The 72,089-nt window shown below is 42.7% G+C and overlaps 1 long non-coding RNA gene across 2 annotated transcripts; it reads right to left on the bottom strand.

Moving 5' to 3' along the window:
• Window positions 1–17,245: 17,245 nt before the first annotated feature.
• LOC140913882 (uncharacterized) lies at window positions 17,246–36,747 on the bottom strand. Of its 2 annotated transcripts, XR_012159685.1 has the most exons (6): window positions 36,478–36,747; window positions 35,227–35,457; window positions 20,419–20,523; window positions 19,764–19,822; window positions 19,079–19,229; window positions 17,246–17,479 (listed from the first exon to the last, which is right to left on the bottom strand). It is a non-coding gene; the product is annotated as an uncharacterized lncRNA (long non-coding RNA). The 2 variants fall into 2 exon arrangements; XR_012159686.1 differs by lacking the exon at window positions 20,419–20,523.
• Between the last annotated feature and the right edge of the window lie 35,342 nt (window positions 36,748–72,089).

Genomic DNA, 72,089 nt, shown 5'->3' on the forward strand with positions numbered 1-72,089 from the left:
GTGGCAGGACAGAGAGAAGAAGGACCAAAAGGGGAACGAGGCACACCAGAATGAAGCCACAGAGCGGCTCTTTAAATGTTATGGAGCACCAAGCAGACATTCTCCTGGAGCTACTAACCCTGCAAACCAAGCAGCTTCGCGCCCACCCTCCCCTGCAGCTGCTGTCACAAAACTCTTTCCCATGCCCTCTTCCCCCCCTCTCCCCCACACACTCTTATTAACCTCCTGACTCCAGTCTGTACCCGCTGCATTCCACTCCTCCCCCAGCACAGTCCAGCACTGCAGACTCCCAGTACTCCAAAGGACAAGGTTGCATAGGATACCTGGACATACACAAATCTATAACTGTCCCAGGACCCCACCTCCTCCTAGGACCCTCCCTTCCCGCATCCCCCACAGTGCAGATGTGTTTTTGTTTGTCTCTCTCCTCCGGTTGTTTAATTAAAAAAAAAAAAAGTTTTTTGTTCGAAAGCAATCTTTATTCAACAGGCAATTTTCTTAAACCTTCACAGTGCATCTCCTGCACCAATCACTATCACTTTCTAGCATTACAAGCACTGCACTCCCGAGCATAACAACAAGTATTAGTAGCTTTCAGCTTCTAATTGCTGCCTCAAGGCATCCCTGATCCTTATGGCCCTGCGCTGGGCCCCTCTAACAGCCCTGGTCTCTGGCTGTTCAAATTCAGCCTCCAGGCGCTCAGCCTCAGCAGTCCAACCTTGAGTGAAACTTTCACCCTTCCCGTCACAAATATTATGGAGCGTACAGCACGCAGCTGTAAGCATAGGAATATTGTCATCGGCCAAGTCCAGCATCCCATATAGGCAGCGCCAGTGGGCCTTTAAATGGCCAAAAGCACACAACAGTCATTCTGCACTAGCTCAGCCTGTTGTTGAACCTCTCCTTGCTGCTGTCAAGGTGCCCCATGTAGCTTCTTGAATAGGCCAGTGTTCCAAGAGATGCATGCATCATGCACCTTTCCGACTAGCCTGCGTTAAGGTCTGTGAAATGCCCACAGTGATCCACAAGCACCTGGAGAACCATAGAGAAATACCCTTTCTGAATAATGTACTGGGTGGCTAGGTGATCTGGTGCCAGAATTGGAATATGCGTGCCATCTATTTCCCCTCTACAGTTAGGGAAGCCCATTTGTGCAAAGCCATCCACAATGTCACACACGTTGCCCAGAGTCATGGTCTTTTGGAGCAGGATGCGAATAATGGCCCTGCACACTTCCATCAATACAAGTCCAAAGGTCGACTTTCCCTCTCCAAACTGGTTAGCAACTGATCAGTAGCAGTCTGGAGTAGCCAGCTTCCACAGTGCAATCACCATGCGCTTCTCCAATGGCAGGGCAGCTCTCATTCTCATGTCCTTGCGCCGCAGGGCTGGGGCAAGCTCATCACACAGTTCCATGAATGTGGCTTTCCTCATCCAAAAGTTCTGCAGCCACTGCTTGTCATCCCAGATGTGCATGATGATGTGATCCCACTACTCAGTGCTTGTTTCCTGAGCCTGAAAGCTGCATTCCACTGTGGTCAGCACCTTCATGAATGCCACAAGCAGTCTCGTGTCATAGTTACTATGCGTGGCAAGATCAATTTTGAGTGGCTCTTGCCTTTGTAGTTTAAAGTAATAACTCCACTGCCATTCGTGACGTGTTAGAGAGAGTGAGCAGCATATTGGTCAACAGTGCGGGATCCATTCCTGCAGACCGAAGAGGCAGGACACACAGTACCCAAACAGTTGAAAGATGGGGCCTAATGTGGACGGAAGCACAGGGATTTCTGGGATGTGAAGCAATGCATCACAAGGCATTGGGAGAGGATCCAGGAGGGCCTGTGACCCTCTCCGCCTTCCCACAACTCTTAGCAGAAGAAGAGGAAGAGATGCTCTGTGGGATAGCTGAGTGCACCACTCGGAATACCGCTGCAAGTGTGAACACACTTATTGTGCAGGCAGCTGACAGTGTGAACACACAACAGCAGTTTCCCTTCAGCACTCTCTGAGCAGCGCTGTAATTCTGCCAGTGTAGAAATACCCTCAGTCCTCTTCCTAGCAGACACCTATCCAAGGCACAGAAATCACTGTCACAGTTGGGAAATAGCAGAATTCTTGATGGAAGTTTAATCAGATAGGCAGTAGCTGGGTGGCTGCTTAAGGAGTATCCTCATGACCAGAGGTAACTACCTCTGTTTTGTCCCCCCAGTCTTCTTTGGAGCCCTTTAAAGAACTCACAGTTCAAAGGTGGTTCAAACATTCCCCACAAGTTGTCCAGTTTATTTAGTCCTCTGGTACATACTACCCTTCCAGACCCTAAATTCAATTCTGTGTCTTTCTCCTAATTAATCCAAAACACTTCATCCCAGCTCACACTTACAGTCTCTCCCAGGCACCCCTGCCTGGAGAGCTTTCTTCCATTCACTCTGCTTCTTCAGCTTTTCCCCCTGCTGACTCAGGACCCTGCAAACACCTTTTTGCTCCCTGCAGTATCTACAGACCTATCTGCAGTCTCCTAAAATTCCCCTTCTTACTCCTTCTCTGTTTTTATTCTGGGATCAGCAATTCAGCCCAGGTGTGGCTTATCTTGTAATCAGGACTGGCTTGCTGGGGATCAGAATTAGTGTGTGGAAACTCCCAAGCTTTAATTGTCACTGCGTGAAATTCCTGAAGACACTATCTTAAGAATCAGAATAGTCTAAATTAAGTAACCAAACTGGTAAGAGCTGAAAAGGTTTGAAAGTTTCCAAGTTCCGAGTGTACAATAAGCACCGAATTACAAAGCCCTGTGCTTCTGAAGCCTACCCTGACGTGGCACATAAGCACATTGGCTAAACCATGCTAGCCAATCAGGTTTCATCTTTCTATATCTTTTGTTACTTAAACAGCATTTTCGTGGCTATTAGGAAAGGAGAATTTGTTGGCCTTTCTGCATCTTCCAACCATATTAAGAGGTGGCTTGATATCAAACCAAAGCAAATCCCATAAATAGATTAGCGCTACATAATATGGGGAATCAAAGTACAATACAGTAACCTGATAGAAGGAGGGGAAGACTCTTGCACAAATATAGATAAGTTAGAAAAAGAAAAAAGTGAGGCTATATCAAAAAAGTGACATGGGTAGAGATTAGCCGTGTTATTGGCCAGGCTAAACAAGGCTATTTAAACATTACTCTAGGCCTAGGGTAAAAGTTCAAAGTGCCTGAGTGATTTAGAAACCTAAATCTCAATAAGTCTCGTTCTTCTAAGTGCCTTCTTTTACCAGTTTTGTCACTTAGTATAGACAATTCTGATTCATAAGATATCTTCAGTAATTCCACAGAGTGGCAATTAGAAGTTGGAGTTTCCCCATAGTAATTCTAACTCCCAACCCAAATTCTTCTTATAAGCCCTTGGCTACACAAAATTTCTGTTGCTTTAGCTAGCCTAGCCTATTTAAAGTGGCAAAACACCCCTAGCATAGATGCAATTACACTGGTTCAAAAAAAAAAAAAAAAAAAAAGTTTATGCCAGTATAGTTTATTCTGATTTAGCAATGCAAAATAAGCTATACAGGTATGAAGCATTTGTACACATATAATGGCATTATGCTACGGCTTTTACTGTCATAACTATAACACAATATGCTCATAAAACATCTCAAGAGTAGATCCAGCCTAACAGAAGAGATGGTCACAAAATTTTCAAATGGACTGTTTTTCAGTAAGAAAATAATTTGTCAAAAATCAAAACATTCTAAGAACAAGGCATTTTAATAAAATCAAGACATTCCATTGTGACCTTACTGGAGCAAAACATTTCAATTTTTCCTGTTGAAATGACTTTTCATTATAAAATTTAAGTCTAAACACAGCATTTTGACTAACTACAGATGCAATATTTTTGAAATTTTTATTTCATGGGAAATAAAATTTTCATTCCAATTCAGCATAAACAAATTTCAGGGTTCTGAAATTCCCTACAAATCCTGTTTCCTGCTCAGTTCTACTATTGAGAGAAGCACTGAAATGTTCAACTATCGCCAAGGGCTTGTCTACACTACAGATACTTTGCTGGCATAGCTATGCTGTATAGCTATGCCAGTATAGCTATGCTGGCAAAGTCCCTTAGTGGAGATACAGCTTCGTCCAACAGAAGGAGTTCTTTTGCTGGAATAGTTAAACCACCTTCTTCAATGACATAAGCTATACGGGCAAAGGAGTACACAGTTATGCTGCCAGGACACTACGGCTATTTCTGGCATAGCAAAGTTAATGGATGTAGATTTCCCCCCTCCCGCATCCAGTGTACCTATGCTGGCAAATGTGTGTAGTGTGGATCACATCAAAGATGTATGACTAGGGGTCTACTTAAGTTGCAGAGAAATCACACATTTTTTGCAGGTTGGTCACAGTATAAATAGCAAATTTCGCAGAAGTGTTCATACTGTATAACTGCATGGTATGGTATCAGGGCCGTACCTAGCCATGTTGGTGCCCTACACAGCCCCAGACCACTGCAGGGGTGCATGTGTATAGGGCTAGCTTGGGGGACAGGCCCAACCCCACACTCACTGGGGGGGGGGGGCGCAAGAAGTGGAGGGTCCTGGCCCCAGCCCACTCCACTCTGCTCCCCTGGCTCCCAGCCTTGGGGAGCAGGGGGGAACTGCCCCCCAGCACTCGCAAGTGGCACAGCTGGGAGCCGGCAGCACAGAGCAGGCTGGGGCTGGGTCGCTCTACTTACTGCCACCAGTGCGTGCAGGCCCAACCCCTGCTGCAGTCCTCAGGGGAGTGGGGGTGGGGTTGAGGCAGAGCAGGGGCAGGGGCCATGGGGAAGATGTGGAGCAGGGGCTGGGGCAGCACGCAGTTGGGTCCTTTGCATATGGGTAGGGATGGCCCTGTATGGTATTGCCCCCCTTCCTGTTCTGTTGCTGCTGGCAGTGGCGCTGCCTTCAGACCTGGCACCCAGCCAGCAGCCGCCGTTCTCTGGCTGCCCAGTTCTGATGGCAGTGCCACCACCAGCAGCAACACAGAAGGAAGGTGGCGTACCATGCCATGCCACCCTTCCTTCTATGCTGCTGCTGGCAGCGGTGCGGTCTTCAGAGCTGGGCACCTGGCCAGCAGCTGCTGCTCTCTGGCCACCCAGCTCTGAAGGTAGCACAGAAGGGTGGCAATACCGCAGTCCCCATACAATAGCCAGATTTCACAGGGGAAAACCAGATTTCACGGTCCATGACTCATTTTTCACAGCTGTGAATTCAGTAGGGCCCTAGATAGGATTAATGGATGTTACCACATGTATATTTCACTAGTGCTGGGGAAATTGGTTACAAATGCATGGAGCCTTTTCATAGAAACGAAAGTCAAAGCAAACAAACAGCAAGAAGGAGGCAATGGATAAAAAAAAGTGAGCTCTGAACTTTATTTTTGGCTTCAGATCATTAAGGGCAAGATTTTGAGCCCTGGCTTTTATTTTTGCATACACAACTTATGCTGCATAGAGAAGTGGGGGCATCAGCTTTCCATGCACAAACATGTGTGTGCATTTGCAAAGCACTCAGCTGAGTACCCTGTTCCTGATTTGCAACACAAGTGATAGACTGAATGTGTAAATGTGAGTTTAGAAAAATGGAAACTGGTTTGAGGCTGGCTGAAAATTTGCCCCTAAAATGCTATCTAACATGCCAGATCAGAGAATGATGATGTAAAGATGTATTGATCAATTGTACTTGTAATCTGCAGAGACTGTAAATATTGTTTTTCTTGCTTTATTTCTCTCTCTCTAAGTAACAGATGAGATGATCAATCAATAGAGAAAGGTAAAGCGATCTCATGGAACACATATGTAGCAAGTACAGTTCATTCACTATAAGATCTTGATATTCTCTCCCTTTAAATTTGCACAAATTTTGATTAAGATATTGATCATATTGAATCTTATTGTCATATTGAATCTTAGAACTTCAGAACATTTGTAAAAGGCCTGCACAAAGTCTGCACAAGATGGGCCAAGGATCTGAAATATCAGAGGCACATTCCTTCAGAATGTGTATTTTGAAAATTTTAAAAATTGACAAACTAATTTTTTTGTGAAGGTGTCATTTTGAAGCCCTGTCAACAATTGTTTATTGTGGGGGTACTGAAAGCCATTGAACAAAACTGTAAAGCTTGTATACAATGGAAACCACTTCAAGACAAAGCATGCCTAGCATCCCTAGTTTCAGCACCTCTGCTTGTCAAGTGAGGAAGATCTCTCTTAATCAACAGAACTATATATACAGTATGGTCAGTTGCAATAAGAGTTTCTCCTCCTAGAGATGGGTGAAGCTTTTTTGGCAAAGAAAGATTTGCCAAAAATGCATTTTTCAAGACACCAAAACTGTTCATGAATTCAGGTAGAATTCAAATAGTTTCAGCCAAAAAAGAAAAAAAGCAGAATTTTTTTTGAAACATTGATGTTTCGTTTCAATGTTTTCTAAACAAACCATTTCAAATACATATTTTCTGAACAGGATGTTTCTTTGAATTGACGTTTTCAAAACATTTCATTTGACCAGAATACCTTTGTTTCATTTGAACACTTAAGCAAAAGAAAAAAAAAAGTTATTCATTTAGCTCTACCCACACTCATCTTATCCCTGATGTGGAGGAGTGAGTCCTTAGTGTCTCTGCTGAGATTTCTAATGGGTGCCAGCTAGAGGTGGTATTTTTTGTGATGTGACCACCAGGAACTGGGTTGAGACCAGACTCATTTCACACTGGACAGCTGACATGTGTTAATGAGTTGCAGACACTACTAACCTGGACCAAATAAGAACTGGTGGAAAAAACTTTCAAAGTCCTACTTCCAGTCCCATGAGTGAACAATTCCTCTATCATATGGATTATAAGGTATATTGTAACACTGTTGTGGAGCACAAAAGAACAAAACAGTTTTATCCTTTACTTTTAATGACAGACCTGGATTATGAAACTAAGTACTGCAAAAATACATGTATTCATACACCGATGGGCAGTATTTTTAAGCCATGCAGCAATGTCCGTGGTTGAATGTGCTAGGAGGACAGAATACACAGCCTCATGAACTCAATAGCAACTGTGAGTTCTTTCTTTCTTTCTTCTTTTGGTACCATTGAAGGAGACCTGTAAGGGAACAAGAAGTCGATTCCCATTTCAGTCTTTAAATTATGTAAGTCCTCAGTCCCCGGAAAAAATCATGGAGCAGGTCCTCAAAGAATCAATCCTGAAGCACTTACATGAGAGGAAAGTGATCAGGAACAGTCAGCATGGATTCACCAAGGGAAGGTCATGCCTGACTAATCTAATCGCCTTCTATGATGAGATTACTGGTTCTGTGGATGAAGAGAAAGCAGTGGATGTATTGTTTCTTGACTTTAGCAAAGCTTTTGACACGGTCTCCCACAGTATTCTTGTCAGCAAGTTAAAGAAGTATGGGCTGGATGAATGCACTATAAGGTGGGTAGAAAGTTGGCTAGATTGTGAAGCTCAACGGGTAGTGATCAATGGCTCCATGTCTAGTTGGCAGCTGGTGTCAAGTGGAGTGCCCCAGGGGTCGGTTTTGTTCAATATCTTCATAAATGATCTGGAAGATGGTGTGGATTGCACTCTCAGCAAATTTGCGGATGATACTAAACTGGGAGGAGTGGTAGATACGCTGGAGGGCAGGGATAGGATACAGAGGGACCTAGACAAATTGGAGGATTGGGCCAAAAGAAATCTGATGAGGTTCAATAAGGATAAGTGCAGGGTCCTGCACTTAGGACGGAAGAACCCAATGCACAGCTACAGACTAGGGACCGAATGGCTAGGCAGCAGTTCTGCGGAAAAGGACCTAGGGGTGACAGTGGACGAGAAGCTGGATATGAGTCAGCAGTGTGCCCTTGTTGCCAAGAAGGCCAATGGCATTTTGGGATGTATAAGTAGGGGCACAGCGAGCAGATCCAGGGATGTGATCGTCCCCCTCTATTTGACATTGGTGAGGCCTCATCTGGAGTACTGTGTCCAGTTTTGGGCACCACACTACAAGAAGGATGTGGATAAATTGGAAAGAGTCCAGCGAAGGGCAACAAAAATGATTAGGGGTCTGGAACACATGACTTATGAGGAGAGGCTGAGGGAACTGGGATTGTTTAGTCTGCAGAAGAGAAGAATGAGGGGGGATTTGATAGCTGCTTTCAACTACCTGAGAGGTGGTTCCAGAGAGGATGGTTCTAGACTATTCTCAGTGGTAGAAGAGGACAGGACAAAGAGTAATGGTCTCAAGTTGCAGTGGGGGAGGTTTAGATTGGATATTAGGAAAAACTTTTTCACGAGTATGGTGGTGAAACACTGGAATGCATTACCTAGGGAGGTGGTAGAATCTCCTTCCTTAGAAGTTTTTAAGGTCAGGCTTGACAAAGCCCTGGCTGGGATGATTTAATTGGGGATTGGTCCTGCTTTGAGCAGGGGGTTGGACTAGATGACCTCCTGAGGTCCCTTCCAACCCTGATATTCTATGATTCTATGAATTCTGTGTCCTCAGAATTATACACATGCTAAAAGTAGATTAGAGACCAGCGGGAGGCAGATTTTCAACAGAGCTCAGTGCTCAATGTGCTTTTGAAATTCTGCCCCCAATTGCAGGTGCTGAACACTTGAGAGAATCTGGCACTTAAAGTTCTAGATGTCGAGAGCTTCAAAGCTTTTTCAGTCACATGAAATTGGATGAGTACATACAGGTGAGTCGCATCATATGCACATTTAACTTATACGAATTCAACTATACGCGCTCAGAGAAGAGAAAAAAATACATATACACACACACCCAACCCCCCGTAAATAGTGCGGGCGATCCCGCTCAATGGAGCGTGAGTGAGCATGAAATGGGAGACATGAATCTGCTGTTCCCTCAGTCGGTCTCAGTTCCCGCGTGCCTCTCATAGCGTGAGCATCTCGCCGCACTCAGTGTGATTCTAGTGTTTAAAGACATATTTTTTGTACAACATGGCCCCTAAACTCAAGCCAGCTACTTCGTCTGGCAATCTGTTTCAACGCTGGAGGAGAAACTAGCTGTGATGGACTTATTGAGAGATGGTATGTCAGTCTCCAACATGGCACGTAAATATAGCAACAACAAATCTAGTATCCGTGCCATCAAGATTCGAGAGAGAGAAATTCGTCAAAATGTGGCATCAAGTGCTCTAATAACTGCTAAGGTGATGAGCCAGGTGCGTGCTAAGACTTAAGTTTAATGCCTTTTCAGTCTTCACTAATGACTGGACACACGTTTACAGTTCATGTCTTCCATCAACGGCAACACATTGCGAGAAAAGGCTCTTAGCCTCTACGCACTGTTCAAACCTCCCACTGAAGAGGGACAGCCTTCTGATGAGAAGGAATTCAAAGCCAGCCAAGGTTGGCTTAACAGTTTTAGGAACCGCTTCAACCTCAAAGTTGTGCAGACTACTGGTGAAGCTGCATCTGCCAATGAAGAGGCAGCAAAAGCCTACCCCAAACAATTAAAGAAAAATCATAGAAGAAAAGGGCTATCTTCCGGAACAAGTTTTTAATGCTGACGAGAATGGGCTCTTCTGGAAAAAAATGCCCAACCGCACTTACATTTCGAGATCAGAAAGACAAGCCCCTGGCTTTAAAGCAGCTAAAGACCGCGTGACTGTGTTGTTTTGTGGCAATGCGGCTGGGCATTTAATAAAGCCAGGCTTGCTCTACAGGGCTGCAAATCCCTGTGCCCTAAAAGGCAAGAACAAAAATCTCCTGCCTGTGTTCCAGCAATCAAATAAAAAGGCTTGGGTGATGGCAGCATTAATTCTGGATTGGTTCCAAAAGTGTTTCATTCCGGAGGTCAAGCGGTACCTCAAAGAGAAAGGACTTGACTTTAAAGTGTTGCTGATCATAGACAATGCTCCTGGCCACCCTGAGGCATACCGGTTTGCACATAACGATGTTGAAGTAGTCTCTCTCCCCCCCAGTACTACCTCCATCCTCTTGACCAACGCATGATTCGCTGTTTCAAGGCCACATACACGAGGCTTATGTTCTCACAGATACGTAGTGCTATGGATGCTAATCCCAATCTTAATGTGATGGAGTGTTGGCATCACTTATATTAAACAGGCAATGGATGCAATCAAGCCTGAAACAGTCAATGCATGTTGGCGAAACCTATGGAAAGAATGTGTGGATTTTAAGGACTTCCCGGCCATTGACAAAGAAGTGAAATGCATTGTTCAGGTGGCCAGGCAAGTGGGTGGTGATGGCTTCATCGACATCCTTGAGGAAGAAATTGAAAAATTAATTGAGAGCCATTGAGAAACATTAACTAACAAAGAGTTAGAGGAACTGATAAAATCATCTACAGAAGACAAAGACGATGACGACGACGACCAGGAAGAGCCAGCAAGTTAGAATCGTCATAAATTTGCTGAAGTGTTCCAACCTGCAAAACATCTGAATGATTTAATTACTGAATACGATCCCTCTGTGGAACAAAGCCTCAAAAATCAGACATAGTATTACGGACTATTTGAGACCATATCAAGAAGTGTTTGAGCAGCTCAAGAGACAACAGCGACAGTTGCCGATCACCATGTTTTTTTAAGGAAAAACAACCAGCAGTAGATGAGCCTACTCAATCAACTTCTCAAGCTGAACCAGGGCCAACCACTTCATCTACGACTCGCTCTCTGTCACCCAAGCTCTCAGTCACCTCCGTCTCCTGGATCGACATCAAGCCCTGATGACCCCCTGTAATTAAAAATACAGTACTGTAAAATTATATTTTGCATATGTACTCTATTATATACTGAACATTACTGTACAGATTGTACATATTACTGTACAGGGTTTTACAGTATACACAAAACCATGCACAGTATACTGTACTTTATGGGTGATTTAAGGGATTTTCAAGGGTAATTTTGACAATATGCAAGTTTCGCTTTACGCACTGACTTTAGAACCTAACCCCCGCGTAAGATGAGACTCCTTGTGTCCTTTCAAATATACTATAGATCATAGCAAAATGTTTGGATACTGCTTGCCTCAGAAGAGAAACAATTGCCGGGGCAGAGGTTGTTTGTTTTCTTTCAAGTTTGGAAATTTAAAAATCAATTTAAAAGATAGAACATAAACGGAATCCAGCTCATCAGATTTACTAATGGCAGTCTGACCCTTGTTGGAATATTCTCAGGTTTAAGAAATGTGATAAACTAAACTAAACTAAACATTTCAGTGTAAATCATCTTTCAATCTGTCTGATTAAATCTCCAGAATTTGGGAATTTAAAAACAAAAAAAAACCCCACACAGTTATCCAGTTATGGATCAGGATCCTATGGTGGTGGCACTGTACATACACAAGGAGATCCTCCCTACCCCAAACAGTTTACAATTTCAGAAAGATTATAATGAGAATAAGCTAGTAATAAAGTTTAAAGAAGCCAGACTCTACAGCGGTTACCTTGACTCAAAGTAATAATAAAAATAATAATGGTGGAAAAATACAATACTACACGGAGCTTGGAAAACCTGGGGGTGGAGGGGAAGAATCCACTCAACAAGCAAGCTCTGCTGCTTTTACAGCCTTTGAGACCATTACAGAAAAGCTCAAATTATTACTCTTCATTTACAATAATATTCCTGATGCAATTTCAATGCCACAAAAACAATTTTTCATAGAAAGATCCTAAAAATATTTCTCCTCTTTTGTCCATTCCCATCCCACATACAAAGACTCAGGTAACAGATTAGTTTGAAAATAGAATGCCTGAATTTGCTCTCTCAAACTGCTGTAAATCTGGAACAGCAACTGAAGTCATTGGAGAACAGGTTTTGCACTACTTTAAGTGAGATCAGATACAGTCCCATGTATTCTAATGCTCTCTTTTTCTCCTCCCTTTCCTGCAATTCTAATTTAGAGACAAGGGCATAATGCAAAACCTGGCAGTTGAGCTCCATTCCTTTCCCCTCATCCACCCAAAATAAGGCATTAAAGCAGTTCTATATGAAATGTTAAGTGTTACTTGTTATTAACCTGCTTCTTTATTCAGTTACATAAGAATAATTCTGTAGCACCAACCTGCTCGAATCAAAGGGCACAATGAACTCATGAAATATTTGAAAAATTAGCCCATTTTGTTGGTCTTGTAAGATATGCCCACATTACATTCAGAGGGAAAGTAGGATTTCTAATTAAACAACATTATACAGATACAGTTAATCCACTTAAAATCAAACCCAGGAAAGCTTGTTTCTCTATGGTAAGGAAAGCCTCTCTTTGAATTGGCAGAGCAAAGAGCAGAATTAAGCCAACTATGCTCCAAAGTGCATAATACTCACCACACAAAGTGAACAGACCATGGAAGTTATGCGCAGGTCAAAGGCACCCGAGGCATAAAGTTACATGAAGCTTTTACACTATAAAGTAGAATCCATGGGCTAGCTCTAGCAGTGCAAAGGGGATAGAGCAGGCCTGTTCCAGGGAACACTCACCTCTAGTGCGCCTCCTCCTGACTGCTCTGGGAATTAGCTCCTTCCAGGTCCAATGCTCCCTTCTGTCACTCATTCACACACCCAGCAGCCTCCCTCTACAACTCAGGATACTTCTCTTCATGGCTTGTCCCTCCAGCCAGGTCACTTTGTGTTTTCACTGCTTCCAGGCTATCAAAGTTCCACAGAACAATCCATCCCAGGCAGTCTTCAAATCCATTGCCCGAGTGGCAAGTAGTGAAACCCAGGACCACTCTTAGCTTAGAGACTCTCTAATCCATGGTCAAGATCTGCAATGTGCCACCTTGCTGCCATTTTCTATGTTGCCTCTCTCAGACTTCTGCTCCTCCACTTTTCTGGGTAAATGTTCCTCAGGGCCTGGATCCCCAGGATTTCTACTCTCCCCTCAGCTTTCCCTCTCTAATCCCCTAGGAGCAATTGCAAGCTTTCCCCAGTGCTGCTAACTTCCTGGCTTTATATTAGCTTTGCCTGTTCCTTCTCAGCTAGGCTCATTAATCAGGGGGTTACTTAGGCCACTTAATTCCCTTCAGCTGTGGGCTGCTTAATTGCCCTGTCTCATCCTCATTAACCCTTTCCAGGCTAGTGTGTGATGAGCACCCCAGCACAATGCCCTAGTTCTAATAGGGAATCAGAGAATTTCCTTTGCAAAGGCTAATATCTGAGTAGCATGAAGCCAATGCAGCTGGCTCTACTCCATACATTTCTGGCCACTGGCTGGCTTATTCTGTGTTCAGAAGTGTCATGGGTGCAAGAAGACTTGTGGTTGAAACACGCTTTCCAGTGACACCGGGCAAGCATCCAGCTGGTGTAAGTTGGACCAGCCCTGACTCCCCTGAGGCTGCCTCAGAAGAGTGGCAAAGGGAAAGCTACCTAGGGTTCCTCCTTCTCAGGTGTGCCCACCTGAAGTTCTGGCCCACTGTCTTTAACAGGGTGTACTTGGAGAATCACATATCTTTTCATACGAAGTAATATAGTTGACATGGAGAATAGTCAGGAAAAAATAAGATAAACATTGTGTGTGTATTTTCATTTTCCTTCGGCTACAGTCATTTCAAATAGTACCTGACCAAAATATAGACCTTGCATTTCTTCTTTTTCACCTAGAACCACCCATCCTTCTCTCCAAAACTTAAACATGCAGTTTTGGTTTTGATGATTGACCTCTAAGAAGCAATTTAAAGAGTTGTGTCATGTGTTTCTGTGGATCATTTCCAATCCCATGACAGCAGTCAGAATCAACTGGTTTTTTTTTCACCTAACATGGTGAAAAATGCAGTATGAAATGCAGTATAAAGAAATGCAGTATGCAATATGGCTTCAATGATTAAGGAAGTCTTTAGTTACAACTAAATTCCACTAATTTTTGTGGACATTTTGCAAATCTACATAATTTTTATCTTTAGAGAAAGCTTGTAAATAAGATTCTTGTGCAACATAGTGTCTACCAGGAGTGTATGTATTCAAATACCACTTCAAAAGACAAACACAAACAGTTGTTTCTGTTCATAACGCAATACTTCATCCTCCTTCCACTTAAAAACTTCCCTCTTTGCACAACAAACAACACACCCCTAGGTAGCCACCTCTTTAGCATGATTCTTTGCTCTAGTGTAAAAGACTGGGAAAGGTACCATGGCAGCAGAGTGAGTGTGAAGTGGGTGCAAAATGCTACCATTCTAAATTGCCATGTTATACCCAGTTTGTGCTGGATACATAAGTGACCACATAAGGTGTAGGCCAATGATGAATTATGTCTCTAGTCTTCGAGACTCTCTCACACCCCCATCTTTTCAGAGTTTCTTTGCTATATCTTTGCTAATTTTTTTCAGATTTAAAAATTTTATTAAAGCTAATGTTAAAAAATATATATAATACATAGGTTGGGAAAAGAGTGTCTGTACATCTGGGTATAGTGCTTAGATTATCCACAAGTTTGGTTTTAAAGTCATAAGATACATGTAGTGCATAATCAGCAATAACCCAAATTTAGGTGAATGAATTTAAGAATACAATTTAGAAATTTCAGAGTAGCAGTCGTGTTAGTCTGTATTCGCAAACAGAAAAGGAGTACTTGTGGCACCTTAGAGACTAACTAATTTATTTGAGCATAAGCTTTCGTGAGCTACAGCTCACTTCATCAGATGCATAAAGTGGAAAATACAGAGAGGAGATTTATATACTCACAGACCAATTTAGAAATTTAGCATCCATGCATTCGGGTACATTACTCCTTAAAAAAGTTATACAAGGAGTTGGTGGTGGAAAGCAAAATATATCAACGAGTGAAGACTGTCCCTCAATAATTGAGAATTTAGGATAGGTGTCCATTTAGAAAATACAATCCATGAGGAAAGTATTTCACTTACTTTCCTGACTGATCATCTCATTGGCACTCCAGCTCATCCCGCCTGGTATTGCCAATGTCTGGGGATGTGTTCTGTGTAGATGTACCTTGACCACCTGATGGTCTCCAACACCATGAGTTGACGCATCAGCTCCTATATCATGGACTTCCCCAAACAGTTGCAGTACACACATACAAAATGGGAAATGACTGCCGAGGAAGGAAGACTGCAGAAAGGGATCTGGGGGTCCTAATGGATCACAAGTTAAATATGAATGAACAGTGTAACACTGTTACAAAAAAAAGCAAACATGATTCTGGGATGTATTAGCAGGAGAGTTGTAAGCAAGACACAAGAAGTAATTTTTCTGCTCTACTCTGTGCTGATTAGGCCTCAACTGGAGTACTGAGTCCAGTTCTGGGCACCATATTTCAGGAAAGATGTGGATAAATTGGAGAAAGTACAGAGAAAAAGCAACAAGAATGATTAAAGGTCTAGAAAACATGACCTAGGAGGGAAGATTTTAAAAAACTGGGTTTGTTTAAGTCTGGAGAAAAGAAGACTGAGAGGGGACACAATAACAGTTTTCAAGTACATAAAAGGTTGTTACAAGGAGGAGGGAGGAAAATTGTTCTCCTTAACCTCTGAAGATAGAATGAGAAGCAGTGGTCTTAAATTGTAGCAAGGGTGGTTTAGGTTGGATACTGGGAAAAACTTCCTTACTGTCAGGGTGGTTAAGCACTGAACTGAATTGCCTTGGGACGTTGTGGAATCTCAATCATTAGAGATTAAGAGCAGGTTGGACAAACACCTGTCAGGGACAGTCTAGATCAGTAGTTCTCAAACTTTTGTACTGGTGACCCCTTTCACATAGCAAGCCTCTGAGTGCGACCTCCCCCCCTTATAAATTAAAAACACTTTTTAATATATTTAATGCCACTGTAAATGCTGGAGGCAAATTGGGGTTTGGGTGGAGGCTGATAGCTCCCTCCTCACTCCCCTGCCCCTGAAGAGAACCAGGACACCCCCCCGACATGTAATAACCTCACAACCCCATAAGGGGTCCCGACCCCCAATTTGAGAACCCCTGGTCAAGATAATACTTAGTCCAGCCATGAGTAAAAAGGAACTGGAGTGGATGACTTCTCCAGATCTTTTCCAGTCCTATAATTCTATGACTCTCAGTGGGTTGGGCTCCTCTCCACAGCCTTGGCAACTGCCTCACCTACTTCCACTGGTGCAGGTTCCTCGCACTGCTTTTCCTTAAGTACTGATTTTCCCCATGGGCGGCGGCGAGGGACACCTGGGCCGTGGTGGCCCCTTCCCTTCCCCGAGGTCTCCCCGCCCCCTGCCTGCTGCAGCTGCCGCCTGCCCTCCACCCACCCCCAGGTCTCCGCTGCTCACCATGTCGCTTCTCTTCGGGGGCAGGGGAGTGAGGAGGGACGCTGCAAGTTCAGCGGGAAGCGCGGGGGTCGAGCGGGGAAGTGAGGCGGCTCAGCTGGGCACAGGGGTCGCCAGCTTGGCCGCGGGGGGCGGGGAGTCGCCGGCTGTGCCCGGCACTTGGGCGGGGACACAGCAGCTCGGCCCGGCACTTGGGCAGGGAGTAGCTCGGCCCGGCGCTGGGGCCGGCGCGGCGGCGCGGCCCGGCACTCAGGAGGGAGGAGGGGGCAGAAGCAACTCGGCTCGGCCCGCACTGGGGCCGGCACGACCTGGCACAGCACTCTGCTCAGCCCTGGGGCTAGTGGGGCTGGCCCAGGGAGGCTGGGTTGGGCGCGGCGGGGCTCCTCTGGTCACAGGGGGGCCACTCAGGCTCCTTCTGTTATGGGGGGCAGGGCCACAGGCAGAAGGGGCGGGGTCAGCAGGCTAGCCTCCCAAAGTGGGAATTCACCCACCCAATTTCCCCTTCTAGTGAGAATTCAGAAAAATCACCAAACTCATGAGGATGGATTTGCACCCTCCAGGAAAATGATTCTTCCTTTTTTTCCTTCTCTCTGGGCTGCAAGATTCCATCCTAATCCTTGTTACTGCCCCAGTTCTCCAAACCCATAAAACACAAAAATAAATAGAGAGAAATGCCAACATTTCTTTCTCGTAGTGCCAACCTTCCTGTATAAGGCACCCATCGCTCCTTTACATATTAGAGTACTAAGTTTCCTTTATATTCCACACATTGTACGCCTGGCCTTGACCTGATCAGTTTCCACATTTTGAGAAACTTTTTCTAATGACATACCTGTGGCTTTCCGACTTTACTTACTATGAAGGTTGACTGAGGCCTTACATAATAAATAACTTTTTTTAAAGTATTATTATTATTATCATCCTCTATAGGAAACCAGTATAGGAGCTTAAATAACTTTTGTTACTTCCAAAGGTAATTAATGAGGTGATTTTAATATCAACAGCTCAGCACCAACATTTTCAAAGGCTGTTTATGTTACAAAGCAACAAAGCCATTTGTAACTTCTGCAGCTGACAGCTCCAAGATGGGCTCCATCCAGAAGAGATGTTAGCTCCAGTTAGGCCATTGTTTATCTTTTCCATGACGAAAGTAGGCCCTTTTGCTCAGAGCTGTATGCTGTATATTTCCAACATGGAGTGTTTTATGTCTACTGGTTCCAGAGAACCTAGAAAATAAACACAAGAATACTTTCCTATGGAGTTAACATGCATTTCTGCGGAATTAACTTCTGTACTTATAAAATGAGCTTCTACATGAAATATCTTTTCTGTAAATGCCCAGCACATTGTAGCATTCTCTTTCTAAACATGGAGAGATACTAAATGGCATAGCTGCTGTATAAACAGACTGTATATCAATGCAAGGAGAAGTTGATTACATTTAAATATGCTTTTGACAGCTACTATCCTAACAATTACACCACGTTGCACAGAGTTCAGGTCCTCTTCACAGTTTTGTTCCTCTAATAGTTTAAATTTCTACTTGGTGTAGGGTCAGACTGGTTTGGATAAAACAAGAACCCACCTGAAATGTCATTGCCTCAAACTTAAAACAAACAAAAAACTTTAAGGTTTGACTTTTTAAAAAAAAAAAATTATTACTACTATTAATTTTAATGTGCTTTTATACTTCCTGGTTTAAGTCAAGACCAGAAATAGAAGTGCTGAGATACCATGAGAAAAGCTGTTCTCATGAAATTTCCAGCTGGACTGGAAGCAGGAAGTACCAAAAATATTGTGAGAGTCTCTTCTTGCAAGTTAGTTTTCCAGACGTAAGAGGTTTGGACATTTCAGATAATAAGATCATCTGAATTTGGGGAGCTGATTTGAAAAGCTTACTGGTGCTTATCCAAATCAAATATCTGAGTTTTATTAAGTTATATTGTTCATTTCCACTATACCTTTGTGGTGAGATGAATTAGCTTGGGAGTTAGGTAGACAGCACTAGAACATAGTTATGTGTTGCTCCATAAGGGATCAATCTGCTCCTGTAGAGCACTTAAAGACATGATTCACTTTAGGAATATGAGTATCTAAAGTACAATGAAAGCTGTGTTATCCGGCCCTGTACCAACCGGAAAGCTCTACAAACCGGCATTTCTAACCTTCATAGAAAGTCCGGAGGCAAGGTTAGGTGGCTCTGTGCACTGCCTCCACCCGCATGCACCGCCCCTGCAGTTCCCTGCAGCCAATGGGAGCTGTAGAGCCAGTGCTTGGGGAGGAGTGGGAGCAGCACATAGAGCTGCCTGGCTGTGCCTCCGCCTAGGAACAGCAGGGACAGGTTGCCACTTGCTGGGAGCCACCTGAGGTGAGCACCCCCCAGATCCGGCACCCCAAAACTCCTCCCATGCCCCAACACTCCTGCCCCGAGCCCCCTCCCGCATCCAAACTTCCTCCCAGAGCCAGTGCCCCAACCCCCAGCCCTGCACCCCCTCCTGCACTCAAACTTCCTCTTAGTTAACCGGAATTTTTGACTTACCACACCCCTCATTCCCCCAACATGCTGGATTAAAAAGCTTTTACTGTACTTACAATATCTGAGTGTCTCACAGTCTCTTACCATGTTTATCTTCACAACTGCCCTGTGAGGTAGGGAAGTACTACTATTCCCATTCTACAAATGAAGAACTCAGAGGGGCTAACTAATTTACTCAAATCTATGGTGGAGCAGGGGAACTGAATCCCTGTGTCCCAATCCCAGGTTAGCTCCCTAACCACTGGACCATCCTACCTCTCAGCCATGCCAAGGAATTCAGACTACTCACGTGTGTAAAGTTAAGCACATACTTATGTGCTTTGCTGGATTGGAACCAGAGTGCTCAGCATCTTGCAGAACCAGGGCCTTAATGTCACTACTTGGAGTAATATCCTGTTGATTGTTAGAGGGTACCGGAATAAAACGACTCAGTTGTCACTCTGCCAAAATATTATATACTGTAATTAGGACAATGAGAATGGCAACTTTCCCACTTATTCCACCCTTTGCGTTTCTGCCTTACCTTGCTGAACATGTGCTGCTTTGATAAACAGGTTTTGTAGGTTTGAAAGTTATATTATTGCTGCTAATGGGGATGGACTCTAATATTCCAGGAAGGAAGTTTTACTAAAACACTCTCTGGACACTGAAAGTCAGTACATATTTCATATATTTCCTCTCTTTGATTACTGGGGATGCTACTGCAGGGAGGGGGTAATGGGCTCTGTCATGCATAAAATAGAAGTGGCAACAGTAAGGCAGACATTTTGCCAATGTTCACAGAAGTGGGTGACTCTACTGACTTATATTATTGTTACTTTATGGGAACTTTCTCTGTGCCAGTACAAGAGATATGGCTAAGAACAGGACTCAAAACTAGTTAATTAAAAATTGCCCCTTGACCCAGAACTTTACCCGAACAAACACTTCAGAAATTTCCACAAATATTTGCTCAAATGAAAAGTTTTCTTTACCTTTGTTCATGATCCTTTCTGAATACTTCATCAAAGAAGTTTAGTGGCAAGAATACGAACTGAAACAACAAATATTAGATAATATTCATGGAAGGAGCTAGCGAACAGGAGCAGCTAACGGGAGCTTTGCAAGGGACTTCTCCAGGTGAAGGAGGAGCAATTATATGACCCTTGGGGTAAGTTTGTTGTCTAGTGTGCGTGTGTGTGTTTGTGTTTGTTATGGTATGCTTGCTATTGGACTGAAATATACCGTGTGGTCTGTTTGTTTGGGGGTTGCTGACCGTGTGGGTGCTGAGCCTAGCGGTCTTCTAGGCAAGGCTGAGAGCTTCTTAACGAGGCTTTGATCCCTAAGCCCTTTAGCACCCATCAACCCTTAACCAGGAGGCAAGGCTATTCAGGAAGACCAGGACTTTAAAAAGCCTGCTCCTAAAGGACCAGAGGAGCAGCTAACGGGAGTTTTGTGAGGGAGTTTACAGGGGCTACATCCACTTAACATTTCTTAAACTTCTTTAAACTTACGCTAAAAAACATCCCCTGATAAAAACAAAACAACAAAGGAACCAGCTACAGGAGTAAAAAGAGAATGCAGGCAGAAGTCCAGCAACAGAGTGGGGGCTACCCAGTTTATTGCACTCAATACAGCATGTATGATTACCTTCTCTGCGGGCAGGTGGCGTATGTGTGCATTCGGTGCAAAGAGCTCCTGGCTCTCAGTGTCTGCATACGAGCTTTGGAGGCCTGGGTGGCTGAGCTGGGGGAGCTAAGGGAGACAGGGAGGTACATAGATAAGATTTTTCGGGACTCAGTAGAATGGTCCCACCCCCAGTCTGACAGCCTCTGTGCTGTTGAGGAGGATGAAAGCCTCAGGGAAGGAGACCATCCAACTGGAGCAGAGGGAAATGATCCCATAGTTGGGACCCTCCTTCCAGATTATGTTGTGGTATCCTCACGCACTGAGGATCTCTCTCCAGGGGAGGGAACTCCAGTTATTAGGAAGAGACAGGTATTAGTAATGGGTGATTTGATCATTAGAAACCTAGATAGCTGGGTTTGTGATGATCAGGAGAACCTCATGGTGACTTGCCTGCCTGGTGTGAAGGTTGCAGATCTCTCGAGACATCTAACTAAGCTTATGTGTAGTGCTGGGGAGAACACAGTGGTCATGGTACATGCAGGTACCAATGACATAGGGTAGGATAGGAGAGAGGCCCTGGAGGCCAAATTTAGGCTGTTAGGTAAGAGATTGAAGTCCAGGACTTCCATGGTAGCATTCTCTGAAATGCTTCCAGTTCCACACACAGGGCCAATTAGACAGGCAGAACTGCAGGGTCTCAATGAGTGGATGAGACGATGGGGTAGGGAGGAGGGGTTTAGATTTATTAGGAACTGGGGAAACTTTTGGGAAAGGGGGATACAGGAAGGATGGGCTCCACCTAAACCAAAATGGCACTTAAAATTAAAAAGATCATAGAGCAGTTTCTAAACTAAGGGCTGGGGGAAAGCAGACAGGTGCAGAGGAGCATGTGGTTCGGACATCCCTTCGGGGAGGATCTAAAAATTGAGATTCCCTATGTCCTAATAAGGAGAGGATGGAAGATGATAAAATATAGGTAGGATCTGATGATAAACAGTCCAATGAAAAAAAGTCACATTCAATAACCTAATGTAATGGCAGGCAGCTAAAAAGTGACAATTTTTTAAAGTGCTTATATACCAATGCTAGAAGTCTAAATAATAAGATGGGTGAACTAGAGTGCCTCATACTAAATGAGGATATTGATATAATAGGCATCACAGAAACTTGGTGGAATGAGGATAATCAATGGGACACAGTAATACCAAGGTACAAAATATATCAGAAGGACAGAACAGGTCGTGCTAGTGTGGGAATGGCACTATATATGAAAGAAAGCGTAGAATCAAATGAAGTAAAAATCTTAAATGAACCAAACTGTACCACAGAATCTCTATGGATAGTAATTCCATGCTTGAATAATAAAAATATAACAGTAGGAATATGTTACAGACTACCTGACCAGGATGGTGATAGTGACTGTGAAATGCTCAGGGAGATTAGAGAGGCTATATCACCTCAGGAAGGGATGCAGAGATAAAGTTTCTTGACACCTTAAGTGACTCTTTCTTGGAGCAGCTAGTCCTGGAACCCACCAGAGGAGAGGCAATTCTTGATTTAGTCCTAAGTGGAGCACAGAATCAGGTCCAAGAGGTGAATATAGCTGGACCGCTTGGTAATAGTGACCGTAATATAATTAAATTTAACATCCCTGTGGTGGGTAAAATACCACACAGTGGCCCAACACTGTAGCATTTAATTTCAGAAAGAGGAACTACACAAAAATTAGGAGGTTAGTTAAACAGAAATTAAAGGCTACAGCACCAAAAGTAAAATCCCTACAAGCTGCATGGAAACTTTTAAAAGACACCATAATAGAGGCTCAACTTAAATGTGTACCCCAAAACATAGTAAGAGAACCAAAAAAGAGCCACCATGGCTAAACAACAAAGTAAAAGAGGCAGTGAAAGACAAAAAGGAATTCTTTAAAAAGTGGAAGTTAAATCCTAGTGAGGAAAATAGAAAGGAGCAAAAACTCTGGCAAATGGAACAGATGTGAGGAAACAGATTGACAGAGCGAGACAGTTACCCAGAAGTCACCTACTACAGGTCCAACAAGGAAAATAACAGAACACCACTGGCCATCACGTACAGCCCCCAACTAAAACCTCTCCAGCACATCATCAATGATCTGCAACCTCTCCTGGAAAACGATCCCTCACTCTCACAGATCTTGGGAGGCAGGCCAGTCCTCGCTTACAGACAGCCCCCCAACCTGAAGCAAATACTCACCAGCAACTACACACCACACCACAGAAAACACTAACCCAGGAACCAATCCCTGTAACAAACCTCGTTGCCTGTTCTGTCCCCATATCTACTCTGGTGACACCATCAGAGGACCCAACCACATCAGCCACACCATCAGAGGCTCATTCACCAGCACATCTACTAATGTGATATGTGCCAGCAATGCCCCTCTGCCATGTACATTGGCCAAACCAGACAGGCTCTATGTAAAAGAATAAATGGACACAAAATCAGACATCAGGAATGGTAATATACAAAAGCCAGTGGGAGAACACTTCAATCTCACTGGACATTCCATAACAGATTTAAAAGTAGCCATACTTCAACAAAAAAACTTCAAAAACAGACTTCAGAGAGAAACTGCAGAGCTACAATTCATTTGCAAATTTAAAACTATTAATTTGGGCTTGAATAGGGACTGGGAGAGGCTGGCTCACTACAAAAACAATTTTCCCTCTCTTGGTATTGACACCTCCTCATCAATTATTGGGAGTGGACCATCTACCCTGATTGAACTGGCTCTGTCAACACTTTGCATAATGACAGGTTTCAGAGTAACAGCCGTGTTAGTCTGTATTTGCAAAAAGAAAAGGAGTATTTGTGGCACCTTAGAGACTAACCAATTTATTTGAGCATAAGCTTTCGTGAGCTACAGCTCACTTCATCGGATGCATACTGTGGAAAGTTTAGAAGAGCTTTGTGTGTATATAAGATCTTCTAAACTTTCCACGGTATGCATCCGATGAAGTGAGCTGTAGCTCACGAAAGCTTATGCTCAAATAAATTGGTTAGTCTCTAAGGTGCCACAAGTATTTCTTTTCTTTCTGTCAACACTGGTTCTCCACTTGTAAGGTAACTCCCTTCTCTTCATGTGTCAGTATATTTATGCCTGCATCTGTAATTTTCACTCCATGCATCTGAAGAAGTGGGTTTTTTACCCACAAATGCTTATGCCCAAATAAATGTATTAGTCTTTAAGGTGCCACTGGACTCCTCATTGCTTTTGTGGATACAGACTAACACAGTTACCCCTCTGATACTCTGGAAAATGAAGTGTAAAAATATAATTAGGAAGGCCAAAAAAGAATTTGAAGAACAGCTAGCCAAAGACTCAAAAAGTAATAGCAAAAAAAATTTTAAGTACATCAGAAGCAGGAAGCCTGATAAACAACCAGTGGGGCCACTGGACGATCAAGATGATAAAGGAGCACTCAAGGACAATAAGGCCATTGCGGAGAAACTAAATTAATTCTTTGCACCGGTCTTCATGGTTGAGGAGGTGAGGGAGATTCCCAAACCTGAACCATTCCTTTTAGGTGACAAATCTGAGGAACTGTCCCAGATTGAGGTGTCATTAGAGGAGGGTTTGGAACAAATTGGTAAGTTAAATAGTAATAAGTCTCCAGGACCAGATGGCATTCACCCAAGAGTTCTGAAGGAACTCAAAAGTGAAATTGCAGGACTAACTGTTGTCTGTAACCCATCATTTAAACCAGCTTCTGTACCAAATGACTGGAGGATAGCTAATGTAATGCCAATTTTTAAAAAGGGCTCCAGAGGAGATCCTGGCAATTACAGACCGGTAAGCCCGACTTCAGTACCGGACAAACTGGTTGAAACTATGTATAGTAAAGAACGAAATTGTCAGACACATAGATGAACATAATTTGTTGGGGAATAGTCAATATGTTTTTTTGTAAAGGGAAATCATGCCTCACCAATCTACTAGAATTCTTTGAGGGGGTCAACAAGCATGTGGACAAGAGTGGATATAGTGTATTTAGATTTTCAGAAAGCCTTTGACTAGGTCCCTCACCAAAGGCTCTTAAGCAAAGTAAGCAGTCATGGGATAAGAAAGAAGGTTCTCTCATGGATTAGTAACTGGTTAAAAAATAGGAAACAAAGGGTAGGAATAAATGGTCAGTTTTCAGAATGGAGAGAGGTAAATAGAGGTGTCCCCAGGGGTCTGTACTGGGCCCAGTCCTATTTAACATATTCATAAAGGATCTGGAAAAAGGGGTAAACAGTCAGGTGGTAAAATTTGCAGATGATACAAAACTACTCAAGATAGTTAAGTCCCAGGCAGATTGCAAAAAGCTACAAAAGGATCTCTCAAAACTGGGTGACTGGGCAACAAAATGGCAGATGAAATTCGATGTCGATAAATGCAAAGTAATGCACATTGGAAAACATAATCCCAACTATACATATAAAATGTATATGTCTAAATTAGCTGTTACCACTCAAGAAAGAGATCTTGGAGTCATTGTAGATAGTTCTCTGAAAACATCCACTCAATGTGCAGCGGCAGTCAAAAAAGCGAACAGAATGCTGGGAATAATTAAGAAAGGGATAGATAATAAGACAGAAAATATCATATTGCCTCTATATAAATCCATGATACACCCACATCTTGAATACTGTGTGAAGATGTGATTGCCCCATTTCAAAAAAGATATATTGGACTTGGAAAAGGTTCAGAAAAGTGCAACAAAAAAGATTAGGGGTTGTAGAATGACTGCCGTATGTGGAGAGATTAATAAATCTGGGACTATCATATCTGGGATATGATAGAGATCAAGAAAATCATGACTGGTGTTTAGAAAGTAGATAAGGAAGTGTTGTTTACTCCTTCTCATAACACAAGAACTAGGGGTCACCAAATGAAATTAATAGGCAGCAGGTTTAAAACAAACAAAGGAAATATTTTTTCACACAATGCACAGTCAACCTGTGGAACTCATTTCCAGGGGATGTTGTGAAGGCCAAGATTATAGCAGGGTTCAAAAAAGAACTAGATACATTTATGGAGGATAGGTCCATCAATGGCTATTAACCAGGATGGACAGTGATGGTGTCCCTAGCCTCTGTTTGCCAGAAGCGGGGAATGAGCGACAGGGGATGAATCACTTGATGATTACCTGTACTGTTCATTCCCTCTGGAGCACCTGATATTGGCCACTGTCAGAAGACAGGATACTGGGCTAGATGGGCCTTTGGTCTGACCCAATATGGCCATTCTTATGTTCTGATGTTAAGGCAAATATTTGACTTATAAATGTGAGCGTTTGCAATAAAAACTATTTAAAAGATGTACACTCATCCATCAGGGCACAGAAACAAGAACATGTGAGTTATATGTCCAGCCAAACTGCTTGTGAACAAGCTACAAAACAATTATTTGCAAAACTTATTCAATAGATATTTTCAAAAAATACATTTGCAAAACATCAAATCTTACAGTTTGCCAACGAAAAACAAGCTAAATTCATTCAAAAATGTTTTCCTCTGAATTATTTGCTTAGTCTTATGCAGAAGTGTACAGAGAGCTACAGTCATTATTCACCAAGTCTAAGCATATTAGCCTAGTCTACCATGGCAAGGTTAACTTATTCCAGGGCCTACATATCCTGTCCTAGAAGTTAATATATTAACAGTGGCAGATAAGATGGTGACAAACAGAGTACATTATGACCTTTCATTTCAGATGTGGACCTTGCCACAGTTACTCATGCCTGATTACTTCCAAAGCGATTAGTGCAATGCACTCTCCTGAAGACCATTTGGAAACATCAGCTAATGCAGAATGTGACTGCCAAATTACTCAGCTTGGTCTCTGGCATGGAGCACATTACACCCATGCTCCATAACCTGCCTTGGCTTCCCCCTGCAAGTTTAGTTGACTCTGACATTGTCTCTTCTTGCCGTTTGACAGATGTGTTTCAATTAGAAAATGAGCAATTTACAGGTGGCTCTGTTGGATAGATCGGGAGTGGGATCCTATAGAATGATTCTCAAGCCAATGCACTCCCTTGTGGCTGGGTGCGGTGTAGCAGGCTCTCTTTCTTTGGCATCCTCCCCTGATAGTTGCTCTGGCCCTATGGCAGTCTGCTTTTTCTTGTGACTTGGATCTCCAGCCCTTTCCAAGGGCCTAGCATTAGGACTAGCCCTTCACCTTCAGTGTCCCCATGGTTTCTTTCCCAGAGTGAGGGAACTCTAACCCTCTTCCTTCTAGGCCTGGTTTGCCAACATTGTATTTCAAAAATATGGAACAGACTGCAATTGTCCTCATTCTTCACTGCCTCTGGGGACAAGTCTCTTCTCCTCACCCATACTTCCTGGGGGTTCTCTCTCTGCAGATCTGGGCGCTGCTTGCCAGATAGAGAGATGGCTTGGCCAAATTTGAGTAATGTTGGCAACTTGACCTGGTGGGTGGGGTCGCAATGTCACTCACATTTGGTCCAACCTCTGTCATACAAGATGGAGGGGTGGCCAGGACTGATGAGAGTGGCATTGTGGCCCCATCCACCAGGTCAAGTTGCCAACCAATAGCACTTTGCAAAGGGAAGTGCTGGAGCACCACTCCATCCTGGATTTCACGTGCCAGAGCAGCACTTCAGGCTACTTCAGGCCCAGCAGAACTGAAATATGGGATAAAAGGCATCCTGTACTGATTTATTATGGAACAGGCAATTTGTTATTTACATAAGGGACATCCCTTATAACATGGGGCTGTTGGTGACCTTATCTGGGTCCTTCTCCTGGACCTCCACTGTAGCTTTTACTTCCTTTCTGAAGAAGGCCCCACTCCTCCCAAGCTGGGTTTGATAACAAATCAAGCTTTACATAGATCCCAGCTGCAGCAGGGTGGGCTAACTGAGCTCTCAGACTACTGGTAACCCTCACCTCTGTAAAAAGAAAAGGAGTACTTGTGGCACCTTAGAGACTAACCAATTTATTTGAGCATAAGCTTTCGTGAGGTACAGCTCACTTCATCGGATACACAATCCATTGTCTACAGCCAAGCTCTGCGATACAACCGCATTTGCCCCAACCCTCAGACAGAGACAAACACCTACAAGATCTCTATCAAGCATTCTTACAACTACAATACCCACCTGCGGAAGTGAAGAAACAGATTGATAGATCCAGAAGAGTTCCCAGAAGTCACCTACTACAGGAAAGGCCTAACAAAGAAAATAACAGAACGCCACTAGCTGTCACCTTCAGCCCCCAACTAAAACCCCTCCAACTCATTATTAAGGATCTACAACCTATCCTGAAGGATGACCCAACACTCTCACAAATCTTGGGAGACAGGCCAGTCCTTGCCTACAGACAGCCCCCCAACCTGAAGCAAATACTCACCAGCAACCACATACCACACAACAGAACCACTAACCCAGGAACCTATCCTTGCAACAAAGCCCATTGCCCACTGTGCCCACATATCTATTCAGGGGACACCATCACATGGCCTAATCACATCAGCCACATTCACCTGCACATCTACCAATGTGATATATGCCATCATGTGCCAGCAACGCCCCTCTGCCATGTATATTGGTCAAACTGGACAGTCTCTACGTAAAAGAATAAATGGACACAAATCAGATGTCAAGAATTATAACATTCATAAACCAGTCGGAGAACACTTCAATCTCTCTGATCACGCGAATACAGACATGAAAGTTGCGATATTACAACAAAAAAACTTCAAGTCCAGACTCCAGTGAGAGACTACTGAATTGGAATTCATTTGCAAATTGGATACACTTAACTTAGGCTTGAATAGAGACTGGGAGTGGCTAAGTCATTATGCAAGGTAACCTATTTCCCCTTGTTTTTTCCTAACCCCCCCCTCCTCAGACGTTCTTGTTAAACCCTGGATTTGTGCTGGAAATGGCCCACCTTGATTATCATAAACATTGTAAGGAGAAGGGGAGTGCTTGTGGCACCTTGGAGACTGGCCAGTTTGTTTGAGCGTGGGCTTTTGTGGGCTACGGCTCACTTCATCGGATGCATCCGGTGAGGTGAGCTGTAGCTCACGGGAGCTTGTCCTCGAGTGGATTGGTTGGTCTCTGGGGTGCCAAAAGTGCTCCTTTTCTTTTTGTGAATACAGACTAACACAGCTGTTATTGTAAGGAGAGTGATCACTTTAGATAAGCTATTACCAGCAGGAGAGTGGGTTTGTGGGGGGGGGGGGGGTGAGAAAACCTGGATTTGTGCTGGAAATGGCCCAACTTGATTATCATACACATTGTAAGGAGAGTGATCACTTTAGATAAGCTATTACCAGCAGGAGAGTGGGGTAGGGGGAGGTATTTTTTCATGCTTTGTGTGTATAAAAAGATCATCTACACTTTCCCACAGTATGCATCCGATGAAGTGAGCTGTAGCTCATGCATCCGATGAAGTGAGCTGTACCCCACGAAAGCTTATGCTCAAAGAAATTGGTTTGTCTCCAAGGTGCCACAAGTACTCCTTTTCTTTTTGCGAATACAGACTAACATGGCTGTTACTCTGAAACCTCACCTCTGTGGCGTTTATACCCCATCACAGACCCTCTTGAACAGGAGCAGAGTAGAGCTAAGGGGGAATAGGTATCAGATGGCTGCATTTGAAGAAGGTTGGGGGATGGGGCAGCATGTCTCCCATTTACAGTGGCTAGAGCTTATAGTCTTAGGAAGGCAGGGCCATGATGCCCAGCAGGGGACAGCTGTCACTTGCCATCTATAGCTTCCACATTCTACCTTGTAACAAGAACTTATGGCCAGACTGAAAATGTGCACTGAGAAAAGTAACAAACAACATTCCATGTCTTAAGTAGCTTGCTGCTTTCTGCCTCTTGACTTTTTTCCATGCATGGTTCCTGGCCAGAAGTGTATTTAGGGCAAGGAAAGCTCAGAAGAAGGAATTGACCTAGAATGGAAGTCAAATACCCCTATTTAATTTTACAGTTGTTGACACAACTTGTTACATGTGTTTTCTGCCAGAATAAATGAGATCACATTCATCTGATTTTCAAATTACCATATCTATTGTTTCAGAAATACAGGGTGTAAATAATTGCAGTGCAATCTCCTATGTCTGGACCTCTCTCATCCGGAACCGTTATCAGGATTAGCATAAATTATGGTGCCATTTAATAATGAAATCACTGAACTCTGATTGTGCCAACTATTTAAACCTGTAATTACTGCTCATTAAACATGGTTCATGTTATTTCCCTTTACAGATCCAAAGTTGTTGTCAAAAGTAAACCTGCAAAACTTCAGCAGAGAAGCAGCATGGAGAAAGTAACTTCTTCTATAATTGACCAGCTGAAGCGCATAGAAACATGGTGCCAGAAATTTCTTACCTATACATAATAAATACAAATTCCCACAGAAAGCTGTGAACATGAATACACTCTAGGAATAAGCTTCAGATGGTGTTTATGAAAGTACAGACTTTGAAAGGGGTAAGCCTCTCTGTAGGTAATAACCCTATATTATCAACATTGAAGACAGAGATGTTTACCTCTAGGGCTAATGGTTATTGTGTGCATGGTTGTATTTGACCAGGAAATTCTTGGAAGAAAACAATGGGACTTCATGGTGAATCATGTTTAAAATTTCAAACAACAACATGAATTTCAGCTGTAAAGTTTTGGTCCATGTGGCAGAAGTGTGCTCTCATGCAAGGCAGTCTCTGGACACTGTGTTACAGTCCCATCAAAATTGTATTGTATCTGCTATAAGAGCAAGAGGTTTCTACTGGTGGGGAAGGGAAGTCTCTTTACCATAACTCTGATTTGCATTAATTTACCCAATACAACTGTATTTGCACCCTAAGAAAGCACATCAGAGTAAGAGATGCTTTGGAAGCCATAATGAGCAAAAGTCTGCCACCAGACCCATTCTAGCCCTTTTAAAACACAGCCACTAAGATGATCTTACTTCACTTAGAACAGGTTATCCTCCCTCCAACCCCTCCACTCACTCCCTGCCTTTAACAAACTCATGCTCCTGGTCTTCATCTTTAAGGTCTTTCACAACATTGTGTCTTCCTATCTATCCATTTGTGTCTGCTATATCACTCCTCTGCCCATTAAGTTGCTTTGCCTTCCCATTTGTTCCTGTCTTCCACACTATTTTCATGGTTTCTTCCATGCCACCTTTTATGCACAAAACACTCTCCCTGAACTGAGCCATGAGTGCAATGCCTTCTCCTTCAAATCCCTCTCAAGACCCACTTCTGTTATGACACCTATAAGAAGTTAGCCACCTAGCAATGACTAGAGACTAGGGAATTTGGGGGATAACTAGTGTTTATTTTTAAAACATTTTAATTATACATTTTATCCCTTTCCTGCACTTTTTTGTACATTGCTCATCTTCTTAGATTGTTAGGTGCACAGGACACAACCTACAAGCTATATGGGTAGACAGCATCTAGCACTTTGTGGGCATTACTCTAATACAATTAATAATCATTTGGATGACAGACTTCTAAATTCAATAAATTTAGTATATCTCCTCCTGACTTGGTGAGAGGGAGACATGTTGGCATATCTTCTCAGGGCTGGTTTTAGGGACGGGGGGATAGGCCGTCACCTTGGGCACCACATTAAAGGTGGCACAGGACAGAAGCAAAGAGGAAAGGACTAGCATAGTAATCTGTTACCTTCACAGATCCCTTTGTAAATAGTTTAAAGAGGGTAGTGGATTAGGATTAGTCTGTTTCCGTGCAGATCAAACAGTTCACAAGATGAGGGGGCTGCAAAGTGCTCTTCTATCCTAATACAGTTTATGACTACGGCTTGACTGTAGAGAGAGAGAGAATGACATGACAAGACAAAAGACAGGAAAAGGAGCAAACGGACAGATCAGAGGAACAAAAAGGAGAGAGAGAATAATTAAGAGCTGGCTAAACACAGAAACAAAGCTAGGGACTGGGGACAACACAGAAAAAGATGCATCCCAGAGTATCTAGAGGCAGCTATCCCAACACCTCCTCTGAAGCACCATTACAGCTAGTGCAAAGGATTCACTGGCATATTTGGGAGCAACTGAGATGAGAAATACCAAATCCCAACTAGACCTATAGTGCCAATTCATCCTGCTCCTGAGACTGTGGCACATCTATGCATAATTTAAGGCCACTATTGATCATCTCGTTAGACTTCCTGCATAACACAGGAGGCCATACAGTTTAGGCAGTAATTCCTTCTGGAAGAGCTAGAGCATATCTTTTAGAAAGACATCCAATCTTGATTTAAAATTTTCAAGAGACAGAGAATCCACCACCTCCCTCTGTGAGTTCTTCCACTGGTTTGTTAGTGGCTTGATTTAAATCTTGTTTTCAGTATTGTGCATGTCCTACACGCACATAGCAGCTTCGATTCTCAGTTGCACCTCCTGTGTGGTGTAGCTTAGGAGCAGCAGCCTGGGCAGTGTGATCAGTAAAGCCACCTTTGTGCTCTTCCTATTTTGAGCCTGGATGGGGATATGCCCAGGTCCCAGCATAAATTAGAGGTGCCTTGGGGGAATAGGGGTGGATGTAGGGCTGCCTATTCCCTCTGAAGCTCAAGTGAAGATCTCTGTGGCTGGGGAATTTGCTCAGGTTGCAACCCTTTATGCCACCAGAGCAGCATAAAGGGGCCAGAATGTAGCCATGATTCAGGGCTAGAAAATCTAATCATTTGATGGGGGATTTAACTAGTTGGTTCCATTATGTACCAGTGTCTCCCTAACAGCTGAGAGGCACATCAAGCACTACTCTGAGATTGTCATTTGATAGAAATTAGCTGAACTAATAGAACTGCTGACCCTGCGTTCTGAGGGAAAAAACCATAATGTGTTCACCCACAATGTGTGTGTTCCTCTTCCTTTTACATCCCACTGGGTTCATCATTCAGGAGAAAAGATCTGCAACATTTCTGTTTCTAAAACAAAAAAGCTCTTTTGTGGGTAGGTTGGACAAACCCAGCAAAAGCTATTTTGTTGATAAATATTTATATGTAAAATAAACCAAAAAAAGGGAAAAACCAAATGAAGACACACCCCGCCCTGTGTAAAAACCTCAGAACAATCATCTCTACTGACAACTTTAACCCTCTGAAGCACAACATTTAATGGAAATGGCAACTTAACTTGGACTTAAGAGGTGTGATGCTCTGCCATAATACACTGCTAGCTTGAGTAGGCATAGCCAATGATTTAGTGCAAACGTGTTTTCAGAACTGCTAGTAAAACAAAAGCAGAGTGAAGATGTCCAGACAACAGATTTATAGAGATGGACAAACCAATAAAGAGTCTAGACAGCACTGAAGTGTGCACTTGTCTCTTCTTCTGCCCGCTGTCTGTGAATGATGTTGAGCCAAGGAAGTGGATTAAACCCTGGCAATCAATCAGTGACACACATTATTTACATATTTTCTTTTTTTATTATCTAATAATCTGCTCCAATTGTGTATATATAGCTAAGCCAGATCCTGTAACTTGGCTCTTCCTTCCAACTTTCTGACTACACCAGATCTTTAAGCCTTATTGTTTGCATTAGTGGAGAGTGGGGGGAATGTCAGTGGTATTGTTAGTTTTTAAAACTATCCCTTTCATTATTTGTCAAAATATTCTGCTGTTTGGCCTGTCCTTGTTCCTGACTGAACAGAATGATGGATATGTCAAATGAAAAAACCCTAATATTCTTTTCACAAAGATTCTTAAATTTTGTTACAACTTTTGACATCTTTAATTGTCTCCCAGTTTATGAAAGCAATTGGTTTCCTTTAAAACCTAACAAGATAAACTGAAATTCTGTTCGAGTCATTTTTATGCCTTTCCTCCTTGACAGAAGGATTTTTCTTTCCCAGTTGACTGCAAGGATTATATTTAGTGTTTTTACTCTGTTTTGTACAAATAGAAGTTGTGACGTGTTGTGACAAGAAGACAGACCTCATATTACCATATATTTATAATCTGCAGAAGAAAGGATAGTGTGTGAATAGGTTTATTAAAGCAGGCTATTAATGCATATGAAAGGAAAAGGCATCAACTAGTTCTACAATTATCTACTCACTACCCATTTGCTTACTCCACTGAACGTGTAGAGAAGTAATCAATCAGAGATGGGAGCTCAGGGGGAAAGGGAGAGTTTAGAATAGCAGCAGACTGTAAAATCATCCATTGGAGGACTAAAAGATTTATACAAGCTGGAAGAGCTATAAGAGCTCTGAAGTGACCAAGTCATTTCAATATGGATTAATTGTTGCACTTGGGTCTCTTTAGAAGGTTTTGTTAAATCTTTGATTGAGTCATCTTAGCAACTCGAAAAAGAGCTCTGCTAGTCCCACCGTCACAGAACCAGACTGATGGCCAGTAAAGCAGAACTGCACTAATACTAAGGACTGGTATTGTATTTTTGGTGTGTTTTAGCATGCAAGCACACCTAATCATGCTGACATCTCAGGCAAATTAATAGACAAAGTTCTAACCCAAACCTAAACAAATCATTCTTCATTCCCTAGTTAGAAAATCAGCTATCTTGGACTCTTCCAGGACTAGAAGCAAGTGGTAGCCCATTGCATTGCCCTGCAGTGTTGAGACAGATCATAAATCTGTCACTTGTCCAGGACGGAGTATTACCCATCATGGGCCTCAGACCAATGAACTTTTTGTATGGAGGTAGATCCTCATTTTGCGGGGAAAGGGAACATTTTTGTTACAAGCTAAGGTTTTTGTTTTGTTTTGGTCTATTTGATTATGGCTGTTTGCAGATTCTCAGAGGTTTGAAATAGAATAAATCTCAAGGGAGACATTAGTGGGTAGAGTAAAGATGAGGTAATCAAAGCTACATGCTAAGTACAGTTTATCACAGCTAAATTACAGATATCATTACCACTTAAAGCATGTGATGTGTGTGAATTCATAGATATATACATATACATAGATGTGTATATGTATATATTTGATATTATATCACAGTCTGAGAGTTGTGTTTAAATATGACATGATGTAACGGTGCAAAAATAGGAGTCTAAATCCTGTTGCAGTTACATTTTCATAAAATATTTGTTGTTTCATAATCCTCAAACAACAATAGCCCTGGCAACTGATGGCCTGTTTCTAAAAAGTTAATCCAGTAATATGGTCCTATCCTAAAGAAAAAAAAACCTGGAAAACTTACACCATGAAGATTGGTTTTATAAATGAAACAGATTTTATAAATGAAACAGGCAGGATTCTTAGAAGTCATTTCTCACTACAGCAAGAGGGTAAGATCTTTGTGGTATTTCCACATGTAAATTTTGAGTCTTAGCCTCACAGAGAGATAAATGTGGTATCAGACTCTAAAGCATTACATATTCTCTCTGTCTCTGTCCCTTTCTCTCTGTATATATTAATTTTATAGATCTTTTTATTGTCTGAACTCTACTGGTTGCGTGAGAAGCAGAACAATAGGCCAACTGCTTCTATTTCACACATGCCACCTCTATAATTCAACAAAGAATAGTAAAAAAGATCTATAAACTTGTTATAAATCAGTGCCCTAAACTAAATTAACCATTGAAATAGATTATCATAAAAATAATGTCATAAAAAATATTCTTCACCTCTGTGGCTCAGGTGTGGGTGTGTGCACGTGTGCCAGCCGCAATGGCAGTTCTAGTGATGTGAGATGCTGGCTTGTGCTGCTACTGCTGTGGGGGCGAGAGGGAGGCAGGCAGGGCTGTGGGAAGGAGCTTTAATATCTCTACGTCTGGGAAAGTAACTCATAAACAGATCCACTAAAATATAATTACTCTCCATAACTCACCTTTAGTAGCAGTGAGTCATCTTCTCTTTCTTATTAGCAGTCAAGCACTAGTCTTTTGGGCTGTATCTCTGTGCCACTTGAAGAAATGAACGATTAAGCAGATTGGGTTGCTCTAATGGACGCTACGGTTTAAGCAATACACAGCTTGTGCAAGGTGTCTTTGGGTTCTACCCTGCATTGCTTATCCACTGGAGAGAAAGCTCCTCGTTTGCACATTTGTAAAATAAATTCCTAGAAATAAGCAAATATAAATATTATAAGAAGATATATAGAAAATGTAACATACAGAACAATCCTGAATTGGTAGGAGAGTGGGCTAAATGCCTAATAGGCCTTATCCATCTAATATCTTCCATTATTTCTAGAGGAGCAGGGAAGCAGCAGGACACTTAAAATACAGTACAGCTCCAGGGCTGCTCTAATTTACATTCTGACTGCAATGGCCCCCTAGTGGCTGTCGGCCAAGAATAGCTGAACTACCACATCCTTGGGCCACTCCCTCTCCTCTCTCCAGCATGCCCTCTACACCTCAAGCCAGTACTTTTAGAATCTAAATTTCATTTTAAAAGCATGGATTTTGACAAGGAGATTCATTCGGCATAGGTGAGCTGTGAAATCTTCCAGAAACTAAATTCAGCTGCTGAACTGTCAGGCCTGGGTGTCAATCATATGGCAAGAACTGAATCTTCTAATAGCTTTTTGCCTTTGGTAAAAAATGGAGATACAGAGAACCACCATGCATTGGCAGCCTGATCTGCATAAGATGGGCTAAAAACCTAACAATGATGTGGAATGCTGGCTTCTGCTGTTGCTGGTGGAGTGGAGGAAGCAATGTGAAAAATAGCCACCTCCGTATAGGGTGACCAGATGTCCTGATTTTATAGGGACAGTCCCGATTTTGGGGGCTTTTTCTTATATAGGCACCTATTACCCCCCCCACACACCCTGTCCCGATTTTTTAACACTCACTATCTGATCACCCTACCTTCGTAGGAATGAAAAAAAAGAAATCCAGGGGGGAAACAGCACATAAGGAGCTAGCTGGATGGGAGGTGGCTGTCAGCTGTAACAATCAGAGACAAAAATAGCCATTTGAGGCCACAGCTGGTTGTGTTTCCCAGATTTAAAGGGCTAGTTTTGGAGGGTATGCTAGGAAAAAACCACTCAGGGTAAATCAAACGAAGGAGTTTAGTGCTGGTTAAGGAGTCAGAAAGTAAGGAGCATGCAGGGAAAGGGGTCTGAATTCCTTACTTATAGTGGGTGAGGACTCTGCGTGCATTACAACCTCACATTTCTAGAATCAGAGCCTGGAATGCTGTGTTTTTCTTTTGTTTTCATTTAGAACATCATGATGCTATAAGAAATATACAGATCCTTGTTGAATAAAGATTCCTTTGTGGTAAACCACATCTTCATCACAAAACAGCTGGGCATAACCCATTGTTAATGGGGTTGGGGATATATTAAACTGGGGTGGCAGGAAGCTGTAGCAGTTCTACAGAGGTTGTAACGTGCTTGGTGATACTATCAATAATAGAATTAATCGGGCAGTTTAAACTATACAGCAGTGATCTTTTGCATATATTGAAAAGCATTAAGACTCAAAGCATCCTCACTACTAGAGAAGGGGGACTGTATATTTTGCTTTTAAGTGTCTCAATCCAGTATATAAAATAAACTCACCTTTCAGGATAGATTAGTTGTTATGCCATTTCAAATAAGCATTGTTAACAGATACACTGACTTATTAATCCAGGTAATAACGACACCACATTTTATGTATATGGCTCCCATCTGCTGAAGCCTTCTAGGCAGCTCACAAAGGGCTTGATTTTCAGCCAGGCCTTAACATGGCTGCTTTTTATGCCAATGCAAATAACAGTCGTTCGAGGCTGTGAGCACAGGTCTAAATGCTAATTGCTGCACCCGCAATGCATTATTTTATTTACTTCTGCAACAAAGGCTCTCTTGAAAATTCAGGCTCACAAAATACATAAGGGATGAAACAGTGAAGATTCCCCATTACAGTCGCTTAACATTATCAAATGACATTACACCCCTCCCCGAGGCTTGCCATGCAGGGGGAGGAATGGTCATCTTCAACTCCTCCATCTCAATCTCATACCCCTGTCTCACTGTTTTGTTCTTCACAACATACTGAAAATTCAACCCATCTTCTATGTCCCAATAGTTGTCACTGTGCCATCATTCTCTCCCATCTTGATTACTACAACCAGCTTCTCCATCAATCTATTTAGCTTAACAAAGAGAAGGTTAAGGGGTGACCTGATTACAGTCTACAGTACCTACCTGGGGAACAAACATTTGATAATGGACTCTTTAATTTATCAGAAAAAAGAGCTAATACAATCCAATGGCCGGAAGTTGAAGCTAGACAAATTCAGACTGGAAAGTAGGCATCAGTTTTTAACAGAGGGTAATTAACCATTAGAACAAATTACCAAAGGGTCATAGTGGATTCATCTTCACTGGGAATTTTAAAATCCAGACTGGGTGTTTTTCTAAAAGATATGCTTTAGTTCAAGCAAGAATTATTTTGGGGAAGTTCTATGGCCTCTGTTGTGCAGTGGTCCCTTCTGGCCTTAGAATGTATGAGTCACGCAGCTACAGAACACTCAGCTGTGGTCCATCCATGCAGCTCCCATAGTTACCTTCCTTGCCTGTTGCTCCAGCTATGACAACTCCCCCTACTTGCATCCTTCAATTCACTCCTCTTCCAGCTCTATTTCAGAGGCAAGGCTATGGCTACAAGAGGCTTTTAGCAAGACAGCAGTGCCGCTAAAAGTCACGCAGTGTAGCTGCTGTACAGCTGTCTCCTGCCGACAAAAAACTCCCACCCCCATGACCAGCAGCGGCTTTGTCAGTGTAAGCAGTGTCAGGATGAGCTCCACCCTGACATCTGGTGGTGAGGTGTGGCAAGTTGTGGAAAAGAACTTCAGGGGCCGATCTCATTTGCATAGGCACACCCACCACGCCTAGAATGAGACCATAGCTGCCCAAATGGTCACTTTGGCTGCTGTGGGATCCCCAGTGTCTCTGTTATTGGGGCAGGAAGAATAAATTGTTATTACCCTGATTATGGGAACTGTGCTTGGAACTGTACGTGGCCTTTTGTTATGATGGAGGGATTCACCATCAACTAAGTAGCACTCGCTAGGCAAGGGTCATGGGTTCCAAAACTGTGTGAAGAGAGAGAGGCTGGGGACAAGTAGTAATACTTGGTGGCATGGGCCCCTTGGTGAGGGCCTTACATGCTAATTGCACTTCCTCCTCTCTCCACTGTGGAATATCAGAGCTAATTTTGATTTCATTAGAAGTCTAGTTATAGGCTGCTGAGCTCACTTTGGGCTGACAGTGCACCAGCACTGGGGCTCCCCTACTACAAGCTGAATTCACCTAAGAGCTGAAATCACTGAGTGTTGTGTTAAGTAGTGGGGGAGCCTGAAGATATATTGTGGAGCAGTTTGCGGGACGGCTGGTGAAGCAGTTCGACGCAGAGCAGTGTGTGGATGGCAGGAGCTGCTTGTGGGCCGTGGAGCTGAGCAAAGGAGTTCGTGGGGTGGCTGGCGGAGCGGAGCGCAGCTGAGCGAAGGAGTTCGTGGGGCGGCTGGCGGAGCGGAGCGCAGGAGTTCGTGGGGCGGCTGGCGGAGTGGAGCGCCGCTATGGAGCTATGGGGCGGTCAGCTTCAGATCATGTAAGGTGCCTCTTACCCCCGTCCTATTTCCACCCAGGTTGGGAGGTAAAGCTCTGCAGATAAACTTTCGAACTCTGGGGCTGCCCTGACCAGGGACAGAGACTTTTGGGGCATTGGACTTTTGGGACTTTGGGTTATTTGGGGTTGCTGGACTCAAGAACCAAAGGGAAAAGGGCATGCCCCAATTTGCCTGGGGTGGGTTTTTTTTTGCTCATGGGTTGTGTTATGAATCCTGTTGGTGGTGTTTCCCCAACATAATGCCACATTGTTTCTCTCTGTTATTAAAAGGCTTTTGCTACACTCAGACTATGTGCTTGCGAGAGGGGAAGTATTGCCTCTTGGAGGCGCCCAGCGGGGGTGGTATATATTTGTCCCAGGTCACTGGGTGGGGGCTCGAGCCGGTTTGCATTGTGTTATTGGAATGGATCCCCTAGATATTGAACCCGGCCCTTGTTGCTGCCAACTCTGACGGGCGGAAGGGTTACATCAGCAAGAGAGCGTGCCTGCCAACAAAGCGCTGTTCACACCGGTGCTTTTTGTCAGTAAAACTTTTGTCGTTTGGGGTGGTGTGTGTTTTTTTAACACCCTGAATGACAAAAGTTTTGCCGACAAAGTGCCAGTGTAGACAAAGCCTAAATATCTTGCTCTCATTTACAAGCTTCTACACAGCTCTGCTCCACCTATGCTGGCAATTCCTCTCTACTCCTCCTCCCACAGCCCCAGGCATCATTTGTATCCTTTTCCTATTCCCATCTCCTTCATCTCTGCCTTCATCTCTGCTGCCTCCTGCTCATGCATGCTCACTAACCAATCTACATGAAGTGCCATGCCTGCTCACCAACTCCCTACCTTCTACAAGCCTCACTTCTATTTCACTGCCCACAAGCGGTAAGTCATTAGCTTAATCTAATTCTGTCCTCCACACACATCTTGACAGCACACAGCACACACACAGAAGTTAGATAAAAATGTAAATACTCTTGCTGGAATGTGGCAACATAACACTGCTTCCTTTCTTAGAATTCAAAATGATAACACACAAGAACCCTAAAGCAGAGAGAGACTTGAAACAGATTGCTCCCTAAAACAGAGAGGCACAACTCCCATCCTATCTCTGGTTTGCAGGGCTGGACCTTTATATGTTTATATTTATGGTCTGTGAATTGATTATTTATGGTCTGTGCATTGATTATGCACTGATAGGTACCATGCTAGTAAACAAACAACCACTCTCAATGACACAATGATAAACTAGGATCATTGTCTTTGATCAAAGACAGAAGACTATGGTCTTTAAAAGATTTCTTTGCACTTTTATGCAGATTGGTTTTTTGCTGGCTGAAGCACAGCCAGAATAAAGAATCTGAAAATCCTCAGAATGTATTTTTTGTGGCTCTTCAGAATTTTCAGTAACTGGCTGAGAATTAGAGCAGGAGGCAAGATGACTAAGTTGGGGGAGAGGAAGACTCTGCACCAATAGTCCAACAGCCCTGGCAGAAACCTACTGCTGAGCTCCCTGGCTTTCTCAAAAAGGCAGCAGGAGCAGGCAGAGGAGGATGGCACTGCCCTCCTGGTGCTGAGACCCCTAAAGTGCTGTTCTGTGCTTACAGGAATTTTAATTCACTCTAATCATACAAAGCCTCTGGCTCTTTTCCTAAATCCTATGAGAGCTCTTTTCCAAAGAGCCTTGCTTCAGTGGCTCAAATTTGGGGACAGCAGTTTTTGTCTCTAGTTTTGAAAGTGTAAGGCTCAATCCCACACAGGGGAGTAAAGAAACTTAATGGGTCCCTTTACTCCTCTGGTTGGGCCATCAGGGTCCAAAATCCCACACACTGTGACCTGGAGAGCAACTGCTGTCAGACCACTACTCTCCCTCCCTCACAGGTGGGGAATAGATGGACTCATGACTACACCCCTCCTGCCTTTGCAGCACACTGGCCTGGACAGCTGAGCCTGTGTGAGCTGCACTAAGAAATGGGCTGACATGGCTCACTTCCCCAATGGAGCAAGGGAGAAGCAGAATTGAACTGTGACTCCTAGTCACAATTTGGGTCCCTGCTTTTCCTGCTGGGGCAGTGCAACCCTTACTGGTGCTGGCCCTTACTCAGGGTGGATTGCAAGCTGCCACCCTCGCCCTTAGTGATATCTTCGGTTTTATGGAGATTCTTTTTAGGTTAACAGAGGAATGGGTGGGAGTGAGAATCATCTGTCATTTCATAAATGGGGCAGCTATCTTGGGTGCCATTTCTTGTTCACTTGGGGCCGGATCCTACCCCTGATGATAAAGCAGCCCCACACTCACAGATTTAACAGGGTTTGCTGTAGAGACAGGACAAAATGGAAAATTTGAGATCCAGATAATCAGCCTGCAGTTTTGGGTGTTTGGATCCAGTCTTTTCATCGTTATAAAAAGAGGGTCCATTTGCAAACTCTAGCTCTGGATTTGCATTTCTTACCCTCCTCCCATCTCAAAACTAAGAGGTGTTCAGTTCAATGTCTATTGTTTTGTTTTTTAAAGAGCTAAAGCCTACATAATCTATCAGTCTCAGCTTGGTTATATCCAGCTTCACCAGAGCCATTTGAAAATCAGTGATCTAACTCAACAGTACAAAACCCAACAATCTTAATTTAGATTTTTGTTTCTTTATTTTCACATCTGCTTTCCAAAATAAACCAATCAGTTTTTCACTGGTTTGTACATGAACTAAATATATCTTGCCTGAGTACGGAAGTGACTTAACTTAATGAGTTACATTTATTTAGGTTCTTCATTTTTATAGTAATATAAAAATAGATTTTTATATTTCTAAACTACTAGTTATTACTGGCCTGATTTTTAGACTGCTGAGCAGTTGTTGCTCTAAGTTAAATCGGTCGATACTCAAAACTCTAAAAATCAGGCCATGAGAGACTTACTCATTGAAATGTATAAACTGTATTCTTGGTTAGAACCCACTAAAATAAGCATATTAGGAAACGTTTGTGTTATTTGAATACAAAACAACTACATTTTGATTGAGATACAGAATAAAATTAATGAAGATGACTCATCTAATAACTTTGCATTTAAATGGCAAGTTTCAGAATGAATGATCCCCAGGCATTTAGCAGAAGGGAAGAATAAACAAGTCATTGAATTTTTAGGCAGAATGTAATTACCCAAGTTGGATTCTGGCCAGGACACAGGGCTACCCACTCCTATTCTTGCAAAAACTTCTACTAAAGAGACAGCAGCTGATATGGCAAAGGAACCTACCAATTGCTCATGCAACCCACATCTGTTTAATACTGAATGGGTTTGACTGCTACCAAATACATAAAGACAAACCACTGAACTGGAAGTTACCGGCTAATGACCTAGATGCAGAAACCCACCTGCTAATCTTCCACATCTTTTGGGAAGTTCCACATACAGCCCAGAGAACTCCCAGTTTCCACTTGAATACGTTCTTCCCATTTTCCTGGGAGGGGTAAGATCAGAACTCTCTCCCATTGGGTGCAATGGCCAGAAACCAGCAGATCTTGGGACACGTGCAGAGGAAAGGAGCCCCCTCAGAGGAGACAGAGAACCAGGGAAGCTATGTAAATGTAGCTCTTTTAAGAACCATGCTGCCACACTCCCTCCATACTACCTGCCAGGAGCTGCCCCAGAATCCCTTTTCAGATAGTGGAGTTTTCAATTACAAATGGAAAGGTTCTGCTGGGCATTAAGTTACTTCTGGAACCCCACTGGGGAGTAGGGGAATATTTCCTGACCCCAGCTATAGAACCTAGTCCCTGTAGAAGGCTATCCATGGTGACAGGGGAGAGCATATGCACAGCCAGCATTCCTCCCACCCCTCAACCCTGACACTGCTTTTAGATCCCCTTTTCTTTAAAAATCAATGCGTTTTCTATAACTTGTGTGGGACTCAGGAACCATCTGAAAAAAGGACACCCCTGAGGACAATCTTGTACTTACTAGGCCCTGACTCAGTAGAGCACTTAAATATGTGCTAAAGTCCCAATGAAGTCAATGAAATTTAGGAATATGCTCAAGGGCTTTGCTCAATAGGGATGGGATTACTCATGTACTTAAAGTTAAGCACACATTTATGTGCTTTGCTGAATTGGGCCTAAGACTCAAAAAAGGACGGTTCCCTAGCAAAGGAACTCTGCCCAGAGTCCACTGTTTCTTGCCTTTTAAATCTCTACAGAACTGTTACCAGACCAAGGCTATTCTAGAACTAAAAAGGCAAATTGATTCAACAAACACTAGATCAGGTGGCAGCTGCTAGACAATCTGCCACCAATCAGCAGTTTATGAAAGAGTAAAGAATCCAATAATAACTCACAGTCGGGGAGGGAGACACAGCCTGCAGTTGTGCGGGGGAGGTCATAGTTAGGCAATTCTTTCGGTGAAATCATTTCTTATCAAATCTATTTTTAGCTGTTAAATTTGCCAGTCCTGCTGGACTCTGCTAGCAGGATATCCACAGGTGAGCCCTCTGCAGTACATACTATGGGTCAGAGGTGTGGGACTTTTGCATGGGAGGGGGAAATTTGAAGATAAGGTAGAGGAGAGAAAGATATACCAAAGCATTTTGTCCCAGTTCCCCTTTTACCTCCCTGCTTCTCAAGGTGGAGAGAGAGAGAGAGATCCTTATGCAATGACAATGGCACTGAATTCTGATGACACTCAGCCCATTCCCAGGCTATAAAACCTGATAAAAATATTCATCATTCTCTCCCAGTCACAGTATGATTTGTGGGTGGTTAGGAAGGGCTCAGGTTATGCAACACATCTGGAAGGTACTTTTGTAGTTCCCCCACATGCAGCTAGCAGCCTTCTGATTTCTATACCCACCCATCTCAAATGAAAGGATTTGTCTATGTCATTTTCACTTACAGCTCAGAAATCCCTATGCAAAAATTGAACAAAACCAATCTGAGTTCAACTTTCCTAAAGAAGCACAAAAAGCTCTGACCAGTCTCAGTGTAGACCAAGTTTTTGCAGTTGGATTACAGCACCATCTACAGGCCTTTCCATGCTGCAAGCTTGTTCAGTTTATTCTCTTTTCGGTCCATACATATTCTTTGAGTCCAGCCGGATATTTAATGATTTAACCAATGACAGACTATATCTTTTACACAGTCTCGTTTAGAAGAAACTGAGCAAAATCCCTTTGGATATGGGTGGTAAATTTATTGGTTACACACTATATGCACTTACAGAACAGTTCTGTTTGTGATAGTTGAAAACAGAACTGAGAGATAATAGTAAGATACAGTGTGTGTGAAATGCCTTAGTTAAGATCTGAAAACTGAACAACAGATTCTTGCCACAGTAGCACAAGCTTAAAATGCTGCTTGCGTTGGTCCATATATACTACTATGTAGCAGCAGTAGCTGTGATTGGTCCATTAGCTCTCATTACACTTTTCTCAGGCAGACAGATAAATATAGATATCAAATATTCAGAATTTTCGATGACACAAATCACCTAGGTCAGCTTTGTCCATGGAGTCTCGTTTGATAAATGACTTAACAGAACAAAAGAAAATAAAGTGTTCTGATACATTCAAAAGACCCTGGGATATAGGCTGGTTGACTGTGCAATTTAACAATTAGACTTGTATTAAAATAACATCCATCTGTGCAGAAATGATCTGCTGTAACAGTACAAATGGATTTTTAAAAACACCCACCACTTTTCACCTTGAAGAACCTAAGGAATTTACAGGTCTGGACACCATTTCATCACTTGAGAAATCCACTAGTACTTGTGGGTGTGCATTGCTGCCCGAGGCCAGTCACACAGATTTTAGAGATATGCAGCAATCTGAATCTTAAGGGGGAGGTCTTTACAGAACATGCTTTAGGGCACAGACATGGATTCTATGCAGGCTCTCTTCACCTGCTCAGTGCCAGGTGAGATCACTTAACAAGATTTTGTGCCTTCATCTGGACACCAAACTGCACCAGATCTTCAGCTCTTGCTGTAAATTACCAGGCAAACTAATCTGACACATGACTAGTCTCACCAACCCCAAGTATTCAAAAAATCATGTTGGCCCTCCATATCAATCATGAGATTGACTTAAAAGTCATAAGCATAAAACTAATGGTTGTTCTTTGTTTGTTTTCTGATGTTTCAGATCTCTGTGAGGGCTGTCACATTTTCAAGCTTTTCTCTGCCACCAGGAGGTACAGAAACTTTTTATAAATGAAAACTGAGATTCAGATGTAATCACATTACTCCAGGAGCTTGGACTTTAGCAAAACATCAAATATCATGAACTGCATAATAATATCATGAGAGTTGGCAACACTGCACATCAGCATGTAAAACCTTTTGGATGGCTTTTTTTTTTTTTTTAAATCTCTGCTGTGATGAGAATTTGAACTAAAAGAATGTCCTGAAAGCAGCCACAAATGATTGAAGTCCATGTAAATGCCCTTTAAAACGAGGATACTTCATCATTCCAAAAGGTGTGTGTGACAGCTATGTACCTACGTAGGGCACACACACACACTGCTTCAGAGTAATTGCACATATACGCATCCGATGAAGTGAGCTGTAGCTCACGAAAGCTCATGCTCAGATAAATTGGTTAGTCTCTAAGGTGCCACAAGTCCTCCTTTTCTTTTTGCGAAGACAGACTAACACGGCTGCTCCTCTGAAACATATAAAAGTAGATTTCTTTTTTTAAAAGTCTTGCGTGCAGAGGAGAATCATTAATTTCACTTGAAGTGATTCCCAAACAGGATATGGAGCCTCTAACAGCTCTTTGGGTTGTGCCAATTGTATTGTGCAGGTGTTTAATCCAAGTGCTCAACTGCACGTAGGGAACACTCATTCCGCAAGTGCCGGGCGGAGTGAGAGCTGCATGCTAGTGTCACATAGCTGCAAGGGGTTGATTCCTCAAAATCAGCAGAAACCTTGGGAAGCTGCTAATTTTTGTAAACAAGAGCCTGGGTTTTATGGAGCAAAACGGAGCAGAAAACACTGAAATACACAAGAACCAAATCCCTTCTGCCAAAGCCTCTTATTACAGCAGCGAAGCACTAAAACCTGCCATAAACAAGTTGATTGCTCATTTCAGCCTCTCTGTGTCTGCAGTCAGGAAAAGCAGCAGCAGCCTCAACCTAAGTGGTGCTGTTTGGGATAGGAAACATCTCTTGAAGGTCATTACCAATCTTATTTTTAGGCTTTCTTAGAACTTCCTCATTCACATAGGATAGAAAACAATATATACTTGCTTAGGATAAAGCTGAGATAGGGTCACTGGAATTGTTGGTGTACACAATACAACTACACATGCTTACTCTGCTTTATAAGGCAGTGATTGACATGAGGCTGTGGGAAGATTAGATGTTCTTAGGTGAAGTAAGGCTAGAGGTCCCAGTGTGGCTGCTAATGGACTTTTGATCTCAGTACATACCACTAGAAAGAGTTTGACAAAAGGATGGTCTCCTCTAAAAGCTGACATGGAACCAGGGAGAAGACTAAAGTTATGACTGTCTCCCACTTCCAGGAGGCTGTATTTGTGTGTGGTGAGGAGAGAGGTTATGCCTGCAGTGTCACTCCAGGACAAGGGGGAAGGAAGTATAGCAGAGAGGCAGCATGGACTGGCCCTAAGCAATGGAAGTGTGGTTAGTGAGGGGGCAATTGTGGATGATCCTTATGAGGCGGTATTAGCAGAGGTTGAGCCAGAACCATTGGTGTCATTGGCTTTATGGTTCCAATCCCTCTACACACAAGGCCCACTCCTAATTGCAGTCTCTCCAATCGGTAATTGAAGTTTAATTTATGTGCTTCACTGAACTGGGTCCAGAGGGCCTGACTGAAAATCCACTGAAGCACAGGTGCAGACTTTGTGATTTCCTGGGGGGTGCTTGACCCCCCACTCTACCCCTTTCCCCACCCCCGCTCCATCTCCTCCCTGCTTCTTCCCGCTCCCACCCCACCCAGCCCTGCCTCTTCCCACCCCATTCCGTCTCCTCCCCTGAGTGCGCCCCGCCCCTGCTCCCCCCAGCACCTTCTGCACACTGCTGAACAGCTGATCACAGGTGGGTGGGAGGTGCTGGAGTGGAGGGGGAGGAGCTGGTTGGGGCCCACTGTCGGGTGGGAGGGGGACAGGCTGATCGGTGGGGTTGCCAGTGGGTGCTAAGCACCCACTATTTTTTTTTCCATAGGTGCTCCAGCCCCAGAGCATCCACGGAGTCAGCACCTATGCACTGAAGTCAATGGAAGTCTATTCACTTCTGTGGGTTTTGAATCAGGGACTGAGAGAGAACTTGCAAGGTAAGGCCCAAAGTAAAAATGTATCTTGAAATTGATCTATCAGTTCTTTGGTGCTGTAAACAACAGTGCTGCCCAGAGCCACAACCAAGAGGAAAGTTGGGAGGGAGCACAAGCCTCTCTCCCATAAGGTCTCAAGAGAGTCTCTCAATTCCCATCTGCCTTTATGCAGAGGTAGCACTAACCTTTACTAGAAACTTATTTAAAATCTATAACATTAAACATTAATAAGCCAAAAAAGTCAACTCCTAAAGGTAGCTGAAATATATAAACAAAAATATTTAGTTCATATGATTCAGACTACCCAGAATGCCATGGGACAACTATGCGAATACAAAACCAGCCAGAGTGTTAAATGTTCATAGAAATGTAGGGCTGAAAGGGACCTCAAGAGGTTATCTAGTCCAGCCCCCTGTGCTGAGGCAGGGCCAAGTAAACCTAGATCATCCCTGACAGATGTTTGTCTAACCTGTTTTTTAAAACCTCCACTTCCACTTGAAATGCTAAACTAGACAGTAACTATTATATCTACCCAGGAAATTGGAAGGACCCCTATAGTAACAGAATTAGTGTCAAATTGTGACACTTGGCTAGTGGCTCACACATAGGACTGGTACGTGGCCTTAGGAGGGATTGTGCATCTCTCCCTCAGCTTGCTGGTGCACAGAGCAAGCACACAGGCTCCACGCTGAAGAGGAGCAGTTTGATGTATCTCTGTGGAGAATCACCTAAGAGGTAGTTTATCCTTCTAGACTTATTCTGTAGGTGCCAGTTTCTCCAGAAATTGTTCTACCAAAAGTAATGAGAGAGGCCAAAGAAAGATTATTATTTGAGTGCTGTACAGACCACAAAGGAAGATATAGATCCTGGCCAGAGGAGAAGTGTAAAAGGTTTTATAAAAATAAATAAATAAAACTCCCATTTAACAGAACAAGCAGACTTCCGCATAAGTGTTTTACACAACTCCCACCTTCCCAGCCAACCCTCCCCCGTCCAAACTCATAATTACAATTACTGAAAAGGCATAAAATGATTTTAAATTCGCTTTATATCTTCACTGAACTGAAAAGAAACCTGCATGGGGCCAACATATTGAAAACAAACATCTCGTCTCATTCCAAGTCTGTTACTTTCAGCGGAACTAGCGATCCACTCCATGGAGTAATTTGATTGAGTCTTTCTTTTACAACATATGAATTGTAGAACAATTACTTGCACTGAAGGAAAGGTTAGCACTATAGGCGGAGGGGAGGGAGCTGGAAAGGAGCACGCAGTCTCAGTCTGGGGTTTACCCATGACTGTAGCTGGCATAAAACAAACACATTTACTAATGAATTATTCCAAGATAATTAACAGACTGAGGGAGAAACGTGCAACAGTTGAATTCCTACTGTCAATGGAAATGACTACCAAGCTCAGCTTTGCCTACCCAACTCACAAAGGGCAACAAGGCGGAGAGAGAGGGGAGGGGAAACAAATCAAGGAAGAAAACACAGCATTTGTGAGTTGTTAATTATAAGGTGCTCACACTGGAGTAAGAGCTTATTAGGAGATGAGACAATAGTCTTTGGAAACAAGTAGCTTTGTAAGAGAGCTAGAACCCACTGGGCCAGATACTGAGCTGCTGTAAATAGACAGAGCTACAGTGAAGTCAGCATGGATTTGGTCTGCTGGGCATCTTTCGTTTTTGTTGTAGACACAACATAGCTGGTGAAATGGCAGTTTTTGTTCAGTTGCAAAGTTGAATATACCATGGTCAATGGCTGCAGAGCCTGGTCCTTTAAAAAGATGCATGTTTCAAACCAATAAAATGTGTTTGCAGAGTTTTACACTTACAACTTGGCGTGCAAAACAAAACAGGGTGGTTGCTGATGTAGAGAATCATAGTCCCATTCACATAAAGAGTGGCAGCTAAAGATACAGCCCTCTATAGGGAAGATATCCATGTGAGATTTGTAGCTTATCCATGTACAACAGGAATAAATAAATGGTGAAGAATCGGATATCAATCTTACTCTGCCTTTTTTTATTTTTTTTTACTTGCTCAAGGGAACATAATTCAAATGCTTCTGTGCAGAGTCATTATGTACAGAGCCAAGTTGATCTTCCACTTATTAAGGAATATTTAGCACCCTTACTCAGAAGCTCTTAGATCAATGGAGTCCAACAGTCTTGATCTCAGATTGCTCTTGCTAACAGTATGGTTACTGTAATGCTTGCCCTGATCTTCAAAGGAAAAAGGATATTAGAGTGGAAGCCTATGGTAATAAAATCTGATGCAATGAAACTATTTACTGTGAAATGTTCATGTCGCCACCAAATCTTAGCCTGCACTTTCAATAAGAAACTCTAATTATGCAACAGTCACAAAGTGGCAGAAAGGTTGTTTAAAGATTATTTTTACAACACAACACACTGTGACTTTGCAACCACAAAGGACGTGTGAGGGATATAAATATTACACAAAATGCTCAGAGCAATTACGAATCACGTATTCTGAACATTTTAATAGCAGCTTCTAAATAAATACAAATTTATGCTATTTTTTTTAAATTAAGGAAATTATATAAAGCAAAAGAAAAGGCTTTACACCTGTACACATATAAGTCCCATGGAGAGGTCTGATCAATGAATGGTAGGAGAGGGAGAAACAGCAGGACTAATAGAGAAAGAGTGAAAAATCTAAGCAAGTATAACAAGAAGGCATGTGTGTGCATGAAATTGGTGCCCACGTGAATCACGATGTTTGAATGAACCTGGCAATTTGTGACAGAGCAAAAACACTATCTTGCCCGTAAACTTATGAGATATATCAAAGCAAAATGCAAATCTTATAACTCTTAAACCAGTGCCCTGGCCCGTAGAACACACTGCCTACTGTTCAGTCTGGGACTTTTGTCATTTGTTAAGCAATTACCATCAAATGCTGGAAAAGATGAAAGCTAAAACCAAAACCCCTTTAAAAAGCCCCAAAATAGTTAAAATATCTCTGCTGCAAAGCTGAGAAGAATAGGCTACCAAGTCCACAGCCCCAAGAACCCCCAGCACAGAGAGACGAGCATTCTGCCACAACCAAAGAGCCATTTTGTTTCTGAAGTCGTCACACACACACCACATGTGTAAGTACAATTCCAGCTACCAGCAATTATTTGTGAACAAAAATATACTTAACACTCTTGTTGTTATATCTATTTCCTATCTATCATCCGTTTTTCTAAGGCACCTATCAGCATGGTATCTAAGTAAGTGCCATTATATAGTTATATACCCTAGATTTTTATTGTTTTCATGTACCTGGGAATGAATAGACAGGAGACAAGCTGGCTATTAATTAGATAAAAGAAAAGGAGTACTTGTGGCACACCTTAGAGACTAACAAATTTATTTGAGCATAAGCTTTTGTGAACTACAGCTCACTTCATCGGATGCATTCAGTGGAAAATACAGTGGGGAGATTTATATACACAGAGAACATGAAACAATGTGTGTTATCATACACACTGTAACGAGAGTGATCACTTAAGATGAGCTATTACCAGCAGGAGAGCGGGGGGTGGGGGTGGGGAGGAACCTTTTGTAGTGATAATCAAGGTGGGCCATTTCCAACAGTTGACAAGAACGCCTGAGGAACAGTTTGGGGTGAAGGGGGGGAATAAACATGGGGAAATAGTTTTACTTTGTGTAATGACTCATCCACTCCCAGTCTCTATTCAAGCCTAAGTTAATTGTATCCAGTTTGCAAATTAATTCTAATTCAGCAGTCTCTCGTTGGAGTCTGTTTTTGAAGTTTTTTTGTTGAAGAATTGCAACTTTTAGGTCTGTAATCAAGTGACCAGAGAGATTGAAGTGTTCTAAGACATCCATAAAAATGTTGGCATACTGTGGGGCCATGTGGGTACCCATAGCAGCGCCGCTGATCCCACTGAGGGTTACGAAAAGAAACTACACCATTTGCTCAAGAAACTCCCTGAAAAAGCACAAGAACAAATCCGCACAGACACACCCCTGGAACCCTGACCTGGGGTATTCTATCTGCTACCCAAGATCCATAAACCTGGAAATCCTGGACGCCCCATCATCTCAGGCATTGGCACCCTGATAGCAGGATTGTCTGGCTATGTAGACTCCCTCCTCAGGCCCTACGCTACCAGCACTCCCAGCTATCTTCGATACACCACTGACTTCCTGAGGAAACTACAATCCATCAGTGATCTTCCTGAAAACACCATCCTGGCCACGATGGATGTAGAAGCCCTCTACACCAACATTCCACACAAAGATGGACTACAAGCCATCAGGAACAGTATCCCCGACAATGTCACGGCAAACCTGGTGGCTGAACTTTGTGACTTTGTCCTCACCCATCACTATTTCACATCTGGGGACAATGTATACCTTCAAATCAGCAGCACTGCTATGGGTACCCGCATGGCCCAACAGTATGCCAACATTTTTATGGCTGACTTAGAACAACACTGCCTCAGCTCTCGTCCCCTAATGCCCTTACTCTACTTGCACTACATTGATGACATATTCATCATCTGGACCATTGGAAAAGAAGCCCTTGAGGAATTCCACCATGATTTCAACAATTCCATCCCACCATCAACCTCAGCCTGGACCGGTCCACACAAGAGATCCACTTCCTGGACACTATGATGCTAATAAGCAATGGTCACATAAACACCACCCTATACCGGAAACCTACTGACCGCTATGCCTACCTACATGCCTCCAGCTTTCACCCAGACCACACCACACGATCCATTGTCTACAGCCAAGCTCTACGATACAACCGCATTTGCTCCAACCCCTCAGACAGAGACAAACACCTACAAGATCTCTATCAAGCATTCTTACAACTACAATACCCACCTGCGGAAGTGAAGAAACAGATTGACAGAGCCAGAAGAGTACCCAGAAGTCACCTACTACAGGACAGGACAACCAATAAAATAACAGAACGCCACTAGCCATCACCTTCAGCCCCCAACTAAAACCTCTCCATCGCATCATCAAGGATCTACAACCTATCCTGAAGGACGACCCATCACTCTCATAGATCTTGGAAGACAGGCCAGTCCTTGCTTACAGACAGCCCCCCAACCTGAAGCAAATACTCACCAGCAACCACACCCCACACAGCAGAACCACTAACCCAGGAACCTAGCCTTGCAACAAAGCCCGTTGCCTACTGTGTCCACATATCTATTCAGGGGACAGCATCATAGGGCCTAATCACATCAGCCACACTATCAGAGGCTCCTTCACCTGCACATCTACCAATGTGATATATGCCATCATGTGCCAGCAATGCAGCTCTGCCATGTACATTGGTCAAACTGGACAGTCTCTACGTAAAAGAATAAATGGACACAAATCAGACGTCAAGAATTATAACATTCAAAAACCAGTTGGAGAACACTTCAATCTCTCTGGTCACTCGATTATAGACCTAAAAGTTACAATTCTTCAACAACAAAAACTTCAAAAACAGACTCCAACGAGAGACTGCTGAATTGGAATTAATTTGCAAACGGGATACAATTAACTTAGGCTTGAAGAGAGACTGGGAGTAGATGAGTCATTACACAAAGTAAAACTATTTCCCCATGTTTATTCCCCCCCTTCACCTGACACTGTTCCTCAGACATTCTTGTCAACTGCTGGAAATGGCCCACCTTGATTATCACTACAAAAGGTGCCCCCCCCCCACCCACCCCCAGCTCTCCTGCTGGTAATAGCTCATCTTAAGTGATCACTCTCATTACAGTGTGAATGGTAACACCCATTGTTTCATGTTCTCTATGTATATAAATCTCCCCACTGTATTTTCCATTGAATGCAACTGATGAAGTGAGCTGTAGCTCACGATAGCTTATGCTCAAATAAATTTGTTAGTCTCTAAGGTGCCACAAGTACTCCTTTTCTTTTTGCGAATACACACTAACACGGCTGCTACTCTGAAACCTGTTAATTAGATAAGAGACTTAAATAATAGGAACCCTCCTATATTTAACCCAGAGCTGTATTTACTATATTTTTCTTTATAATGTAGGAATTTGTAACAACCTATTATATTGACATAATAATCTCATACAAAAATGATCATATGTCCCAGTTCTAGTGGGGCAGTCCCTGTTTATCACGTGATGTCCCAGGAGTTCAATTTGGAACACCTATAACATCGAAGTTTTTCATTTCATCAGTCAAAACATTTGTTTTTATAACTAAAATATGTTTGTTCAAGGTGTATTGCTATAGCCCATGGAACGTGCTCTGTGGTTAGCAGGAGCACACAGCCCAGTGGAATGAGTGTTCTGTGTAATCAACAGCATTTGGAAGATGAAGATACCATCACAGCTGTTCTTTTGCTCACTAAAAGCTAGGGACACATACTCAGCATTGCATGATAAATTCATGTAGAACACTAAGCATTGGGGAAAGTCCTCCACTTTGAGAAATATACACATGTTGCTGTAAGTTAGAGGCTAGTAGTAGTGACATCATCTCATGCTATTTTAAAAATACACTTTTGGAACAGTATTTTTGACCCTAAAAATGTGGCTACAAAAAACAAGTTAGTTTTTCATTTTGAAAATATGTCCACCTTACTTATATAGCATTTTTCAGCTGTAGATTGCACCTTGGATTCAGTCAATTATAGAAAAAAAATCCTTAAATTTAAAGCACGTCTGGTAGCTGACCTATGTTTTACTACTTTCCCTAAAGGTAACAATAAGATTCTCAGATAAGTCTCGAACTATGGAAAACTATTTTGAATAGCATTAAATAATAATAATAAAAATGCTTTAATATTTGTACATAGGAATGAACTGAGACCCAAGAAACCTTTTTCCTACTCAGAGCTAATTTTCATACTGGGTCATGCAACAGATCCTAGCCTTTAGTCAAAAGACTAAAAGACTGTAGGAACTACTAGGAAATGGATAGAAAATAAGACAGAAAATATCATAAGGCCAATGGTGCACCCACACCTTGAATACTGTATCCAGTTCTGTTGCTCCATCTCAAAAAGGATGTAGTGGAACTGGAAAAATATGAGGAGAGAGTACAAAAATTAGGGCAGTTCCGCTTAGAAAAGAGATGACAAGGGGGGATGTGATAGAGATCTATGAAACCATGAATGGTGTGGAGAAAGTGTTGTTTACCCTTTCCCACAATACAAAAACTAGAGGTCACTTGATGAAATTGATAGGCAGCAGGTTTAGTACAAACAAGAGGAAGTACTGTTTCACACAATGCACAATTAACTTATGGAACTCATTGCCATGAGGTGTTGTGATTAACATTAAGATTTTGTCATGGTTATTTTTAGTAAAAGTCACGGACAGGTCATGAGCAATAAACCAAAATTCACGGGAGCCCATGACCTGTCCGTGACTTTACTAAAAATAACCGGGGGGCAGGGCTAGGTAGCCGGGGGAGGAATGACAGATGGAGTCCCATGGCGGTGGGGACTGACAGGCCGAGGCCACCCACCATGGTGGGGGGCAGAGCCTCGGCTCCAGCAGCTGCAGCCACAGCAGGGGCATGCAGCCATGGAGAGGCGCAGTCACGGGGATGGAGGGGGTGCAGCCCCTGCTCCGGAGCTGGCTGCAGCTGTGGGACAGGGGCACACAGTCCCGGCTCCAACCCCAGCCACAGGCACACAGCCCTGGCCGCAGCCAGAGGGGCGCACAACTCTGGGAGGCCGCCAAGGGGGTGCACAGCCCCTGCTGTAGTTCCCAGCGGAAGGTGTGGGGCAGGGACACACAGCCCTGGCTGCAGTCCCCATTGCAAGGCACAGGGCAGGGCCGCACAGTCCTGGTTCGAGCGAGCCACAGCTGCGGGGCAGGAGAGAATAGCTCCGGCTTCAGCTGTGACAGAGGTCTAGTAAAGTCACAAAATCAATGAGTGCCATGACCTCTGTGACTAAATCGTAGCCTTAGTTATGATGGCCAAAAGTATAACTGGGTTCAAAAAAAGAACTAGATAAATTCATGAAGATAGCCACCGATGGACCTATTAGCCAAGATGGTCAGTGATGCAACCCCATGCTTAGGGTGACCCTAAACCTCTGACAGCCGGAAACCTGAAGGAGAAGAGGGGGGCGTGGATTGCTTCAATTGCCCTATTCTGTACACACACCCTGAAGCTCTGATACTGGCCACTGTAGGAGACAGGATAATGGACTAGATCAATGGATCATTGTTCTGATCCAGTATGGCCGTTCTTATTGCAATCACTACACTAGTACATTGAATAGATAAGTAAACATAAGAACAGTCATACTGGGTCAGACCAAAGGTCCATCTGAGCCCAGTAGCCTGTCTTCTGACAGTGGCCAATGCCAGGTGCCCCAGAGGGAATAAACAGAACAGGTAATCATCAAGTACCTTGAAACTGTCTACTTTAACTACTTCAATAAACTCTTCCCATTAGATTACAATTTCATTGCGGGAGAACGTATTTATTTGATACATACATGAACACCATGGGCCTGATTTACAGAAGGTTCTGAGCACCTGTATCTCCCATTGACTTCAAACAGCACTCTAAGCACTCGGCACTTCTTTAAAATTAAGACTCCAACAGATCAGCCTGCTAGGAATTTTCAGGTAACAAAAATGAGAGAAAAACAGAAATGGATAAAGAAAGGGAAGTATTTGTATGAGTGTGTGTGAGTGTGGGTGCATTCATAATATTAGTGGAATTCAGAATAATGAAAATGGCATTTAGCCTGACACAGACAGTCCATATTACTCAGAGTTTTTCCCTAGGTTGGCAGCTAAGCCAAGCACGTATATTCTGATGTTTTTTCAGATATTCGTGTGTTGGACATTACCCCACAGCTACCAGAAATAGCACTACAACAGAGGGAGCAGTATATATCATTTGATTTGTTTGTAGAGCCCATAATAGTAGCCCGGTGACCATTAACTTTCTCTTTGTGATCATCTTTTTTTTTTTACATTATGGCTGAGACTATGCTTTATCTCTCTTTTGTGGCTTAGTGGGGGAGATAATATTTCAGAGTGCACTTTTTCTCTCTCTGTCTCATACACACACTTTTAACATGTCATCGCTGTTTTGGTAAAGTACAACTGAGTGAAATTAAATTCATGTCCACTGTGGGTACAGGCAACCAAGGTGGTGGTACAGTTCCATCAGGTGAAGTGTCACAAGAAAGTCCGAAAAGCTCAACATACTAGTTTGATATGACTACATTCGTGCAACAGTCTTTTAGAATTCACCCCATCCCCTGTGTATCAAGTTTTTAGCTGGAGTTGTTTTGAATGATTTTCTTCCCATTGAAACTACAGACAGTCATGTCAGTTGCAAAGCAAAATGGCTGCCAATCCTGTCAAGAAGTCAGAGATTCAGACCTAGTCTACACCTAAAACTTAGATCAGCCTAGCTACATCACTCAGGGCTGTGAAAAATTTCATGTCTTGAGCACCAAAGTTAAGTCAATCTACCCCTCATTTAGACAAGGCGAGGATGATGGAAGGATTCTTCCTTTGACCTAACTACTGCCTCTTGAAGAGGTGGATTAACTACATCAATAGAAAATACATTTCTGTCAATGTAGGAAGCATCTGCACTACAGCGTCACAGTTGAAGCAGCATTGCTGTGCAGCTGTAGCATAAATATACCCTCAGTAACAAAAGGTGGTAACTTCTGAGGTTTGAGGGAAGTCTTTCTTAAAACAAAAAAGCTCTGCCTTTTGATACCTCCTCTTCTGCTAAAATGAAGAAGGTATGAATGTCCCAGCCACAATGGCAAGTAGGTAGCTTGCAGGCAGCAAATCCCCATTCAATTCATATGCCTCTAAGCTTATGCATACCAGGATTACAGCTATCCAAAGTTTTTGCAAGTCTGGCTGGTTCATCTTCCATCCCCATTCTAAATAATCCCTAAGAGGTCTTTTCTTCGTAGTCAGTCAGCTGCAAAATGAGAGTCTGACTATGATGTGAAGGAATGATACCAAGAAATATCTTGAACCCCATCCCACCACTTGAGTAATCCATTTCTGTTTTCTTTTTTGATTGGACAGGCCTGATGAGATGTAATAGAACAAACAGCATTACTTCTGTCAGTCTCCATTTTAATTTATTGAATGAAAATTATTAATAGTCTTCCTGGAGATATAAGTACATGCGACTATTGTGGGCAGAAATAACATCTGCAACTGGTGTTGACTTTTATTTTTCCCCTGGGTGCTCCACTCCGGCTCCATCCCGAGGTCCCACCCTGGCCCCGCCCCTTTCCTGAGGTTCCACCCTCACTCTGCCTCTTCTCACCTACTGCGCCCCACTCCCTCCCCCAGGCTGTCTCCTCTCAGCCCCCTCACCCAAGATCTCCTGCTGCTGGCTCCTCTCCGCCCTCCCCTAAATGCCTCCCGCCAGCTGCCAAACAGCTGATTGGCAGCCAACCCTAGGGGCCCACCAAACAGTTGATTGGTGGCCAGCCCTTGAGCCGAACAGCTGTGGCTGCTGGGTGCTGAGCAACCCCTATTTTTTGCTGTGGGCACTTGAGTCCCGGAGCACCCATGGAGTTGGTGCTTATGTTAGTGCCACTTGTGTTGGACAAAGCTAGTGTTGGTAGCCATTAGTATTCTCAGGGATGGAGTGGTAATTTTAGAAGTGATTGTAGTGTGCTAGATGCATAGCATTTAGGAGAACTGGAAAGCTACAATCCACTGGAATCACTTTTGAAGTACAACTTATTTTGGAAAACTACTCTGAGTTTTGTGAAGAGGTGGTCTACATTTTTTCGCCAAACTCGCTTCAGTGTAAAAAAAATGCAGATTTGGCAACACAGAAAAGTTTTGTAAATCTGTGTCAGTTTTGCTGAATTGCTTTGGCTAAAAAAAAAAAATATGAAAAAACAAAATATTTAACATTTTTTAAATGAAACATTGATTTATTGTGGTTCAAAATTACTTTTTATTTTGACTATTTTATTATTTTATTGATAAAATATCAAAAACATTTAAAAAGATTGACAATGAAATGGTTCCGTTTTGTCAAAATGAAATGTTTAATTAAAAAAAAAAATTCCCCCGCCTTCCCCTCCACTTTTCAGTTCTCAAAAAAATTTCAAAATATTTCATGCCTGACATTTTTTAAAAATGTTTGGAATTGCCAGGGAAGCTGGAAAAAAAATCTGCTATTTGCACAGCTCTAGTGCTGTGTCCTAAACTTTGCTTGCATTCAGTGGACTATTTATGATGTAACACACAGAAGGAACTATCCACCTTTAGCAAAAGATTCCAAAACTCATTCCTTTTATGTGAGGGGCATGGACAACAGAGAGAGGAAGTAAGAACAGAAAACTTCTGAGTTGGTAGAAGGCTGATTCCTTCCTTCTAGAGTAGAAACAGAAAATAAAGTTTTTGAATTTGAGGCTACTACCTTGGGTGCCAAATGAAGCAGACACAGTTACAGGGAACTAGAATTTATGCCATTTAAAATGTCTTCGTTCCCTTTCACCCATCATACGCCAGTATTTACAATCTCTCAAAAGTAGGCATGTTTCATAAAGCCATATAATGGTGGGGATATGTCTTTCCCATTCAATATCTGTCTACTGTTGTTCTCTTTGTTGAAGATGTAGTTGCTTCTGCTGTTTTTCACAATCTCATCCTGTCTGTATCTAAAAAGTTGCTATAAATTTTCTTTTCCCCTGCAGTTTCCATATGTTAATAGTGCAGGTTCCCTGCTACTTGAGATTTATCATTAGTTCAAAAGGTCTATCTATCATTGGCAGGATTTTCAAAAGCACTCAACATGACCTAACTGTATTCCCCCATTGAATCAATGGTAAAACTCCCACTGACTTCAATGGGGGCAGAGTTAGACCAACACTGAGTACTTCTGAACATCCCAACCTTAATGCACCATCCATCTAATGATCATCCTGACACTTTCCCTAATACCTTTTCACCCATTTTTACCTTTATATTTGTCTACTGTCATATAAGCAGTGCCTTCTACTTCAACATTCAACATGGCGTATTGGCAGAGCCATCCCTTGGGTACAGCAAATCGGAGCGACTGCCCCGGGCCCTGCACTTTTGGGGGCCCTGCCCGTCTATAAAATTGTGACTAGGCAGGTGCGAAGGTGAGGTGGGAGGCGGGCGGGTGAGCAGGGTGAGGAGGCGAATGGGGATGTGAGTGGCAGGTGGGCAGGGGGCGAGGAGGAGCCCCTCTACCAGAACCTTCCCCTCCCTGCAGCACCTCCTGCCCCCAAGCTGACCCTGCTGATCAGTGTCTCCCCCTCCCTCTCAGCGCGTACCAACTGCTGCGGATCCCATGTTTCACTGCATCAGGAGGCACTGGGGAAGAGGAGCGAGGATGCAGCACACTCAGGGGAGGGGAGAAACTGGGCAGGGAAGAGGCAGGGTGGGGGCAGGAAGAAGCAGGGTAGGGGTGGGGCCTTGGAGGAAGGGGTGGAGTGGGGGCAGGGCCTTGGCAGAGCCAGCGGGGGAACAACCCCCGGCAGATTAGAAACTCGGCGCCTATGTCCCAGGCCCCACGCACCTCTAAGGACAGCCCTGCATATTGGTCTAAATGCATGGACTTGTCTGATCAGACTCCTGAAATCCAAGTGGCTTCTGTCTGTTTCCCCTTTCTTCCCAGTCTGTTCTCTGAATGAGCTCCACAAAGTAACTTCACTTGCTTTGTCATATAAGATGTCCTGTCTGTGAAAAGACATTACTTTTAATCAGTTTATACTTTTCCATATATTTTGCCATCTCATCTCCATACACCTCTGGGATCTTGCCTGCCATTGGAGTCAGATTTACTACCCTATAATTTCCTATTACTGTAGTGCCTCCTTCAAAGACGGAGGTAATATTTCCTTCCTTCATATCCAATAACACCATTCCCTCTCTCTACAGGATTATTAAATTATGTTATTGACCCACTATTTTCTTTGGAATCTCTCAGTATTTGGGATCAAGACCCAAAAACATTCTTACTTCTTCCCACTTGTCAAACAAGCCACAAATCCTGCAAACAAACATATGTTATATAATCCATAGATTATAAAGCCAGAAGGGAGCAATATGATCAATTAATCTGACCCTCTACAAAATACAGGCCATAGGTCTTCTCTGAATTAATTTAGGAACTAGACACAAGAGCATATCTTTTAGAAAGAACATCCAATCTTGATTTTCAAATATTCAGTGATGGAGAATCCACCACAATGGTTGGTAAATTGCTCCATTGGTTAATTACCCTCACTATTAAAAATGTGCACCTTATTTTGAGTCTGGGGACTGACTGGCTAAGCGGCAATTCTGCAGAAAAGGACCTGGGGATTACAGTGGATGAGAAGCTGGATATGAGTCAACAGTGTGCCCCTGTAGCCAAGAAGGCTAATGGCATATTGGGCTGCATTAGTAGGAGCATTGCCAGCAGATTGAGGGAAGTGATTATTCCCCTCTATTCAGCACTGGTGAGACTACATCTGGAATATTGCGTCCAGTTTTGGGCCTCTCAACTACAAAAAGGATGTGGACAAATTGGAGAGAGTCCAGCGGAGGGCAACAAAAATTATTAGGGGCTGGGGCACATGACTTATGAGGAGAGGCTGAGGGAACTGGGGTTATTTAGTCTGCAGAAGAGAAGAATGAGGGGGGATTTGATAGCTGCTTTCAATTACCTGAAGGGGGGTTCCAAAAGGATGGAACTCGGCTGTTCTCAGTGGTGGCAGATGACAGAACAAGTTGCAGTGGGGGAGGTCTAGATTGGATATTAGGAAAAACTATTTCACTAGGAGGGTGATGAACCACTGGAATGGGTTACCTAGGGAGGTGCTGGAATCGCCATCCTTAGACGTTTTGAAGGTCAGGCTTGACAAAGCCCTGGCTGGGATGATTTAGTTGAGGATTGCTCCTGCTTTGAGCAGGGGGTTGGACTAGATGACCTCCTGAGGTCTCTTCCAACCCTGAGATTCTGTGAATTCGTCTAGCTTCAAATTCTAGCCATTGGCTCATGTTATACCTTTGTCTGCCAGATTAAAGAGCCCTCCATTATCAAATTTCTGTTTGTAGTTACTTACAGACTATGATGAAGTCACCTCTTCAATTTCTCTTTGATAAGTTACATGGGCTGAGCTCCTCGAATCTTTCACTATAAGTAGGGCCCGACCAAATTTATGGTCCATTTTGGTCAATTTCATGGTCATGGGACTTTTAAAATGTCAGATATTTAAATTTGAAATGTCAGTGTTTTAATCGTAGGGGTCCTGACCCAAAAAGGAGTTGTATGGCAGTCCCAAGGTTATTGTAGGGGAGGTTGCAGTACTGCTACCCTTACTTCTGCGCTGCAGCTGCTGGCGGTGGTGCTGCTGTCAGAGCTGGGCAGCTGGAGAGCGGCGGCTGCTGGCCGGGAGCCCAGCTCTGGCCACAGCGCCGCCACCAGCAGCAATGCAGAAGGAAGGATGGCCTGGTGTGGCATTGCCACCCTCACTTCTGTGCTGCTGCCTGCAGGGCTGGGCCCTCAGTCAGCAGCCGCCACTCTCCAGTCACCTTTTTGGATTTTGCCTTTAATTTTTCATTCTTTTGACTGAGAGAGCCCAGCCTTGCCCAGCCCTCATTCACCACCAGGAAGCAACAGCCTTCTCCCAAAAGAAAGCTCAAGCATCTCTTGGCACAATGTACATTCATTAATTTAGAATATCATTAAGTCCCTGATCCCGCACCACTAAAGTCAATGACAGGGTTTACCGTTGACTTAAATGGGTAAAGGACCAAACCCTAGCTCTGCATCATCAAACACCTATTTATGCATTATATAACACCCATGTTTAAAACTAATGAAAAGCAAACTTCCCAAGGTTGGGGTTTGAGGAAGACAAGCACCCAAACCCTCGGATTCTTAACCGAAGCTTATCCAAACATCTTAAGCATGCAAATAGAAGAGGAGGTAGAAAAGAGAGTCGAGTTTAAGTTAGGGTGTGTCAGGATCCTGGGCAAAGGCAGGCAGAACTAGTGGCAGGAGCTTAGGGTTCCAGAACTGAAGCCAGGGGTCAGAGCCAGCATCAGGTTCAAGAGCCAAGCTGAGGGCTAAGTCAAAATCAGCACCAGGAGTTAATCTGAGGGCAGAGCCAATGACAGAAATCAGGCCAAGGGTCAGTATCAGGATCAATATTGGGATTCCAGGGGTCAACCAGGAGTCACAATCCAAGTCAGAGGCAAGATCAATACCAGGAGCTCAGGAATGGCAAGGCACTTATAACACCTACCTAGAAAGTCACATTGTTGCCTGGACACTCCCATGTATGCCCCATGGGACAAGGAGCTAATCAAGGATTGCTAAAACTACTGTCAGTCAGATTATTTGAGGTGGAACCTCCTAGGGTTTTCAACCTCTGTGGATTGTTGGTCACAGGACAGCACCAGCTTAGAGGAGATAGCATTGCAGGGCTGTTGGTTGCTTGGTAGCCCTTCAGGCCCTAGTGGTCCTTACAGGGTGAAGATTTGCTGGAAAAGGGGAGGGATTATTTTACAGTATTTATCCAAACTAGTTTCCCCATCCCAGATACTATGGAGATACTCAGCTAGTACAATAATGAGCATGGTACACATGCACACACACACTCTTACCTACCTACCTTTTAAAAAACATTTCTAGCATTCATGACAGGAAGACTCAACAGTTAATGTATAACAAATTCTGCTCCCAAGATAGGGGACTATTTTGCTCATCACAAGAGTGTTGGAGCTTGGGTACCTCTTCTTTGCCAACAAAAAGTTACACCAAAGTAAAGCCCAAAGAAATAATAATCTGAATAGGAGACAGTTTACAAGTTCTGCCTTTAAAATATAAAATTTTTGGAGGGTAGGGGAAGTGCAAAGTTGACATTTGTACCTTACCTGTCTTCTCCTAAATTGTCAGCACTAGGAAATGAATCGCACTCTTTGGAAAGCGGGAAGGCTGATGCAGCCAGTAATAGGAGGCTTCCTCTGGCTGTCCTATCAGTGACCTCAGCCATACTATCAAAACTCAGTGCTTTGCCATTTCTACATAGATTCCACTGCCGGTCCTTCCAAGGTGTATCTAATGGCAATTATCAAGGGCAAGTTTTCTGCAGTCGCAAATACTGTTTACTAAAGACTGAGACACCAAGCTTGGTGAGGATTTAAATTGGTTTAATCCATAAATAGTGCCAAACTGGAACACTGGAATGCCAGCCCCGATCAAGGTCTGAACTTTCAGACTTGGGCCTATCTTATGTTTCAGCAGGGGGAAAAAGCAAAGACATCATGCATAAAACCAGAGAAAATTCCTTTGTCCCCCAGTTTTTATTTCTAGAATAGTAAATCTAGTTTAGATTATCCAAATCCAAAATTGCATTAAAAGTATTAAAATTAACCATTAACTCCTGTTCATTGCAAATCCTGTGTTGAACTTCAGGACTTTATGCGAAGAGAGGGTTGTTTGTGTATGGGTTTTTTTGTGCATGCTTTTTTTTTTTTTTAATTAAAGGTTGTTTTTACTGATAGGAAGCCTGGCTTTCACCTATCTTTTTCCTAAAAAACAACCAATTGTAACAGGTCTCACACAATCAACTACAATGTATCTGATCCTTAAAAATAACATTTGAGAAAGCAGGTGTCTTCCGGAGAGACTAGCCTTCCACAGATGGGCGAAACGATTAAGTATAACAGGAAGTGCTATCTTGCACTACAACAAAATGTAGTGACAGATTGATAATTGTACTATTCTCATGAGAAAAGCAAGGTCATTATTAAATTGATGGAAACAGTTGTTCATAAAAGCCATTTGTATAAACCTAAACCTTTTTTTACTGCTATGTTAAATTTACCACAAAACAAAGAACTGTCAGTTAAGATGTTGATCACTCTTTACCCCCCAACACTTTACCATGCACTGTAGAACATACATGTTTAGCCATGGATACATAGATTCAAATTTTTACATTTGTGTAGTCATCAAAACATTCCTCATACTCAAATTCCCTGCTAAACTCCCTTCATTTCAATTAGATTCATTACACAAAATCCCTGCATGCAGGCAGGCATTTACAGACATGGAACTAAATAATAAACCTCACCAAAAGCATCCTCAGTTACCCATCCATGAAAAATCCTTTGGAGCATTACAGAGGAAATTCCTTGCTACAGAGAAGAGAAAAACAGCAACCACTTTTCCATGCAGTTTCCAATGTTCTTTGTCCCCTGGTTTTGGGAAGGAGGGGGAAGAGACAAAATACTTCCTGTTCAAATCATAACGTATTGGCTTTCTCCAGTATGTTCCCTATAGGTCAGCTACATCTTCTGAGCTTTGTCTAGGTTAATAGAGTATACTCTCACTCAACACCACCATGCTACATAGCCTGGGTAAGTTGGTTATTTACTATAGAGGGAGACAGGAGCAATCCCTGTATTTAGGTTGCTTAACAATTTCCATAATAAAGGATTTGTGTGAACTTTTCATTGAAACGTTCTCACATCACCATTGTTTACAGCAGACCTTTGATATGTGGTTTGAGGAACAACCTCAGGTTAGAGAAGTGCCTATTTTTGTCTCAAAATTCTGTTCAGGTTATGCTAAGAGATAAACTGTTAGGAGTAGCTTTCTCTCTTCTCTGGCTTGCATTCTTTTTGGCAGTGTGGTAAAATAAGTAAATAAACACACAGGCCAGTCCCACTGCCAAAGCAGTAGAAGCAGATGACAATGCCTTGGAGCTGCCAGCGCAGCTATATGAGAGATATGGGGGCAAAGACAACCAGGCTATCCTCCCCACCCCAAGGTTCTATACATGGCCCAGTGGTCCATGCCACCATCTGATGGCAGCACATGAGGTAGAAACTTCCTCCAACTCCAGGAGGTTGGAGAAAGAGACAGATGGGCCAGAAGTAGGATCTCCCCCAAACATCTAGGAAAGTGTGTGTAGGGTGAGTGAGATGGGCTGGCCTAGGCTTCCCCCACCTTCTGTATACGATTAGGACCCAGCACTTGGACCCAGTGGTCCATCCCTTTTCTGGGGTATGAGCCATCTCCTCCTACTAGCTAAAATAGTTAGCTTGGTAGCTCAGATGGTATAATACCAAAGGCTATAATACCGAAGGCTGAGGGTTTATACCTTGTAGATGATGTGCAAAGGAGAGATAGAGTTGTTTTTATATCTTTTAAAAAAAACTAGGAAATTAAATTTTTAAAAACCTACAATAAAAGGTGGTTTCAAAGTCAAGCACTCAAAAGTTTAGAAATACCAGAATCACAGTTGCTTGTGCAACCTTAATTCTGCCCCCTTATACATATGTATTATGATACAGTCTTTAATTACATTACCAGTTTCCCAAAGGAGCCTTTGCCTCATTCAGTGCACAGAAGGCAGAATTAAGGTTGTATGTGCAACTGTAAATCTGACATTTCCAAGGTGTTTTGTATTTTATATTAGAGAAGATATACCATTCCCAATGTTAACAAATGAAAAATAATTGGGATCGCAATCAAAGTCCTGAAAGGCTGAAAGTACTGGTGCTCTACAACAGATGGCTGAATGCAAACAAATTTTTCAGGGCTTTGTAGAGGGGAGAGAATTCCAGGCATAATATGATTAGGTTAGTATTCATTGCAGATAAGTAAATGCAAGGTCACAAATTTACCCAACCTGCCTTCGAGATTCCAAGTACTAATGTAAACAGATTCCTTTTTAGAAATTATACTCCATTCATTTATTGGTATGTGAATTTAGTGTCCATGAAGGCGCCAAACTGACAATTTAGGGAGCAATGCCTTTTATTTGTCTGCATAACAGAAACAGCACCAGCACAGGTAATCCAAGTTTCTCTTATGCCACCAGTGTGATATAATCTTAATCTAGAAAGAGCACACTTAGTTGGGAAATGGTAGTTTCTCCTCCATGATTATTCAAATTTTAGTGTGTCTGTTGAATCGTTTATAGGGGATCCAAAATATTCTTCTGGTCTTTGAGTTGAGACAGAATGCCTGTCCATATACAATAAACTGGACTGAGACTACCAATTAGCCATTTTATAAGGATCTCCAAATAACCTTAGAGCTGACTTTCAGTTACATCTTACCTGGGCTAGATCTGAACAGGCAGCCTAAAGGTAAAAGTCTGCGTATAACATTATAAAGCCCCCTGAGCTATCCAGCCCCACAAAAATAGTACTTATTTTTTTAACAGAGATATACTGTAGACATAGATTAGGTAAGCAGTGTAACAAAGTAATCTCAGTGTGGTCTATACCCAATAATTCATTCTTTCTGAATAGAAACACACCCCTCTCTGCTGACTAGATTTAGATTCAGTCACTAACCAGTTCACCCATGTCTAATGTTCACCAGTGCAAATAGCTGTTTTAGGGATCCTTCTCTGCTAAAACCAAATTTGAATCAATTTCCTGGGTAGCCTCACCGGGTCTTGAGGAACTAGGGATCTATGTTTTTACTATCTGAGAAGAATACACTCCTTTAGTCCTAAGGAAACTCTAACCCTGACTTTATCATCCCACCTTTTTGCGTGCCTGGCGTCTGTGTGAAGCACAATATGGGGAAATTGTATTTTCTACTGTGTTTTAAATAGATACTGATTAGGATAGTGTCTTTCATGGAAAAATATACTACTATGAAAATGAACTTTGTTTTAGTTAGACTGTACAAACATGTCTTTTAAAAGCAAACAAGATGAATTTTCCTTAAAATATTTCACCAGAACAGGAGTAACAGGTAGAAACAGCCTGACCTTGGAGTGTTACATTGTTATGTTCCCTGATATCCAGTCACAAAACAAATTATTTTATAGGCACCTGGCTCATTATGCCTTACAAATTAAATCGTCATTTATCTATATTCACCAAACAGTACCTATTCATCGCCTTCACTTAAAAACACATTGCCCTTCTTTCTAGCCTTGTTAATTTGCAGATGCTAATTAAATTTATACTCATAAAAGTATCTGTTTAGCATGCATGACTAGATCATCCTTCAATATCCATTATCCATTGTACATTCCAATATGTTTACCTACTGCTTTTTTGTTTTGCTTTGTTTTGATCTGTTTGCATCAGTTTAAAGGGCTTGCAAATTCAAGTCTCACATTTTGATTCCAGCTGAGCAGCTTTTTCAGTTTTAGTGCTTCGTAAGCAATTTTGTCTCAGATTATCCTGTAGAAGAATTACTTCCAGATAATAGCCCTTTAATATGTAACAGCAGGATGAGAAAGAATACTCTGAAAAGTAATATTTCAGCCTTCTTTATTCGGCCATTACACCAACAGAGAGGACCTTCCTCTCTCAAGATCTGCAGTAGCTTATTTATTGTAAAAAACCTGACATAAAGACTGTTTTAACAGCATTTTATGAGATAGCTAGTGCTGCTTAGTATAAACGGAACAACCCAAATGCTACTTAAAAAAGTACTCTGAAGGGCTCCATCCCCCTTGTAGTCTAGGGGTGAGTGTCTGAAAAGTTGTGAGGGAAAGCCAAGTTTGATGTCCAGTCCTGCTTATACCCCAGGCTTGCAGAGCACTCAAGAACCAGCACATCCTTCTGCTGGAAATGACTAAGTACCTTCCAGGAGTGACCCCTCTCCGGCCAGTTAAGAAGCAACCTTCAGACTGCAATGCAGCCCAGTCCTTTCTGGAAGCAAGGATGGTAATCACAATGTAGGGCCTTGCAGGGCCTTAAAGTTTGGGTCTTAAAAAGAGAAGAACCTTAGAACTCCCTTAAAAAAAAAACCACAGCAACCCAGTGCTTAATTTGTAATGAAAGAGATGCCAGGGCTCAAGCTGAGTTGTCGGAGAGCGGTGACTGCTGGGTGGGCACCCGGCTCTGAAGGCAGTGCCATTGCCAGCAGCAGCACAGAAGTAAAGGTGGCACAGGATTGTGTATTGCCACCCTGTCTTCTGTTGACAGCAGCTCTGCCTTCTGAGCAGGGCAGATGGAGAGTGGCGGCTGCTGGCCGAGAATCCAGAGTTGCCAGGGCTATGAACTGCCAAGCCTAGAAATGCCGGGGTTCAGCCCCAGCAAGCCCCAGCACAAATTAAGCACTGCAGCAACCCTCTTTACCTTCACCCACACATTGAAGTCAATGAAAGTTTCACCTTTGACTGTAATGGGAGCAGAATTAGGCCCAGAGTTTACAGGGTTTGTTGTATCCCAGTCTTTGCCATAGATTCCACAGAGATATTTGGCTCTTTGTCCCTTTATAAACATGATAGGATGTACAGTTGCAAAACTGAAATTTCCTCATCAATCGTGGTTTATTGCTGGGGGCCAAAGGCAGGTAAGACAAGGATATCCTCTTCCCTGCCTCTAAACAGTTAACCATTTCCCAGCCTCAGAATGCATTTCTGTCTCTCTCCACTCTCTATTTTTCAGTGTTTTACATTATCTTTTACTAATGATAATACAAGTCTATGTAACCTGATCTGCAGCACTGAAACGAGATACGGTTGAAAACCCCATGGGAAATTCTGATATTTCAACATTTCCCAAACTAGGATGAACAAAATTAAAACTTTGAAATTTTTCTCAGCATAGGAAGTTTTGAACATTTTCAATTCAGAAATGTCAAAAAGCTCCATGTTTACACTTTTGAGCAAAACTAAACATTTTGAAATTCCCAACTCAAAACAGTTTGTTTTGTTGTGTTGAACTGCATCAAAATGTTTCACTTCAGCTTGATTTGACACTGAGCTGTTTTGCCTGAGCTGCTGTGGTGTCTCATGGGAATTTAATATGGGTGCCTCAAACCCCCAAACTCTTAGGTGGGCTGGTCTTCTCTCTCGGACAACATCTCATGAAGCACTGCAGTCATGAGACGCGTATGATGTGCTAAAATAAAGGATGTACTTGTGGCACCTTAGAGACTAACAAATTTATTTGAGCATAAGCTTTCGTGAGCTACAGCCCACTTCATTGGATGCATGCAGTGGAAAATAGAGTGGGGAGATTTTATATACACAGAGAACATGGAACAATGGGTGTTACCATACACACTGTAAGGAGAGTGATCAGGTAAGGTGAGCTATTACCAGCAAGAGAGAAAAAAAACCTTTTGTAGTGATAATCAAGGTGGGCCATTTCCAGCAGTTGACAAGAACGTGTGAGGAACAGTGGGGGGAAGGGGAGAATAAACATTGCGAAATATTTTTACTTTGTGTAATGACACATCCACTCCCAGTCTTTATTCAAGCCTAATGGCCCACCTTGATTATCACTACAAAAGGTTTTTTTTTCTCTCCTGCTGGTAATAGCTCACCTTACCTGATCACTCTCCTTACAGTGTGTATGGTAACACCCATTGTTTCATGTTCTCTGTGTATATAAAATCTCCCCACTGTATTTTCCACCGCATGCATCCAATGAACTGAGCTGTCGCTCATGAACTCTTATGCTCAAATAAATTTGTTAGTCTCTAAGGTGCCACAAGTACTCCTTTTCTTTTTGCAGATACAGACTAACATGGCTGCTACTCTGAAACCTGTCAGTATGATGTGCTGTGGCAATTAAACCAGTGCATCATGGGAAATGTGGAAGGGAGAATGGCCCATAGAGGAAAATAGGGGACAAGACACCCAAATTACAATTCCTATGAGGCATTGCACCAGCGTAAGCAGACACAGATTAATGTTGGTTTTGTTGGATCATATTAAAGAAGTTCTGTATTAAAATCACAAATGAGTTTGATTCCCCATAGTTTAAATTCCGGGGTATTACTAATTAAGAGGTCTCTTGGTTTTTGGTACTGTTTCTCTCCCTCTCTGTGTGAAACTTGCAAGCTGCTAATTGTGTTAGTACATCCTAAGACAGAGTCTGTTCTCAAAGCAATTCTTTGTAACAACAACTACTCACACAGACAGAGACTCAAAGCAATACTCTGTAACAACAGAAACAGAACCCAGAGACTCCCCACCCTTTTGTTGTATTCATCTCGCTTTGTTAACAATTGTGATTAAAATAGAGATAGAGGATATATGTGGATGGATGCTTGGTGTGGATAATAACTGAATGATCAGGGAGGTGCCAGCCTAAGAATCCAGTGTCCATCAGCTGAAGAAGGCGTCAAGTGGAAATAACCAGAGGACCCCCAGAGGGTAGACTGGAATCCACCCAACAGCCTCAAGGATGGGAGAACCAAAGAACAAGATAACATCTGGCAGCACGGAGCCGTCAGGAATGTGCTATCTGCTGATTGATTCAGCAACAGCATGATGAAGCAATTCCCATAGACTGGCATAGGAAGAAATTCCTATAAAAATGGACTCTAGAAAGTGAGAACTTTGGGGTCTGATTCTGCAAACCAACTTCCAGGAGCATCAGATGAGCATCTGACAAGGCCCTGCTCCCTCCTCATGTCCAGGCCACCTGGCCAGTGGCTTGGCATGAGCAGCTACCTGAAAGGTGGATCCAAAGAGAATGGATCTAGACTATTCTCAGTGATAGCAGATGACAGGACAAGGAGTAATGGTCTCAAGTTGCAGTGGGGGAGGTTTAGGTTGGATATTAGGAAAAACTTTTTCACTAGGAGTGTGGTGAAACACTGGAATGCGTTACCTAGGGAGGTGGTAGAATCCCCTTCCTTAGGGGTTTTTAAGGTCAGGTAGGACAAAGCCCTGGCTGGGATGATTTAGTTGGGATTGGTCCTGCTCTGGGCAGGGGGTTGGACTAGATGGCCTCCAGAGGTCCCTTCCAACTCTGTTATTCTATGATTCTATGATTCTAACTTTAAGGCTGGTAACTATGATAACAACCTTGCAGAACGTGTGTGTGTGTGTGTGTTTGTATGAATGAATGTGTGAATAAATATGAAATTGAATGGAATGTTATAGCTATAACTAACTGCTTACTATGATTCTTTCTGTATTCACAATAAATGTGGCATTTTGCCTTTTCCCCTTTAATAAGATCCTACTGGTTTTTATTTTATTGGTATAATAGTTTGACAAATCAAAAGGTTTGATTTGGGCCAACCCAATGCAAAACAAAATATCTAGTATATATTTTTTCCACACACACACAAATTTGATTTTGGAGAAACAGCATTTTCTGTAAATTAAACCAAATTAAAATTCTTGACCAGTTCTAATTGAGAGCTTTAGACCCACACCAGCAGTGCTTATTCAGGCAAAATGTTCAATGATTTAAATGAGTTGGGTCCTTTAACCCCACACCCAAGAACTACCAATATTATATCACTGTTAAGCAACTTAACTTGGAGAAATTAGAAAATTCATGTATTCCAAGTAAGGCCATTTGGACAGATTTATTCAATTTCTAAAGGGGTTTCTATAGAAATGGCATAACATGGGGAAAGAAATTAGTGTTATTGGGGGCTAATTCTATTCACCAATGTAAAGGAGGAGACACTCAATCCTTTAGCAGCAAAACATTTCCAAGTATCTGTACACTGTACAGTGCAAAGGCATTGCTGCTACAAAGGAGAATTAGACTGCAGGTTAGCTTACATACCAGAGGATCAAAGTTTGGGGTTTTTTTTGTTTTTTTGGGGTTTTTTTGCATGGGCTCTGCCGTTATATTTCATTTGCTGTAACACAGAATCATTATCTGCATGTGGGTATAGAGGGGACAAGGTGGGAGCTTGGAAATCAAGGTCAAGGAAATAAGAAAAACTGACTCATTTATCCTATAGAACAGTTATTCTATTCTGCAATAAGTTGGGTTAACAAATAACGTAATAAAGATTGGCATGCTGCCAGGATAACTGAATTGATTCGTACACTGCACAGCACAAATCTCTTGATCTCCACATAAAGAATAGGAAATTATAGCCATAGTAGATACCTCATAGAAAAGCAAATAAAAATGAAATGAACATTTCTAGCAG

Source organism: Lepidochelys kempii, chromosome 6 (genome assembly GCF_965140265.1).
Source record: "Lepidochelys kempii isolate rLepKem1 chromosome 6, rLepKem1.hap2, whole genome shotgun sequence".
Lineage (NCBI taxonomy): Eukaryota > Metazoa > Chordata > Testudines > Cheloniidae > Lepidochelys > Lepidochelys kempii.